The 72,089-nt window shown below is 38.0% G+C and overlaps 2 protein-coding genes across 3 annotated transcripts; one reads left to right on the top strand and one right to left on the bottom strand.

Annotated features, from left to right (window-relative positions):
- Nucleotides 1-27,670: 27,670 nt before the first annotated feature.
- LOC110772748 (putative alkaline/neutral invertase B) lies at nt 27,671-33,519 on the top strand. Of its 2 annotated transcripts, none has more exons than XM_088248375.1 (5): nt 27,671-27,909; nt 28,540-29,068; nt 30,246-30,677; nt 31,502-32,060; nt 32,877-33,519. In XM_088248375.1, the coding sequence occupies exons 2-5, from the start codon at nt 28,640-28,642 to the stop codon at nt 33,170-33,172; spliced, it is 1,716 nt and encodes a 571-aa protein (XP_088104501.1). In that variant the 5' UTR covers nt 27,671-27,909; nt 28,540-28,639; the 3' UTR covers nt 33,173-33,519. The 2 variants fall into 2 exon arrangements, with proteins under 2 accessions (XP_088104501.1, XP_088104502.1); XM_088248376.1 differs by having other exon boundaries at nt 28,576-29,068.
- A 559-nt stretch (nt 33,520-34,078) lies between these two features.
- LOC110772747 (calcium-dependent protein kinase 1) lies at nt 34,079-41,597 on the bottom strand. The gene is made up of 7 exons (XM_021977212.2): nt 40,091-41,597; nt 37,846-37,989; nt 37,558-37,710; nt 36,657-36,772; nt 36,288-36,455; nt 35,261-35,485; nt 34,079-34,489 (listed from the first exon to the last, which is right to left on the bottom strand). Exons 1-7 carry the CDS (start codon nt 40,878-40,880, stop codon nt 34,382-34,384), a joined length of 1,704 nt encoding a protein of 567 aa, XP_021832904.2. The 5' UTR covers nt 40,881-41,597; the 3' UTR covers nt 34,079-34,381.
- Between the last annotated feature and the right edge of the window lie 30,492 nt (nt 41,598-72,089).

Genomic DNA, 72,089 nt, shown 5'->3' on the forward strand with positions numbered 1-72,089 from the left:
AATGTGCTTTCGGCATCACTGCTGGGAACTTTCTCGGTTTCTTGGTCCACCAATGAGGGATCGAGGTGGATAAAAATAAAGCTACGGCCATTATGGCGGCACCTCCGCCGAGGACCAAGAAGGAACTCCAGTCCTTCCCCGGCAAGGTCAACTTTTTGAGGTGATTCATATCCAACTTGGCAGGGAAAATCCAGCCGTTGACTCCTCTGCTCAAACTGAAAGACACAGAACGGTTCGTGTGGGGGGCAGAGCATCAAGCGGCCCTCGACGACATCAAGAGATATTTATCACAACCACCGGTCCTTATGCGGCCAAAAAGAGGGAAACCCTTGAGGCTTTACATTTCGGCTTCGGAGAGCTCTATCGGCTGTTTGCTGGCTCAGAACAACGAGTCTGAACGAGAACAAGCAGTATACTATCTGAGCCGCACCCTTAACATAGCCGAGCTAAACTATTCACCGATTGAAAAGTTATGCCTAGCACTCTACTTCGCGGCTACCAAGTTGCGTCACTACATGCTTCCTTCGGCCGTTCAGATCATCTCCAAGACCGACCTCATCAAGTATATGCTCACTCGGCCGATCATGCGCGGCCGAATCGGGAAGTGGACGATGGCGTTATCAAAGTTCACCTTCCAATATGTGTCTCAGAAGTCAGTCAAGGGTCAGGCATTGGCCGATTTCCTGGCTCACCACCCGGCCCAGGGACAGGAAGAAGAGCTAGAGGTCGAGATCGGCATGGCCCGCATGGAGAAGAACTACTGGACCATGTACTTCGATGGCTCCAGCACCGAGACCAGGTCTGGGGCTGGAGTCGTGATCGAGTCCCCTCAGGGGCAGAGGTGGCAATTTGCGTTTCAGCTTGATTTTAAATGCACCAATGATCATGCCGAATAAGAAGCACTCATCATCGGTCTCGAAATTCTAAAAGAAATGAAGGCAACCCGTGTCTTCGTCTACGGTGATTCTCAGCTTGTAATTAACCAACTGACCGGGGAATACTAATGCACGAGCGAGAATTTAACTACGTACTACGTAACGGCCCTCAATTCGGCCAATGAGTTTTCTAGGATCTCCTTTGTTCACGTACCGCACGCCGAAAACCATGAGGCCAATGAGATGGCCCAGGTAGCATCAGGTGTGAATATTCCGGACAGCGACCACGATCGCGTGATAAGGATCGAGAGGCGTACCCTATCGGCTTTGGTCGAGCGAGGAATAGCAACGCAAGTGTCATCGGCCGAAATCACCGACGAAGTCAACAAGGCCGAAGCCGATTGGCGCTACCCCATAGTGAAGTATCTACGCGACCCCTCTGGCAACCATGAAAGGACAACGCACTTCCGAGCTCGGTGTTATTTGAAATGCGTAAGGTTGAGGTTTACTGGTCTTATTGCCAGACGGCTTATTGCTCCTATGTCCCAGCGCCGAAGACATTAAGGTTATCATGATCGAATCTCACGAGGGGATTTGTGGCGCTCATCAGTCGGGCGTCAAGATGAGATGGTTGGATCAGAGGCACGGCTATAATTGGCCGACCATTTTAAAAGACTGCATAGAATATGTGAAAGGGTGTATCAAGTGTCAGATCTACGGCCCCATACAAAGGGTACCGGCCGAAGCCCTCCACCCGGTTACTAAACCATGGCTGTTCAGAGGGTGGGCCGTCGATATCATTGGCAAAACCTATCCAGTCGCGTCCAACCAACACGCATGGATTCTGGTAGCAACCGACTATTTTACTAAATGGGTCGAGGCGGAGTCCTATCGGTCAATTTCTAGCGCACAGGTGGTCAAATTCTTTGAAAATCACATCGTCCACAGATTCGGTATACCTGAGACTATCACGGCCGATAACGGCCCAATCTTCGCATCGGTCGAGACTCGGGAGTACACCGAAAGGATGGGAATCAAATTGGTTCACTCAACACCTTACTACCCCCAGTCTAACAGATAGGCCGAGGCAAGCAACAAGGTAATCAAGGGCATTCTTGAGAAAATTATTGAGGAAAAGCCTACGGCTTGGCACGACTTACTCCCTAAAGCCCTTTGGACTTACCGAGTCTCAAAACGCTCGGCTACTGGCACGTCCCCTTATACTTTAACCTACGGTCATGACGCCATCGTTCCAATGGAGTTAAGGGTTCGGTCTCTCCGTGTGACCGAGCGGCCTGGGCAAGAAGGGAAGGACTACGCGCAAGCCATGGCTCAGGAGTTGGAAGATTTAGAGCAGTCCAGGCTCAATGCTTATAACCTGATGCAAGCACAAAAGCAGATTGCGGTAAGAGCCTACAACAGAAAGGTCAAGCAAAAGACGTTCGCCGAAGGGGACTTGGTTTGGCGAGCCGTGCTTCCTATCGGGACTAAGGATCCTCGATTCGGCAAATTCTCACCCAATTGGGAGGGGCCGTTTGTTATCGAACGAATCCTCGGCCGAGGTGCTTTTTAGTTGAAAGATAGGGATGGAGAATAGCACAACTTGCCAATAAACGGCCAGTACTTAAAGAAATATACCCCGTCATTATGGGAGACGGCCGAGATTGAGTTGTGAGAGTTACAAATAACAAACGAATGAAGTAAACAACATGATGAAGCTAAAAGGAAAAGCATGCATTCAGTCAGTGGGAAAAGGAAAATACTTCATTTAAATTTAAAGAAAGGGGGTCGCGTTTACATAGGAACGGCCGGTCGTGGCCGATTGGAAAAAACATATAAACATACATATGTGAAATATAGATTACATCCTAAGTCTATGAACGACGGCTTCTTGATCCCCTCGATGAACAGACAGATGATCCTTCCCTAGGTGATGTCTCCGCCGTCCATATCTTCACTGTTCGCACCACTTTGCAAAACCCAAGGGAGGTGTCGTATAGCAGTGTAGCTCGGAAGTCCGAGTGTCGTATCCACAGAGAGCGGTGTAAAGATAGCAGAGCTGAAAAAGAACAATTATGATTGAAAAGTAGATTTATGCAAGATTTGATTTAGAGAAAATTTAATTGATTAAAACACTAAGGCATTGGGGTTCCACTTTTAACATAAGCATGCAACTCTTAATAATTTGATCCACAAAATATTTTCCTTTGTAGTTGTTCAAAATAATTAAAGCCCTTTTTAATTTCCTTTAGAAGTATTCTAAGCATAACTTGTACCATTGGCAACAAACTATCAAAAAATAATCTTCATCAAAATTCTATTAATCTTTAGTAATTCTCTTCTCTTTTAAAAGCATGAAAGTTTTTACTACACAATGGGAAAAATCATGATTGAACCCATGAAATAGATTATCAAACATTCATCAATTAATTAAAAAGAAAACTACAAATTCCATTTGAACAAAAACTACAAATTCACATTAAAGCTTAAGTTTGGATCAAACTAATAAAAATTACACACTTATATTAAAAGCTTTCTCCCTAGCCTTAGCTAGGGAGTTAGTTCCCCATAATAAAATAAAACTAAAAACAGAAATTAAAACTTAGAAAGATGGAGGGAAGAGAGAAAGCTCAAGAGTTGTGGAGCTTGGTGTGATTTTACAATGCCGTAGCTCCTTCTATTTATAGGAGAATGAGAGTAGACAATTCCAACTTCATTTGAATAAATAACTTCTCCACCTTGCCACAAAGCCAATCAAATATTTCTTCATTTATTTTGTTCATCCACCTTGCCGCCAAGCTCATCCAATTTCTTTTGTTTATGCAATTTCATCTCTTTTATTGGAATACACATCAACATATGTAATCAATTCAATTGGCTTTTATTGTGCTGTAACCACATTCTTCATTTTATAATTCTTCTTGGCTTGTGGAAGCTGCACCTCAATTCTTCTCTAGTGTCGACTGCCATAATTAATTGGATTGCTTCAATTATCATCACTTGCAATGCATGGTTGGCTCCCCACTGCAAACATTAAAGTGCAATATTACAAATCAAAAAGTGGTGCAGAAAATAGTAAGCAAGCATATAAGTGAAAACACACCTAATTAACAAACATTGTAAGAAAAACAATTACTAACAAATATAATTTAAGGATAGAAAATGTGATAATTTATGTGCTCATCATTCACCAACCGCAGCCCGACCACGGCCGTTACTCTGGAAATTGGGGTCAGAGCATGGCCGAGGCCGTCACTCTGGGCACGGGTGCATCCGGGTTGAAGCCAAGGCCGTCACTCTGGGCATGCTTGCAGTCGGGTGAAGCCAGGGCCGTCACTCCGGCCATGGGTACGGCCGGGGTGGTCAGCCAAACGGATATGGCCAAGATAAAATCATTATACCAGACCCTCCCATCTTCATCAATTGCATTGCAGTTTCTCCACGACCTCAAGGGGAGGAAGGTCATCCCCCTATGGGGCCGGAAAGAAATCTCGGCCACATCATGGCCTTGGCTCACATCGGTTGTCCAAGACAAAAGACAGTTGGTGGACAGCGAGGGTAGAGGGGCCATCTGGATCGGACCAAAACTACCACGCCGCAAGATTCAGCAGGTGGGCCTCGGTCCCGGTCTTGGAGAGGCCGCAGTGGGGGCCATTAGAGCAGATTGAAATTGAAGGGAAAGGGTTGAAGGAAGAACGAAGACAAAATCCAGCAATCGAAACTGGAAACCCAGGAATCGACGAAAGGCTCGAGAATTTTTGGACAGTAGAACGAAACACCTGTGTTTACGAGTGAGAGGTTACTAAGCAAGGGAAAGAATTTCAAGAATCAAAGAGAGAAGGCTGAGAAAGTTGGAAAGTTCAGAGAGAACTTCTGGGGAGCATGAGCTTGAGGATTCTGAAGGCGTGAAAGTTCGAAAGACTTAACGACCTGACAGCATACTCGGAGCACGCGAAGACATGTCAGAGGCCTGGGGGCTGACGTTTCAATTGACGAGGCGAAGCGACGGCTCGCGCAAGTCAGGACAATAATGGCTTAGGCGACGTGCTTGCGCATTAAATGCGCCGACCGACCTGCGCATTTAAGGCACCAACTGTCAATCACTTCAGAAAGAATGCAAAGGGTCCATACCCTGGAATCCATTCGGTCTCTACCCGTGCCACGACCGAAGAATCCGGGGATGTGGGGGCAATGTTTGTGCCTAATAAGTCACGGTCATAAACTGACCGAAGGGACTTCCTCTCGGCCCTAGCACCTACTCATGAACTGAAACGTGGTGGTTCGTTAGGCATTTTGCCTTCCTAAAAAAAACAAAAGAAAAGCTGAGAAGGCGGAATCCTCTCGGCTTCGTAATGACCGAGGCCGAAGGGTGTAAGAGACACGGCTTAAGATATTAAGGTTAAAATCGCCACGTGGCAACAAGGTCCCACACTTCATTTAATGAAGTAACGCCTCTAACTGTTGCAGCAAACCCACTAGCCGCAAAAAGGCATTTAATGCACGAGGGAAGAAGGGAAATGACTGAAGTCAGGGTTTGGTGAAGGAAATCAGGGTGGTTAGGCACAAACATTCTTACGAAAATTCTTACAGCTTAAGAGATTAGGTCACCAGCTATTAGAGCATTAAATGCGTCTCCACGGCCAGGGGTGCAGAACCCACGATCAGGGTGGCGGCCGAGATTTACCGGGATTTATGGGGTCACACCACTATGCTTCACGATCCCAAATGTCGATTGGACTACCCACTTGCTCTGATCAGGCTCCACCATGCATATTTTCAGCCTCGATTACTCCTCCAGAGCTCTTCCTATAAATACCAAGCTTGAGCTGCATTTAAAGGGTTCAAACACCAAACCAAAAGCCTCCCACGGAGCAAATTATATTTTCCTGTAATGCACTTTCAATACCTTTACTTGCTTTCCTAGGAGTAGTGATAGATTGTAAGGAGAATCCATTCATCAATATATCATACGAATCTTGATTTTCAAGGCGCCGGAGCACCATCTCTGTTACTCTCTCATCCACCCCATATATCATACGACCGTCGCTCTCTGAGCAACGCGCCGGAGCACCGCCCAAAACCCACCACCAACGCCACCACCAAACGGCCTTGTAGCTCAGGCCGTGAACCTGACGGCCGAGATCAGTTCCTCTCTCGGCCACAATCGTTTGATTAAAAGTCGAACTCAAACAGGCGCACCACTTAACCATTTTATCCAAACACATCACTCTTTCGACGCACAGTAGACCGTGCTGGCACGCCCGCGCACAACCGCACCACATCCAAAAGAAGGACGTCACATGTTGACGCATATCCCCTCGGCCCGGAGCACCAGGCCGTGAGATTTGCGCAGCCAACAAAGGATTTTGGAAAATTAAACTGCACCGTTATGTAGAGCTCGTTGATACGAGTCCATAGACAGGCGACACACTCAATTCAAAGTTGTAACGAGCGCATAAAAGTCTGAAAACCAAAAGGACACAAAGGAAATTTTTAAAATTGTTTGAAAACCCTAAATACCCAGCTCTCTCTCTCTCTCTCTCTCTCTCTCTCTCTCTCTCTCTCTCTCTCTCTCTCTCTCACACCTAGCGACGCCGTCGCTTTGGCCGGCAACTATTTCAAGAGAGTCATGTCCCAAAATCTTCATCTCTTCGTCCTCTGCCTAACCCACCTCTATTCCCACCTCGAACATACAGTAGCCTTCGGAATGTCTTCAAACATATGGTTGCCTTCATATTGTCTTCAGACACCTCAGTTGTCTTCGAATTTGTCTACATGCCTATGACATTGCCCTGCGAGTATCGGGGACGCCCGAACAGTGTGGTGCCAGGATTTGCGTTCTCAGGTGGAGTATATCTCCCTAAGTCCTGCAAGAGGAATTGACGGATTATTTTGTGTTCTCAAGTTGAGTATATCTCCTTGAGTCCTACGAGGGGAATTGAAGGATCATTTTGCGTCCTTAGATTGAGTATATCTCCCTGAGTCCTGTGAGGGGAATTGACAAATTATTTGCTTTCTCAGGTTGAGTACATCTCCTTGAGTCCTGCGAGGATTTGCATTCTCTGGTTGAGTATAACTCCCTAAGTTTTGCGAGGATTGCGTCACAGGCTGACCATGCCCTGAGTTTTGTGAGAAATGCATCTCGGGGCAACCTCGTGTTCCCTGAGTTCTGCGATGAGGTATCACACATGTGGCCATATATGTGTGGTACTTGGAACTGACAAATTATGTTTGAGATACATCTATGTGGAGAATAGTGTAGTACAAATGTATGGTACAGTTAACAAGATATTCTTCGCCACCTTGCTCATATTATCTGCACAGGGTTGCCCAGGATCCCTAGCCACCTTCCGACTTGTCTACACTGGTGGTTAGCTAGTTTCCCCTTTTCATATTTGTAATACCTTCATATTTCAATGGAAAAAAAAAAACAATATTATGGTGAAGAATAATTACAGGTTTACCAAGTGATTTTGGACTGAGACTATTGGATTAAGTGTGTTCAATTTCAAGTTGGACAAAAATGCCCTTACATAACATTTTGTGAATTTTTCAAGGGACATTTAAGAAATTAAGGTGAGACCATTATGACTCTTAGGTAGTACGATAGTAGTCGACTCAATGAACATGTAGGAAATCGTTTATGAATTTTGGGCCAAAATGACCAAAATACCCTTATGTGTAAAAATTACCAAAATACCCTTGAAGGCAAGAAAAAAGAAAGCAAAAAAAGAAGAAGAAGAGGAATCTACAACGTGTAGGCAAACCCATCCTTTCCCTTCATTCTTCCCCCCTTCCCTTATATTTTTCCCTTCCAAAATCGGATCGTAATCTTCAATTAGGGGTGAGTTGTTCACCTATTAGAGATGAATCACTTAGTAGGCTAACTGTAATGATTGTTTAAGCTAAGATAATATTGTGGGTAGAAAGAGATGGAAGTAGGGTGAGGAGGAGAAGGAAGAATAGGAGGAAGAAAGGAGAAATCTCCAAAGGTGTGTCAAATTTTGGATTTCTGGTTTTTTACTTTGTGTTTGTGTGATTCTAGTCCCTTGAAGAGTATTTTAAGTCACTTGAGTGATAGATAAATTGAATTGGAAGAGTTTGAATTTTCATTTTCGGGTTGGGTGGAAAGAGCAATTTTTCAAGTGTTGGTGTTTATGATTTTGGTTCCATTTTGAGTTTTTGATGAGTTCTAATGAAGAGTTTTATAAGCCACAGAAACAACATGGGAGTGATAGAATGGTTGAAAACGACTTAGAACCAAATCTGGAAATTTGTAGTCCGCGAGCCTCACTTTGGCTCTCTTTTTCTCCCAATCCTTTGAGTGTTTGAGGAAGCCATTTGTTGGGTTTTAAACTAGACTTGGCAAGGAACAAAACACAATTTGTTTAGTTGAATTTTGATACGTCAAACACATGTGCAAATTTTGGACAAAAATATGTTTTCTGTAGAAAACCAGCCACGAGCCCAACTTTGGAGCTGTTTTTTTCCTTCGCTTCAGCTCCGTTTTGAGTGTGGTTTGTTGGGTTAGAAACTAGAGAGTTTGCCCAATTTTGTTAACTTTTGGTTGGTCAAAATGTCTCACAAATTTTGAGTTTTTGTCTGAAAAAACCGGGGAAATTTGCAGTTTTTTTTTTTTTTTTTTTTTTTTGAGGAGATGAATAACAATAACTGCGGCCAAGCCCACTCGCATCTCCGGTAAGTGGCGGCTGTTCCGACAGCCTTCGAGACCATATTTTTAGTCCATTCCACTCGATTTCTCGATCCAAGTCTGATGGTATATGTTTTAAGTCAATCCGAGGTTGTGCGTCGATGCAGACTTTGTTTAAAGTATCGGTTGTTGTGGGGCCCATGGGACCAAAATGGTAAATGTTGGATAACGGGTGTCGTTGGCCTTGTTTTGACGTTAATAGGGCATAGGACACAGTTTTAGATTATTTTGGACGAGATTTATTTGGCTGCTTTGGAACCCGGGTTGGTCCTAGGGGCATTTTCATCATTTTCACGCAGAATCTTTGAAATGCGTAAGGTTGAGGTTTACTGGTCTTAGGTGAAATAGAGTGAAGACTGCTCAATAATAATTTGGATTTGAATTTTTTCAGGAATTAGATCAAAAGTGTAGATACGACAACTCCGAGAACTTCCGAATGGTAAATTTGGTACTTTAGCTAGCTGGACATGAGGTAGGGTTTCCTAATTTTCTGATGATTGGGCTATGTCACTTTTAATCTTGGTGCTTATATATAGTATTATAAATATGAATATTATTTTTTCTTTGCTCTGTGAATATTATTTGATGTTATGTGAATATTATTATTAATGTTTCTCCATGGATATTATTTGACGTTTGGTGAATATTATTATTCATGTAATTAAGCTTGGAATATTATTGTTATTATTTGTATTATTATTCCGCAGAGATAAATGATGTTTGCACTACATTACATATGCATCATAAATACAATGGTGTTTGGGGTGTGTGTGTCATTTGAAATATATCTAAGCAGTGGGAGAAGACCTTAGATATACCTGAGGAAAAATGTGGAATATATTCAGGTGATGGGAGCATGGCTTGAATATATATTGAGGTGATGGGAGTAGGGCCTCTAATAAAAAGTGAAAGTTAAGAAATTCGTAAACAAAAGAAAAATGGGTTAAGGGACGGATAGGCACTAGTTCATATTTTAGGGCATTCGGAGCTACAGTGGTAAAACGCATGGTATGGGACATGCAGGCTTGTTGCCCTAAGGTATGAATTAGAGGGATTAGAAAAGAGTGAGTTTATGGCATCACCGCATATGCAAATTTATTTATTTATCTAGTCTGGTTGCATAATTTATATATTTTGTGTTGTTTGATGCATTACACTTTGATTAACTGTAAGCTGATCTTGGGGGGTGTGATGGTACTCTATTAGGCATTAGAATGTTCATATCCTTCTAGATTGTGCAGGATTCAAGGGGACATTTGAGGAAGCAGGTTTCAACCAAGCTACTAGGCTTTTGTTGTTGATTTGTATAATTAATTTGTAAGTAGTCAACCATTTGATAAAGATCTTAGTGTATATTAAACTATGAACTACTGCGACTCTAATTCTATGTTGTTAAGTAAATTTGTATGATTTTTGGCTTTATTTCCCATCATATCATGGTTGTAGGATTTTATTCTTATGACTATGGTATGACTCGCATCTTGATTCAGGAATGTTCCTTATTCTCGAATCGGGTCGTGACATTATTGCCTTCGGATTTGATGGTATTTCTATATACCCCTTGGTGGGTGATTACAGGACATATGCACTATGCCAATGGTTGCAGGTATGGCTTTCAGGTAAAAAGGTTTAGTTATGCAAGTATTTGGATGTACAATGATATACTAATTGAACAGTTAGCTACATAATTTCTTGGCATGATATTCAATTATATAACATGTTGAAATCAAGGTAAAGAATGATTCTAGAATTTCATCGTTGGTTTCACTTTGAATATTTATGCACTATCTTAATCGTGATTCATGGTGGAAAGAACTACATGTGGCTTGATCCCTCATTAGGGGTACGTAGGCAACCTAGGGTAACCTAGGTGCAACTGCAAGTTTATGATTCGTTTGTTATGTTCAGTTTTGTAAAGTTGAATTTGCTAAATGCTTGGGAAATAATTGAGTTTGTTATGCAGGTAGATTTCTGGGATTTGAGCCTTTTTCAGCAGAGACTCTGCCGGTTTTCCGATAGAAGTCAAACCCTAAGGCAATTTTTTGGGATTAGAGCAAGAAGGGTGTTTTGGTCATTCGTGCCCAACACTTGCCAAGAGTTGGACACATATGGGGTTCGACATGAATTCCAAAGTGGAATTTGGGTCGTGTCCTTTCACCTAAACAGAGAAACCAAGGCACAAAGATTCATTAAATATGGAGAAAATTGAGCAAACAAAGGTAACTTATACTTAGGTAGCGTCGCTCTCTCTCAGCACTCTCTCACATATTTCTCTTCCTCTCTCAGCTATCTCTCCATCTCAACTCTCTCTCATTAAAGTGACGGAAAAATTGTAATTGCCAATTCTTCTTAATGGCATATTGTTTATGAGAGAAAATTTCTTAAGAATTAACAAGAAGTAGAAGAAGTTTCATATGGCATGTTGCAAAGTAATGGTTATGGGGAAAGTTTTATTTTATCAGTTTTCGAAGATTTTTGAGAGCCAACTTACCAAGTAGGGCTAGGTCAAGTCGTTTCTACTCATCACCGAGGGCCGACTTGACTTATCTTCCAAGCCCACCAAATCGGTTCATGCATAAAAGGAAATAAATAGGACCTCTTAATAGGCCTAAAAAACCCTTCCTTATTTCACAAGGTTTTGAGCCTCAAGGTACAACTTAATTTAAACTCTTATCAAAACCTTATATAACTTAGTATCTAGTGCACCAATCTAAATAGGAAAACATGACACTTTATTGGTCTTGTTTTGCATTTATATCACTCTGTTATTATAATGGTCTAATTTACACCCAATGAGTAATTAAGGTAGATGCCAATCCCATCAAATTATTCATTTGAGTAATGTAAGTATCAAATTTTGGTATCTAATGATCCATATGTATAATGTTTGTATGCAGGGAAATCAAGAATCACTTCTAAAGTAAAGCTTATGATTGATGAGGAGAAAAAGTGGCAAGGAAAGGTGCTACCCCTTTCACACATGCGGATGAGGAAAACAAGAATTTGGGGTTTAGTGTGATTGTATTGGGATGAGAGAGAAATAGATTTGGGAAAAGTAAAAGACAAAAAAAGGTTTTAAAACAACAATCAAAACGAACAGTTTTATTAAAACCCAAAGGTCACCCTCACTACTACAAAAAACGAAATAGACGACGGGGATCCACCGTCGTTATAATGCTTTGAAAACCGTCGTTAAATCGACCGCCGTCTTTTGGGTGTCAAACTACGACGGCTTTCACCATCGTTGTTTATCTGTAAAGGCGATGGTTTTTAAAGAAAATCGTCGTTGTTTAGAGGTAAAGATCGTTAATATAGGAGGAAAGACGACGGTTTTAAAACCGTCGTGGATTTTAGGTTAAGACGACAGTTGTTTTATAAAAACCGTCGTTAATTATCTATAAAGCCAACGGTTGGTTTATAAAAACCGTCGTTAATTATCTGTAACGACCATAATTTATTATGAAAACCATCATCTAATAAGTTCCCAAACTGCTACATTTTAGTTCTTTTTGATTTCATATGATGCTATACAACGATTTTAACTCGAAAACCAACCATAATGCTTTATTAATGAATATATACACTCAAAAATAGTTTCTTTCATAAAACTTGAAGATTCAATAGTTATTACATTGTTAACCAATCTTTATTCTACAACAAACATAATTCCTACCAATTAAGTAGTACAATCTTTTCCTAACAAGACCTACGCCTTCCTCATCCAAACGTACAAATGATGCACAACTGAAGTCTCCTCCATCATCCCTGTAAATAAATCAAAATGACTGAGAGAGAAAAACAGCTAAGATTATAAACATATAAAATTAGGTGGAAGAGAAATTTTACCATTGGACCATATTTCCATAGAAAACTTGTAAAATGAGCATAAAAAAGACCATCGAGAACCTGCAAAAGGAAAAATATATAAATAAAATGATGGTGAAAAGAGAAGGTAACAAATTTTTAACAACAAAAAAACATACGACTCACATAAAAAACCTGCAAAAGAAAAAGTTATAAATCTGCAAGCTTCCTCCTCATCTCCTGAGAACCAAATCAGAAAATCTAAAAAGAAACCAGAAAAAAAAAATATGTAAACAAAGCAGACAAATCAAGAGAGACAGAAAATCTGAAATCAGGGAGACAAAGAACATACCAGAAACGCAAAGAGACTAATCCAGAATTCACTAGCAAGATATAGAAGGGTATTGAGAGATTAGGTGACTTTCAAATCAAACCTTTCATGAGGGTGTTTTAGAGAGCTCAAGAGGGTTTCAAGGAGGAAGAGATAAGGTTTTCAGAGATGGGGGAAAATCTGAAAATTTGTCGAGCACGAATTCACTTAAGTGGCCTTTTTTTAGCGTGTTTTAAAAGACGACGCTTGTTAATGAGAAATAAGGTTTTCAAAGACGGGGGAAATTTTGAAAATTTGTCCAGCGCGAATTCACTTAAGCGGCCTTTTTTTAGCGTGTTTTAAAAGACGACCCTTTTTTAAAAAAAACCGTCATCTTTAAATATAATAGACGACCCTTTTTATAAAAAAAAAAAAAAACCATCGTCTTTCCATGTAATAGACGACCCTTTTTTTGAATAACCCGTCATCTTTCCATATAATAGATGACCCTTTTTTTGAAAAAAATTGTCGTCTTTCCATATAATAGATGACCCTTTTTAAAAAAAAACCGTCATCTTTACATATAATAGATGACCCTTTTTTTTTTTAAATGGTCGTCTATTATATGTAAAGATGACCCTTTTTTTTTTAAAGGGTCATCTATTATATGGAAAGACGACGGTTTTTTCAAAAAAAACCGTGTCTTTGCAAAAAAAAGGTCACTTGATTTTTAAAAGACGACACTTGTCACTAACAAGCGTTGTCTTTTAAAAATCAAGTGGCCTTTTTTTTGTTCAGCGTTTTTTAAAAAACGACGCTTTTTAGGGACAAGCGTCGTCTTTTAAAAATCAATCTAACGCTAGTAGTGTATAAGATGATATATCATGACAGTTTTAAAAACACCGTCGTCTTTTAAAACATAACGACGGTTTTAAGATGCACCGTCGTCTATTTTGTGTCATGGTTTAACTATTTTGTAGTAGTGACTATAAATAAAACAACGTCGTTTAAGGAAAAACAAGGGTTTAGAAAACCATGCGCACCCATAACAATCAAAACGCACTGGAGAATTTTCGCTTCCTCGCTCAGCAGCTTCTTCCTCGCACAACAGTATTTTTTTGAACTCTCTTCCTCTCTCTCTCTCTCTCTCTCTCTCTCTCTCTCTATAGAGAAATTTCAAGTAAAGGTTTTGAAATTTTTACCAAGGTAATTTCGATTTCTCTCATTCTTTTTTTTTTTGATTTTGTTTATTTAATCTATTTATTTACATGAATGGCAGAGAATACAATGAGTAGTTGTTCTTCATTAATTATTGAATTCTTATGGCGTTTCTATTTTGTAATTTTTGAAAATTCCCAAACTTTATGTTTAAAATTTTTTTGGGCTCATAGGGATGGCCACCAACTATTCGACCAAATGCTCTAAAGAGCCTCTAAGCTCCTATGCACAGGACTCCTACTCTCTTTTTAGATGTGTTGTATGTGTCTCTTTGGCTCCCTCAGTTCTCTTCTTAGATGGTTTATGGGGGTTGAATATTTATGAAAGAAGGAGCAAAGGAACGTACTCTGATTTCTGCCATTGGAATTGCAATTCCATTCACACTAATTGGGGACGTGATGGCATTTGTTGAGCTTCCATTATTCTACTTTGGATTTTTTGTGGTTCTTTTTTTAGGATATCTTTTTGTTGGCCAGGTGGTCAAGAGACTCTACTTTATGGTTTATAAAAGATAGCTTTAGTTAACTAGAAGAGCAAGGATAAAAGCAAAGTGAAACAACAACAGTTCTATTGTAATCACTGAGCAAGGGCAAGATTCCTGACCAAAACACCAAAGCCTTACGGATCACCCATTGTTCAGGGTGAGACGATACGTACACAAGAACAACAACACATCTGATCCCATGCTACATGTCAAAGTCATTGACCTTTTATCTTACAAGGTAGATATTGGTAATTATCGTGAGCTCATTTGACTATTTTTTGTTTTTATGTTTGTTTTATAAGCATCACTTTGTTTCTATGTTCACTTAATCCAGTTGCGTGCTAAGTAAATCCTTCGCAATTTGATTGAATGTTGGGAGCATGTTTAGTTTTCCTCAACTTGTTTTTGGGCATTTCACTTATGCAATTAGATTTCACATATTCAATTATTTGTTTTCTGCCTGACAATTGAAGACTTGTAAATCCAATTGCATTTCAAGTTTGTTGAGTATGCTTAATTTTGTTTTTATGTTCCATTAATCCAAGTGCGTGCTAAGAAAATCCTTGGAAATTTGATTGAGTGTTGGGAGTATGTTTAGTTTTCCCCAACTTATTTTTGTGCATTCCACTTATGCAATTAGATTTCACTTATGTAATAACCAGCTTACTATTTGCCAATTGAAGATGTGTAAATCCAATTGCATTTCAAGTTTGTTGAGTATGCATAATTTTGTTTTTATGTTCTATTAACCCAGGTGCATGCTAAGTAAATCTTTGGAAATTTGACTGAGTGTTGGGAGTATGTTTAGTTTTCCCCAACTTATTTTTGTGCATTCCACTGATGCAATTAGATTTCACATATTCAATTATCGGCTTACTGTTTGCCAATTGCATATTTGTAAATCCAATTGCATGGAAAGTTTTCTGAATATGTTGTATGGAAAGTGTTCTTGTGACTGATTCAATTTTTTACACTTGCAGAATTTGGGTACCCATATTAAGGGATGCGGAAATGACAAACTATGTTGTTTATGGTTTCAAAATCATTTACTTGGTCCAATGAAGGATAAAGTCAAAGCAACGGGATTTTCTGAGTTTGCAAATTTACTTGCGAGAAAGGGAAGGAGAGACAAACACCTCATTTCAGCATTGGCGGAGCGTTGGTGGGACACTACACATACATTCCATCTGGATGAGGTCAGGGAGCTTACAATGACCCCGAAGGACTTTAGTGCGATCACAGGTTTACCCGTTTGTGGGAAGCCTTTAAAATATGACATGGAGGCTCACAAAAACACTAAGGAGGTAGTGAGGCTATTCAGGAACCACATTGCAAGCCTAATTAATACCAAGATAAAATATAGGGACATTGTGGATAAGTATAAGGAATGGAAGCCGCAAACTGTTGTATAAGAAAACCAGTTAACTCGTGTCTTCATTCTCACATTGATTGGCAACACTATATGTAATGATAAGAGCGACTCTGTCTATCTATACTACATGCCCAGTCTAGCTAAAGTCGATGAGATTAAAGACTACAATTTGGGCGGGGCTGGGTTGTCATGCTTGTATCTGTCGATGGATGCTATTTCCAAAAGGATAGTGTCAAGCTCAGGAGGGTATTGGCGAGGTGAATAATTTTATGTTGACAAACTAAATGATTATTATAATTCATTGCGCTTAGGTATTTTGGTTGTCAAAACTAACAGTGGTACGTTTTGAGTTTATAGGTATGGGCGTGTGAGTACTTAAAGCCACTTGCTTTAAGTCGACCATTTACCGATGAAAACAGTCAATGGCTGCGCGCGTTACAGTGGTTGGGTGTCCCGGATGTGAGGGAAACATCCCACAACTTGGAGCAGTTTAGGATAACCATGAGATATATCACTACTAATCAAGTCAAGACATCCATAGGGAACTGATGATACAACCCTACCGCATTATGTGCAAAGCAGTATTCCAGTTACAAAGCAAAGAATTCTACCCAAAGGACCAGCCGGGTATGCCTAGTATTTAGGGGAAAGAGTATCTGTGCAAAGCCTAGCTACACCAGATCAGCGGATCCCAAAAATACCCCATCGAACCATGCTTAGAGACATGAAAGTGTATGTCATGGACAATGAAACCAAAGCATCACTTAAGGAATTTAAGGCGGATGACTAGTTTGCTGAATCCATTGATTATCAAGTGTTTTGAAATGAGTATGTGAGATATAAGCATTATCCAAGTGTGGCCACAAATGTAAGTTTTACCTTTGATAATGGTCAGTTTTGCATTATGCAAAACAAAATTTAATTCACATCACATCACTATGCGGATTGTGGAAGATGGTGTGTGTTCTATTGGTCTGAAAGTTCAAGCTAGTGAAATTAAAATTCCACCATGGACTGTTCAAGTGGTGGGATGGGGGGACGCAGATGATTGTGAAGTATTGGTTATCCCAAGAGGCAAGTCTAACACGTGCCTTCCACTCTCGAAGGATGTGAAATATGTAAGTTTGAGGTTAAGGGTTGGATTTAAATGTTGAAATCGAAACTACACTAATATATTAACTTTGTTTACACATAACATATTTGTACTATAGGTAAGTGCATCCACAGCAGCAGAACTATTGGATATGATTAGTGGGCTAAATTCCTTGCTCTTCACAAAATGCATGGCAGCTAGGTCAATCATAAGAGACCTTGCAAAGGTAACGCTGGCTCAAATGATGAAATCTACTTTGTTATATAGCTTAATTACCAAATTATTGCAATCCACTTATGTGCCATATTTGTTAAAGGTTGGATTAGGTGACATATTTATAAATTGGTATGAATCCAATATTATGACTTTGTTTTTGTAGAAGAGATGCATTAAACACAACAATGACCGCCGTGCTGGAAAAGAAATTGATGATGGGGAAGATGGGAATGAAATTGATGGTGAGGATGGTGAGTTTGATGACAATACAGATGATGGGTTTGAGAATTCAAGTGAGGAGGGTGAGAACTCAACAAAGAATGACAATGAAGAGGAGGAGGAGGAGGAGGAGGAGAACGAGGACGAGGACGAGGAAAACGACAAGGTGGTGGAGGAGGAGGAGGTTGATGAAGATGGTGAAGATGACGAGGAGGACTCACTAGTGGTTTACAAACCCCAGGCGTCATGTGGCAAGCCAAAGTCCAAGTCATCACCCATTAAAAACAAAGGCACAGAAGCTGTGTTGAAAACAAAAGACAAAAGAGGGGAGGTGCATACCAAGGAAAAAGCAGTTGTGCTTAAAGCAAAAGGCAATGCACTGCCAGAAAAGCTCAAGGCATCTTTGCCCAAACCAGAACCTATTAGTAAGCGGCTAAGGAAGAAAACTTAAATTGTATTATGGGTAATTTCCTTTTTTAGTAGACGTTGAAAAAAGTGTGATTACTGTGATACATTTCTCAACTCTTGTTACATACAAACGTTCACTATCTGTATGATATGCATGTGATAAAATTGATGGGTAGTTTATGTTGAAGTTTTGTATTGGTATGTTTTTTTCTCTGGTCAGTTGCATCCAATGTATTTACGCTCAGTGGTAGCCACCACTAGTTGACAACAGGGAGCTAGTAATTGCATAAACATATACAATTGCACATATGTAACCAGGTCAAATGTGCCCGTGTAATGTCGATTCAATGGGTTCAATCGAGTTAATGCAAAGGTGGAGAAAAATATTAGGGGAGCCTCAAAAATTATATAATGTCATAATTTATAATTGACAACCAGGGAGCATCAAATTACAAACAAATATGCAATTGCATGGTAAGTTACTTCTGGTGCTTTGTGTAATTGACAACCAGGGAGCATCAAATTGTATATCAATGTCCAATTGTATTTTAAGTAACTTGTAGCATTACAAATATTCAGTGTGATTTTTTTTTTTTTTTAATATATTTCCTTTGTGTATGTATTGTAAATATATATAAATTGAAACAAATATAATTATATTAAAAGTAAATAAAAAATTTGAAATATATAAATATGTATTAAAAATATGTAATACTCTAATTTACAAAGAAAAGGATCCCTACTATAACGATGAGGTAAACATGCACCTAAACTTGTAACATTGGATCCTTATCCTTGTAAACCCAGTTGTTTACATTATTACAGACTCTAGTTACACTATATTGGACATAGTTGTTCCCAAACCCTTTAAAACATATCCTTATTCTTGTAGGATACAATATTTGGGTTCGTATTTATGAAACTTTGCATATTCAGTAAAACTGACAGGTCCACCATAATCCTTAATATGATAATACCCTGATTTATAACGAAAGGGACCTGTAGTATAATGTGAAGGTTATGGTCAACCTTGAAGGAGTAAAAGTGGGACATTGTGCTTGTACACAGAATATTTTTATAAAGGTAAGGACTCTGGTTACACTATTATGGACATAGAGGTTCCATAAAGTTATAAACTCTATCCTTAATCTTGTAATTCCATAATTTATAAAGAATTGGACACCTAGTATAATGCTAAGGTAAGAGAGGACCTTAGAGAAGTAAAATTGAGTCATTTTCCTTATAAACACAAGGGTTTACAACATTCAGGACACAAATTACAACATTATAGACATAGAGGTTCCATAAAAAGTATAAATGATATCCTTAAGCTTGTAATACACAAGTTTACAAAGAAAAGGACCCCTACTACAATCTTAAGGTAAGACTGGACCTTGGTATAGAAAAAGTGGGTCCTTATAATTGTAAACACGAGGGGTTTACAACATTTAGGACTGTAGTTATACTATTACGGACATCGGGGTTCCATTGCGTTATAAAACCTATCCTTAAACCTGTAATACCAGAAGTTACAAAGCAAAGGACCTCAGTACAACATTAAGGTAAGATTGAACTTATGAGGAGTAAATTGGGTCATTATCCTTGTAAACACAAGGGTTACAATATTAAGGATTCGTATTATTTCGATATAAGCTTGAACTCTATCACCTATCATCATTCACCTAAATACATAACCTAATGGCATATACCATTATGGAAACCATGAAAGTTGCTAATTTTTTAGAAAAGCAGAAACATAATAATATTAGAACGGAAGTCTTTGTACATTTGGCTAAACTGGAGGATGCAAATGTTGACCTTGCAAAATCCCTGGCCACTGTGCAATGGAATCTTGAAGTAGAGGTTAATCTTTTTTGTTCATGTTCAACTCCTTTTGAAGCTTCTACCGTGCAAAAATATCTTTAAAGAAAGTATATTATACGGTGGCTGGTAATAGCAGTGAAAACTATATTAAACTATACAATTCTCAACTGATCACCCACATTCTCCCCTTCTATCTTCTTGTTATTGTCTCTCTTATGATTTTTTTTTTTATTATTTATCTTTTTGCTCAGTAGAAAGCATAAAAAAATAATGGGGAAAAAAAGATATGACAGCATATATGAGAATCAGGCATAGGAGGGTGAGATTTGTTATGTGATTTGGTATTTATATCACACACTCAAAAGTCTCACACAAATACATTAAAATTAGTAAGTTTTTGAATACCATGGTACATTTTCTTATCTTTTAAAAATCCTAATTAAATACCACCAGACTTGCATAAATTATTTAAAAATCCTAATTGAATACCACCAAACTTTTATTGATTACTTAAAAATCATAATTGAATACCACTGTACTTTTAAGCTTCAAAACAATCCATTAAAATCTTAATTGAATACACCTTCTTTAATATACTGGAAGAGACATTTAACACTTACAGATTGTTAAAATAACCGATCTTGCAGCCAATCACCGTCTTTAACTCGTCTTTTCTTGTTTTTGGATTTTTGCCCTTATTATGCACATCACTGTTCTTTCTCACCATTTTATAATTCCAATTAATGATGAGCCTGCATTAAACAAGAAAAACATTTTATCATATCAAATAAACTCAATCAAAAATAATAACATGTCAACTCATATGCAAATTGTCAAACTATATCAAACAAACTCAATGAGAAAATAACATTTCAACTCATATGCAATTGCCAAGGGAGATATGAAATTGTAGGACCCTTAGGCATTGCATGTTTGTGCTCCAATATATCTCCCTCTACGTGTTAGAAATATGCCCTTAAAGCCAACTAATTATGTAATAGTTAGAGTTAAGGACATCTTTGATAAAAGACATATTATGTTATCAATGGGCAAGAAATGTTGTTTTATACATTAAATCATCATATATTATCTTTCAACATATAGAACAACCATAGTCCAAGGAATACACAAATGGATATGAGAGCTATGTAATGAGATTGCATACATGGAGACTTCTCATCATCCCTAAATCATGAATATGTTCCTGATCATAGGAATATTGATTGGGCATCAATATTCCACAAAGACCAGTACACACAGTATTGTCTCTATATGTAGGAAATGGCAAGGTCTCAAGTCATTAAGTGTGGAGACACATCGATATGTGTGTAGGTGCTTGTAGAAGAACAAGTACACTGAACGCAATCTAACACATAAGTTACAGCATGGAAGTCTTTACTCACATGTGTAGCTGGAACTCATAAATTGCAACGATGCAAACTAATCCTTAGACCTGAGGTATAATAGATGTTTTATGGCTATGTTGTTAATCTTTTAGAGCACTATACGGTCATGCTGAATTAGGCATAGCTTAAAGGTGCTCATTAGGATTCTCAATAGAGTCATGAAAGCAAATGAATGTACAACAAGGAATCTCTACTCTTAATAAATGAGAGAGAATACTCCAAGATATGATTGTCAAATCTCTACGCAGAGTAGTGGATAAGACTTAAAAGAAGAAGTCTTCAAATCTTACCAGGATAATCATATAAAAGGAATGATTCACATTAGGATATTGACAATCAGATTCCATGATCTAATAATGTGAATAAACATAAGAGAAGAATTCAATTGCACAGTCATTCCAATTTGAATAGGTTCTTTCACAACGTCTCATTTAGCTCGGATAACCGTGACTTGCTGCTAGGCGACAACCATGGACCAAATAGAGCCCCAAATTCCCACCCAATGCCTTTTTGTGTTGTCCTATATAAGCTAAGTATTGGAGAAAACCTAACTAGGGTTTTTGGTTTCCTACTTTGGTTGATGAGTGATCATATTTGTATCTCATCTTCCATAAATCAAAAATTGGTCCAATCAAGAAGTAGACTAACATCCATACTTCTTGATTGTCTTTTCTTCATCTCTAGGAGCATTTGGTGTGGTGAGGTAGAGGACTCCAATCTTGGAGCCTTAAGGTGAAAGAGTCAAAATCAAGAGAAAGAAAAGGTCTTTCCAGCAAAGGTGTTCATTCTTGAGAAATCAAGAAAAGGTCATCATGGGTAAATATCTATTCCTTTTTTCCTTTTTCTATTTGTGTTCAAAGAGACTAGGCTAAGATATTTGGTTTAAAATAAAAAAGGTTTAGCTCACCTAGTATAAACAAAATGAATCCGTCATTTAGAATGTTTTTGTTGTATAGGTTGTGGCCAAAGTTCATTTCCTAAGCATTAGATGCATGTTTCCTTCACTACGCATTCAACGTAATTCTCAGCCATCCAAAACTATTTCAATGCTTGTTCTCATGCTATCCACTTTCATGGAAATTTTACAATTTTTATTAATATGTGAATGAAATTAAATTCATAATAGGTTACCACCCATTATTTTTTAAATCTTTCAACGCATTCAATAGTTCGAACATCCAAGAATACAACATATTAAACAAAATAAAAAGTAGTCTTATCAAATAAACTCGATTGAAAAATAACATGTCTCATATGTCAATTGCCAACCAGGTGATATAAAATTGCATTACCCCTAGGCAATTGCATTTTCGTGCTATAATAATATATCACCTTCTACATATATAATATAATTTTGAGGGATCACGAAGCACTTTTAATGGTTTGTTCTCAGCCTATTGACTTTAATGATAATTTTACAATTTTTAATAAGGTTACCCACCCACAGAAATTAAATTCATATTACGTTTTCAAAAATTAACTTAAAAAGGTGAGGTTAGGGTTTAGCAAAACACAGGTCATATTACGCAATACTAATTTTACAAAAAGTTAGGGTTTATATCAAGAGATAAAATGAGATTCTTCAATACTACCCTTACAAAACTTCAAACCAAGTGCTTTAAACCTTAAGTAAATAGTTGCCAATCAATGGAGGAATCTTCACCACATAACATATGTCAACTCATATGCAATTGCCAAATCATAGAAACAAATTGCATGAACCCTATATAATTGAATTTTAGTCAGTCATATCAAATAAACTCAAAAAATAACATGTCAACTCATATCCAATTATCAAACTGATTTTTATTGAACCATATATGAAATTGCATTCTCGCCAGTCATATCAAACAAACTCAATTGGAAAGTAATATGCCAAAACATATGCCAATTGACAAACAGAAAGCTATGAATTGCATGACCCCTATGCAATTGTATTTTCGTGCTCCAATAAATCATCTTCTATACATCCAACGAAATTCTTATGCATAATATTACAATGCTTGTTCTCTGTATAAAAAATAAAATTGCAATGCTACTAACTTTCATTCAAATTTTACAATTTAGAATAAGGTTACCCACCCAAACAAATTCAATTCAAATTTGGTACGAAACTTAGGTGAGATTAAGGTTTACCCATCAACAAAAATTAACTTATAAATTCTTGAGATTAGTTAGGGTTTAGCCAGAGACAAATGAGATTAAGGTTTACCCATAAACATAATTAACTTAAAAAGAGGTGAGATTAGTTAGGGCTTAGCAAGAGATAGGTGAGATTGCTCAATACTAACCTTAGAAAGCTTCAAATCGAGTGATACCCAATGCTTTAAACCTTAGGAAACAACTGACAACCAATGGAGGAGATGGCCATCTTTAGCAGTAGAGTTTTTTTGGGTTTGAAGTTCAAGACCAGCTTTTGGGAGCATCACGCGCTAAAATACCCAAGAAAAAACCTATTACCTTGACCTGTTATAGCATGTTTTCTTCTATTTTATTTACAAATCAATTAGCATGTGCACTGCACATGATTCATAAAGGACAAATGGAGCATGGGTGCACCTAGTGCACTATAGAAGGTGCCGCACAAATCAATACTGAAATTCCTTTTTATTTCCAAATAGTGCCACAAGATCCCTTAAAATTTCTGCATGCAAACATGTATCAATTTCCAATATTTCTCATATCCAAGTAAAAACAAATATAAATTTTTAAAAAAAATCCCTTTTTATGCAGGAAATTCATACTTTAAAAAAAATACTTATTTAAACAAAGTCCACTTACAGAAAGTCCAAGCTGGTATGGGCTGGTGGGGGTCCCGCCTGCTGGCTAGCCGGAGCCTGAGCACCTATTGAAGAAATATCGAGATATGTTAACAATTGTATTTCGAATACGAACTTTAAATTAGAAAGAAAACCCTAATTCTTGAGATTTAAATGCGTAGTTTTTTGTTAAGACGGTTTCGATAGGTTCGTGGTCTACGGTTTGTTCAACTTCCCCTTTTTGGTCAACCTGGGCCCATGGGGACCACGACCTCTGATTTCCAAATCGAGAGTTCCCAAAGGTCCAACTCAAAACAAGCAACATGTCCAGAGGGTTTGGTCTCAATCGAGCGGTCAGATTACTCTCGATCGCACAATCAGATGATTATTAGTTACCCAACCCTAAACTCCTTGAATCGAAGTATTCGGGACTCCGATTCCCGATCCGAGAATTCCTACCCGATTCTAGAGGTAAGGGAAACAACATACTTGGAATTGGAGTCAATCTAACAATCCGAACATGTCGAACCTGGATATCACCTAATAGGCCTAAATTTGTTCGACTGTCATACGATAACCAAAATCGAATCCGAGCATACTGTTGAGCTCAGGACGACAAGGGGATTAAAACAGAACCCAATGGGCCACCACACCATGGCCCACGTCCCGCCACACACGCCAACAGCTGGTGGGTAGCTTGAGAAATTTCCGCCGACAGAAATTTCTCAAATCACCCAACAGTACCTACACCTACGTGATCAGGGCAACTAGGGGAGAAACTTATATAATTGGGTCGACCTCCAATTTGGCTGGGAAGTGGCCAAAAAACATTGCCAATGTCGAACAAAACCTAGGTTTCTAATCGAACACTAACGGCTTCAAATCGATCCAAACCAACTATCAAAACAGCTAGAACACAAAAAATGGATGAAGAAGCATACCTTACTCTTCAGATTCCGTTGCCGGAATCGCCTGAAATAGACGACGGAAAAATCGCGACTTTTCTCCTCATTCCAGTCGCTTCACTGCTTGAAATCAGGTCTGAAAAATCAGTGGGTCGTGTAGAGGAGGTGGAGAGGAGTGTTTTGCAAGTTGTGGTGTTGGATTTGGTGGCCGAACGACGTTGGAAACGCCGTCGAAAGCTGCGGTATCGACAAAGAGAGAGAGAGAGAGAGAGAGAGAGAGAGAGAGAGAGAGAGAATCGTTGGAAGAGAGAGAAGACCAGATTTTTTTTAAACCCAACTTCAAGAAATTTGCGGTTGTGCCATTGCAATTTCATTGACCATAACTTCTTCGTTAAAACTCCGATTTGAGCCCACTATGTGTCTACGAACTCGTGAGAGTGAGCTCTATGCAATGGCGCATTTCAATTCCCCAAAATCCTTTTCAAATTAAAAGTGACCAATTTACCCTTACCCTTAAGGGTAAAAATGTAATTCCATAGTTAAATTTTTTATTTAATAATTATTTTTTGATAGGGATGTTACAATAGTAGCCTTGGAGGCTAGGGTTTTGCAAAGAATAAACTCTTCTTTGGAAGGAGTTTATTCTTTCCCAAAATTGCAGAGATTGAGTCCATTAAGGATTTGATTGGGATCAAATCTCGTAATTTGATGATTATATCTTCAAATTGGGATAATATCTAAATTGGTGATATTATCCCTATTTTTAGTATTAATTAGTTGGCCAAATAAATGGACTCAATTAATTAACCTAGGGAATATTCTTCTTGTCCACGTGGTGTCTCATGATTGGAGATGAAAATATTTGCTCCCATAGAAAGATAACCAAATTTGGGGCTGAGAGCGTGAGTTGGGTTTTCTTTGAGTATGACACCGAAGAGAAGAGAAGAACTAAAGAAGAGAAAGAGCGACAGTGAATTCAGAAGACAAAATGATAGGTTGGTACAATTTTTAAGAGGGGTAGAGCTATTTCTTCTAGGCTCTCAAAGTTCAAATATGGTGTTTTGGATGGCTAAAAGAAAAATTATGATATCTGTTTCTAATCAAATTTATATAGGTTATGGATTTGCATGTTTACTATTTCATATATGTTTCAAGAGTTGGCTTAGTTCTATATAGAGAGTTGTGCTTCTTTTAAATACACGACTAGCCTATTATTTACTTTACCTACATTTGACTTATACCACTAAGCCTACCCCAAAAAAAATTCAGCACTCGGCTGGAGTAGATCCGCATGTGGCCTTAGGTGTCCATGTTTTCATTTTGGAAAATGCTAGGCTTACCACATTTTTCATACTACATTCATACCACCTCTCTAATAGAGGTGGGCCCCATTGTATTGGTGGGCTCCACCTCTATTAGAGAGGTGGTATGAATGTGGTATGAAAAATGTGGTAAGCCTAGCATTACCCTTTCATTTTATTTGAAGTCACACATGAAGCATGCTCGCATGAGGTAGGCATGCACTACTTAACCATGCCAAGTAGCTTGCACGTGGTGATCAATCCTACGCACGTACGACAATTAGGTCAACGTAAGACAAGGTTTTATTTTATCATCTCAATTTGCTGATTAATCTTAGAAACTTTAAAAGTTTGGCCGAGTTTTTGCAATTTGCTGATTAGATCACAGGATGTCTAGGGTTCCACATGTGACTCTGTGAGTGTGCTTCTCTCTTTGTTGTTGGTAAAGGATCACCGTTTAAGCATTTTAGCTCACCCAAGGGCGGAACCAGGAAGTTTTCAACGGGTGGGCTAGCTAAAATTATTAGCTTAAAATTTAATGATATATATATTTTTTTTGTACTTACAATTACTGTAGTCTTTCTAAAAATAAAAGTAAACATTAAATCATATAAACCACGCTAGTTCATAGTTCCATAGACTAATTTTCAATAAGTTTTAATATAAACCAAATAGGGTTTAACACCATAGTGGATTGAACATCTAAGGTTTTTTATCTAAATTGACATTAGGTCCCTTCATGCATTCATATCATACATGAAAAATTATTTTATGTAAAAATATTGACTAAGTATGAAAAATGGTTTTTAGGAATAATCATTTTCTCAAGATAATTTTTGGCGGTTTTTATTCCTCACACATCAAATAAGAAAACTTGATTTTATGGGATTTTAGTATGAAGTATATATTGGCTTAATGAGCCATCATTTTTAGCCTAAATCGTATTTTACACTAAAACCGATTTTTCATATTTTGATTTGGTGGGAATTTGATTTTCTAGTATTTTTATTTGAATCCAAATGGGGGGAACTTCCTTATTTACATTGTAAACTTAAGTAAATGGAGTAATATAAAAATAAATGAAAGTAAAATATTGAAAATAAGTTAAATACATAAGTTTTATATTTTTTTTCTTAAAAAACCACACTGGGCTACAACCCACTGTAGCCCTTAGTGTGGTTCCGCCATTGAGCTCACCGTTTAAGCATTTTTATAATATTAATGGATATTTGTACCTGAACTTATACATCAGTTTCAATTTGTTATCTTAAAGAAAAATTTAAGCAAAATGTAACCTAAAGTTTTCAAAATTCATGATTTGTCACATTACTTTAACATCATCCAATTTTCCATCCATTTTTAAGGGTATTTTAGTCTTTCCAAACAAGAGGGTTTACATAGCTTTATATTTAAATTATACAAAAAAGAGGGTTTACATATTGAAAAGACTAAAATACCCTTCAAAATTGATGGAAAATTGGATGATGTTAAAGTCATGTGACAAATCATGGATTTTAAAAACTTAAGGTGATATTTTGTTTAAATTTTTCTTTAAAGTGACAAATTGAAACTCATGTATAAGTTCACAAAAATCCCTAATATTAATATGCATCGGAAACACTAATTAAGTCGACATGTAACGCAACCAAGTTGCCCATCACAGTCAATAAAAATCATCCACGATGCACCAAAGTGTCAACATCTTCCGTTCCGACCGAAAAAAAAATAAAATAAAATAAAATCTTCCGTACATCACAGAGCCTCTTATGCTAAGCCGAAGAGGTCTCATGTATATGATGTAGCAGTGATGTTTAGGCATTCTAACCCCAAACCCATCTGCCAGTCATCTCTACCATTTCACAGAGTACTGAGTGGCCCACCACCGCCTCATGGTACCCAACAAAAATTCTATAAGAATACACTCTCAGTAGTGAGCTTGGTTCTTTCTTTCTTTCTTTCAATTGATTTTATATCTCAAGCTTGGCCTTTGGAGACTCCTTTGAGGTTAGTTCTCTGTTCTTGAAAACCAATTAATTAATCGATGTCCATTCCATACTGCATGCATGTTTTGATGGGTTTGGATTATCAAAGTATTCAACTTGATTGGATCTTGAAGCATTCTACATCAGTTCTGGGATTTGTTTTCCGGGAATTGCTCTTCTTGCGGCGAACAGATTTGAGTATTTTCTTACATGCTAGTCACATATCTGTTTGGCTGCTGAAGAAACAAGTGGAAATGAGAATCAAATTTAATCCATTGATTATTACTTTTTATTTGGCTTTACAGAAATCGAAAACCCACCTTTCATTTTGTTTGGTAAATTATTGAGATACCTAACTGCTGAAATTTGAAGGATTGGAAACATAGTAATATATTTGGTTTCCTACGTTCTTTTGGAGCATCGTTATAATGATATATATTATTGATTGTAATTGGGAAACTGGAGGGTTGTGAATTTTCCTGCTGTATGCAACAAACTTGGTTTGTAAACCACTTCTTAATTGTCAATTATCATTCTATAATTGGAATATTTCTATTTGTTTTCATTGGATAGAGTAGTAAAGTAAATGGGTTCTTATCCGTTATTGGTCACGTGGGAGAGGTGGAAATAGATGATTACTGCCTTTTTGCAGATGATGAATGGTTCAAATCTGGTGGTTGAATTGCAGGGTGGGTGTTGAGCACTAAACTAACCATTGGGTCACTGTCTGTCAAGTGCTGAAATCTGTGGAAATGTCAATACCCAATTCAGACATGTCTCACAATGGAAATATAAGGCATGTTGATTCCTTATGTAGTGTGGCAGAAATTGAAGAAATTGATTTTTCAAAGTTGTTAGACCGACCAAGCCTTCTGAATATGGAGAGAAAAAGATCATTTGATGAGAGGTCACTCAGTGAACTATCTGTTGCGTTGTCCCCACGTCACTCATCAAGAAATGCTGATAACTCTTCCAGATTTTTTGACCATCCTGAATATTTATTTTCACCCGGTAGAAGGTCATTCATTGGCACCCCTAGGTCACTGACTGGCTTTGAGCCACATCCAATGGTTGCTGAAGCCTGGGAAACTTTGAGGCGTTCGTTGGTGTTTTTCCGTGGTCAGCCAGTTGGGACAATTGCTGCAACAGATACCTCTGAAGAAAAACTTAACTATGATCAGGTAGAGACCTCCTTTCCTTGTTCGTTGTATTAAATGTATATATTCTTGGAACGTTGAGTCTGCAATAATAGAGAGAACCTAAGACTTCATTGTTTGTATATCTCCATTTGTTTATGTTTTCAATCTTTTGGTTATAGTATCTGATGTAGAACAGCCCGTAGTTTGTAGTGTAAACACGCAAACAATAGAACATAGAAGAATATAAGAGATCGAGGAGACGAAAATATAGATCGAAAGATGAAAGAAAGGGCAGAAAAGTAGAACAAGAAGAATATCGGAGGTCGAGGAGATGAAAATATAGATCGAAGGGACGAAAGAAAGGACCGAAATCAGAGAACTGAGAAGGAAGAACAGAAATCACATAGTGTTAAGAGAAGGTTTACTCAATATCCAAATCTTAATTTTAAAGAACTACATGGGGGTATTTATAGCAAACTAAAACCTATACATAATAGGATAAAAATCCCTTGCTTAAATAGAAATCCTAACCCAAATAAAATAGGAAACTTAAAACTAGAAATCTGGAAATCTGGAAGAGTAGAAATCCTACTAGAATTGGGAAAACTAGAGAATCTAGGAAACTAACAAATACATTAGGAAACTAATAAATTTAGGTCATATGCGTCCTGCATCAGTATCACCCTACAAATACACACACATAAGGAACATTTATGATGTTTTTGCATTGAAGACATGAGTTATTGTGACACATCCGTATAGTAAACAAATTTGAAATGCATTGTGTTATCCTTCTTGTCAGTCCCTTAGTCGTCTTGGGGAGCCACATTTTCAGTTTTTGATGACCACCATGTTTATATGTATACTGTATACAGGTCTTAGGACTTTTGATACATGCATACAAACAGGCTTAGGCACATTGTCTGCCTGGGGGCAGAGGGGAGCGGAATACCCGAGTTTCCAAGCTTTATAATTAACTTGCTGATTTAATGTTCCAATAATATATTTCAAACTGTGGGATATCTTCTGCCTTGGATATTCTTTATGCAGGACATATTTTTTTATATGTTGAACAAACTTTATTAGTTTCAACTTTCAACTTATCCATTTCTCCATTTGTGCTTTTCTTTAAGTCTGATTTACCAGGCAGAGTTTCTGTTCCATGAAGTTGGCAATCACAAATTTTTTTCTTATTTTTTCTTCTTATGCATCTGTGAAGGTGTTTGTCAGAGACTTTGTCCCCAGTGGATTGGCTTTTTTGATGAATGGTGAACCTGAAATAGTTAAAAATTTTATCTTGAAGACTCTGCGTCTTCAGTCATGGGAGAAAAAGATTGATAGGTTCCATCTTGGAGAAGGAGTAATGCCAGCTAGTTTCAAAGTACTCCATGATCCAGTCAGGAACAGTGAGACTTTAATAGCAGATTTTGGCGAGAGTGCGATAGGAAGAGTTGCTCCTGTTGATTCTGGATTTTGGTGGATCATATTGCTTCGAGCATACACAAAATCCACTGGAGACTCTTCATTAGCAGAACTTCCTGAATGCCAGAAGGGTATGCGGCTTATTCTAAGTTTATGTCTATCGGAGGGGTTCGACACATTTCCAACCCTTCTTTGTGCTGATGGATGCTGCATGATTGATCGTAGAATGGTAAGATTTTCATAATTATGTTGAGTCCTGTTTTTCTATCATCTGGTATGAATCAGGCCATATATGCCTAATATCATGAGTCCACCACAGTCAAAGCCCTTAAAATATTAGCATATGCATAAGTTGTTAGTTTTGCAGCTAGTAACTTAGTCTACAACATTCAGAAACTCAAATCATCCTTCTGTGAGTAACTCAAATATTGAATTTCGTGTCAACCTGGTCAGCCTTCTCATTTGTTTAATTGTCTAGGAGGATGGAACTTGGATCTAACATATTCGAATTTGAGTCGATATTTTCTTGTCTGCCAAAACAAAAGAATCTCCTAGTTAGTGCCTTCTTCCTCATGATCTGAGTGCAGCATTCGAAATTATATTGTAAATCAGGTTTGTTGTAAAGGCTTATGAGCTAAGTCACTCACTTGCCGTGTTAACCCCAAGATATCTCTGCCTGAAGGATTGTTTTAGGTTCTTGTGACCCTGGCAGAGGTAAATTCATGCAACTAAACCCATCGTGATGTTTTGGTGCACAGACTTTTGAGAACTTTTAATCTCCCCATCAAATTTTCAGCTTGCCATCAATTAAATTGCAAAAACAAAACCAAAAAAAACAAAAACAAAAACAAAAGAAGATTACATTTTCTTGTAATATGAGGCACTGTGGGCACTCTCTTGTTAGAGCATTCATTGATCTTCATCAGTCATCACTACTAGCTGCTTTCAATTTTGTGTTTTAAGATAAATATGCTGCTTTTTTAGATTTTGGTTTTGTGTTGCCTATCTTTTCAATTCCTTAAGCTCACTTCTGTATTGGTTTTGTGTTTTCAGGGTATCTATGGGTACCCCATCGAAATTCAGGCTCTTTTCTTCATGGCTTTAAGATGTGCTTTGGCGTTGCTTAAGCAAGATGATGAGGGGAAGGAGTTTGTAGAGCGCATAGTAAAACGCCTTCATGCCTTGAGCTATCACATGAGAAGTTACTTTTGGCTAGACTTTAAGCAGTTAAATGACATATATCGATATAAAACTGAAGAGTACTCACATACAGCAGTCAACAAGTTCAATGTGATACCAGATTCTCTTCCAGACTGGGTCTTTGATTTTATGCCAACTCGTGGTGGTTACTTTATTGGGAATATCAGTCCCGCCAGAATGGATTTCCGTTGGTTTTGCTTGGGTAATTGTATAGCGATTCTTTCATCCTTGGCAACCCCCGAACAATCCATGGCAATAATGGATCTCATAGAATCACGATGGGAAGAATTGGCAGGAGAAATGCCACTAAAGGTTTGTTATCCAGCTATAGAAAGTCATGAATGGCGGATTGTAACAGGCTGTGACCCGAAAAATACGAGATGGAGCTACCACAACGGAGGGTCTTGGCCAGGTATGCTTGCACTCTATAGCCTCCTCTGTACAAAATTATACCGTAACTACTGATGGCATTATGGAAAGGGTAATGATTTCCCCACTCCCATTTTGACCACTTACACTCCTTTTTCAGTTATAAAATGGAGTGTAAATGGACAAAATTGGAGTGGGGAAATCACCACTCTATGGAAATTGCACAATAGATCAGTAGAAAAAGATTGGAAAAGGAGAATGTCTCCCCTGCTCCCCATCCTCCTCCCATGTTGCCTCCTTCACCCCTCCTTTGGTCCATTCTGCTGGACCAATTCTGCAGTTTACATGAAAGTATATTGAATATTTACTCAACCAACTCTTATTCTTCACTATTTGGTAGATTTCCTTTTGACCCTCTTTTGTCCACATTTCTCTATCCATGGTGCAAATTTCTTTTTCCCTATAATTCAGCGTTTGAAATTTTTCAAGACAGCATCAATGCTATCTTGGCATGGACTGAATGTCTGCAAATAATTGCAGACGATATGAGAGAATATAGGGGTTTTCTAGGACAGAGCAACAGATGCAACTTGCAAGTAGAGTAGGAAGTTTCATTACTATTTTACTCCATAAATTTTTGGAAAAGTTATCATTTTTGTCACTAGAAAGGTTTTGGTCATGAGTTATTAGCAGTGAATTGAGATAAAAACTGTAGTATTTTTACTTTGCATAGCTTGATTACTCTACATATACCTGCGTATACATCTCACCGTGATAATTAAATGATGTGGTAATGTTATTGTTAGGGTGTTCCTTTATTTTTCCTGCCTTTTACATGTTGTCATTCTGGTTGATACAGTGCTGTTATGGCTTCTCACTGCTGCATGCATCAAGACTGGGCGGCCCCAGATTGCTAGACGTGCCATTGAACTTGCAGAGAGCAGGTTGCTGAAAGACAATTGGCCTGAATACTATGATGGGAAACTTGGCCGTTACGTTGGGAAGCAGGCCCGTAAATTCCAGACCTGGTCAGTTGCGGGGTACTTGGTAGCAAAGATGATGTTGGAAGATCCGTCTCATTTGGGTATGATAGCGCTCGAGGAAGACAGACAGATGAAGCCGGTAATGAAGAGATCAAATTCATGGACTTGCTAAATTCAATTAGTCAACCTACGACCTACTCGCCTGCTTTTGTGTTGGAGTTGTTACTGTTCATTTGAAGTCTTTTGGGCAGAAGTCAGCACCAGAATCCCTTCATTCAAAACTGCTGGGAAAGTAGGAATTATCTGAATGCTACATCATGGATGAATCTAACACTCGGTCTCATCGGATAAAACCAAGTTGTACTGGATTATTGTCCAAATCAGTTTCCCAGGGTTTCTCAGAGTTCTCAGATCATGTTTCCTGAATGGGTTAAACCAATATACGTTCCTGATAAAATGTTGTACATGTAGAATTCTTCTTTCTTTTTCTTATTGGACATGCAGAACTCTTTTTTGAAATATGATTCTAGACAAAACAAAACAAGAAATAGAATTTCCAAATTCCAACTTGTGTTGGATACTGAAATTTTTTTGACTTACAGTTTTATAATTATTTACCATATTACGTTTATACACATACGCAATGGTCTCTGCTAAAAAGAGAAGAAAAAAAAACGGTGCCTTATCATCCAAGAGTATTTGGATTCAGATTAGTGCCTCTTGTTTTTAAAAAACTTTTATGCTTATTTTAATATTTGAAGTTATTATATGCATCATATGGGCTTTGTGGTAGTTGTTTGATATCAGGCATAAATGCATCAGATTTAGGAAAATGATTTTTAATAAACAATAACAGGTTTTTTTTAAAGGTTCTTCGTTGAACTGAGATAATTGACATCAATTCAATACTTCCTGAACATAAGTTCCTTTCCTGAAAAGTGATTCTAAAACCCTGTTTTTGTTTTCCTTTCCTCGCCTTGGTTCGAAAACTTGTCTACAATGTTGATTTCTTGGTTCGCAATTTCGAGAACAAAAAATTGTAAGAATGAAAACCAAACTTGCCGGCATGCCATCAGAATTGTGCCTTTTAAACCATCCAAGGTATGCATGCATATATTCATTATGGATGAAAAAAAAAGTTATACGTATGGCAATAAAAAAATCTCTCCCCACTGCATACAAAATAGAAAGGGCTCGGCTTAAAACTGCAAAATCCCTTCAGGGTGGAAGTCTCAACAAATTCAGCAAGGATGACCGGAAATGTCTGGCTGCAACTTGGATGAGCAGTTAAGCACCTTTCTACACACTCTTAATACCTCAAAACAGTTTAAGAATGAAGCAGGAAACCCTTTTGCTATCTATGAAACTAAATTGTAACAGCTTATCTAAAGGCAATGCTGAAGCTACTTTGCAAGCCCTTCTTACCTGGGCCAACAAAATTTCCTTTTTGCATCATGGCCACAAACTCGTTGTAATCTATGCGCCCATCCTGCAATAAATAAATAAAAAGAAAGAAATTTACACGGGTAACTCTCACATGTAAAAAGATCAGAAGGCTGGCTTGACAGAACTCATCCCTTATGCAATAAATATTAGTATAAACATGTAATAATGAAACAAAGACAAGGCACGGATTCTTGACATACTCATTCCCCTTTTGGGTCATCATGAGTTCTAAACCCCAAATCCACAGTACTATTTCAAACAACATTACCACGATAGTAAAAGAGCTGTTACTTGACATTGAAGTCATTAATTTTGTATGAATTCATTACTCAGGGTCGCAAAGCAGACATGCAGTTTGACCAAGTTTCATGCGAACTGCTTTCTAATCAGTCACCAGAAGGCTACTGGGTGCATACAAAAGCAAATACTATTGACACAGTTTGACCGTAACAAATTTGTTTCATAAACTGACGCAGCAATTGAGTTTGCAGCCACCCGTAATCACATGATTAATTTGGTGCGTTTAGCATGCCTCTTATGTATGCTAGCAAACTGAAAATGGAACTGCCATGTCAGTTTATAAAATAATTTTTTTTGTATAACTCTTTGTAACCGTCGCACCATCCTTCGAATACGTGAACCTATGGCAATACTCTCCAAATAATGCTAGTTTACTATTGAATCATCCCAAGTTTAGACACTTGGGATCCATGCCTTATTTTGAGCCACATCATCCTTCTATGCAGGGAAAAAGTTCACTCAACTACTTCCCATCCTAATACCAATGATGTATTGTTAACATAGAATCACTTACATTGTCCTGATCAACTTCTCGTATCATTTCTTCAAGGCGAACATCCTCTATGCCAAACTCCTCACAAGCTAGTTGAAGCTCATCTGGAGTAATATAGCCACTTCCATCCTTATCAAAGTAGGAGAAAGCTGCAAATAGATGATCTTCTCTCTCAATTTTGTTTAGGTGCAATGTTGCAGCTACGAATTCTCCATAATCAATGGTTCCACTGTTATCTACATCTGCCTGCAAATCAGAAAATGCGTTACTAATGATCTTAAAAAATCTCTGTAATACGATATTATTAACTTGCACTCCCTTTAAGAAAGACATTCTAACCTAGAAAGAAAACCTGTGTAATTTGACACGTGACAATTAAGCGTTAAACTTCTAAATGTGGGCATATTTGCTTCTTTTTCACCTTAAACAAGAATAGTTTGTCTATCAGAAACTTTACTATTAAAAAATAAACTCTAGATCTTCTAATCTTTTACAAATCTAGAATTATTTTTACCTCTAAGGTTTTACCATCGTACGAATTTAGTCGCATTTACCCCTATTTATGAAACCATAAGTTCTATAAGTGTTGATAAACAAATTGTATGTTGGCTTTTGTTTTTCGGCCAACCACATGAGGTGCATCTGTAATTTGCCCATTTCAATATTTTATCTTCTCCTGAAGAGGCCATTCTATATGAACCCAACTAATTTCTCTCTATACCCACCAAAAAATTAACTGTATTGTTCTTAAATTTTTTCTTTCATTTTTTTAACATCAGAAAAGAACTTGCACTCATTTTTTCATTTCTTTAAAGAAAGGTCACTGTGGCTGGAATGACCATGGTGGCTATGACCAGAAAAAAGCACCGGCCAGAGAGGGTAAGACGAAGTGTGGCAGGTAGAACTAAGAGAGAGAGGCATGCGTCTATTACTTTGGTCAAGTCTTCTAGGGGTAAAATATGTGTTCCTACTATTCTACTTCTGACTTCCTGAAAAAGATAATAAATTACTAAAGTTGAAAGTACTCCAACTTTGATCTTGTACGTACTGCTTGCATTAGATCATAAATTTCAGACTCCTTGAGATTAGCTCCAAATCTTTTCAATCCAGCCTTAAGTTCCTCAAAAGTGATTTGACCACTGTTGTCAGCGTCTATTATCTTGAACATTTCTTTGAGGCCAGCTATTTCTTCTTCAGATAAGCTCTCTGCAATGACCTGCAAAAAATTAAAAAAGAAATTATCATCCTTCTTGGTGAAAGACAATCCAAAAAACACTTCGTTTAAGTTATTAATCAAAGTTCCCGCCAAAAGACAAAAGTTATTAACTTAAGTATTTCAATAAGTTTTATGCAACAACTTCAATTATTTAGCGCTCCAAATATCTAATGTTTGTGCCTGGCACATTCAGATACTTACTCTGAGAGCCATTTTCTTGAGCTTGTTCATTGCTGAAAATTGCTTTAAGCGACTTAGAACTGCAGAATCAAGAGCCTTGTCAGGAGCCACACCATCAACTTGCACCCAGGGATGGCCTGAAAGGAATAAAACCCATGTAATCAATTAAAAGAAAATGACATGCGTAAAAATGATCACAACAAAATACATATAACTTAAAAATGCCTAAATATGTAGCAGCCGAAGTGATCCTTGCGCTTTCCTAAGAGGTTTAAAAAATAAGATCCGACTTCAACTGCTGTGTTAAGGCTTTTTAAACATCATGGTAATGTGTAAATTCTTTATATTTCTACTTAATCATTAACAATCACATCTACTCTAACCTTACATTGCCGATTTGAACGACAAGGTAAATTTTTTAATACCAAATAAAGAAAAACAACGCTGATGAGACACATAATACACAAATGATTAGGCAGGAAATTGTCTTTCTTTTGAAGTATATGAGGTAGATGCTGCATGCATTAGAGCTCACAAAAAGAACTGAAAGGGCGAACATCAATGGGAGAATTACTCAGCAGTCATATTTGCACCTGTTTTTGTTCAACTTCCACTTTCTTTTATCCTTTTTGGACAGCACATCAATATTAAGATTTTTTAACAGTCCAGAAGAGTACTTAAGGCCTATGACCTAGGCTCCAAGTAGAGCAATCCAATGGTGATTTGGAAGAAATTAAGTACAAATATGCATTTCAGTACAATCCTTTTTGGATTCTGATTAGTCCAATACCCTAGCCAATCCTTTTTGGATTCTGATTAGTCCAATACCCTAGCCATAAATAAATATCCTCAAATTTCACAATCAACAATCCTGAAAGAATATATAATTTTTTTTTTTTTTTAAACATTGAAAGGGACTCACACAAAACTTCATGTGCAGTCAATCGCCTTTTAGGGTCTCGAACAAGCATCCTTCTCACTAAATCTTTGGCACCATCAGAAATACTAGGCCAAGGATCTGATGCAAAATCGAGGTCACCATGCAGGACCTGTTCAAATATTCCTTGCTCGTTTTCTGTGGAATCACAACAAAGTAAAGTAAAAACAAGAAAATGGGGAAAATTATTACAATGATCAAAAGTAAAATCATAATTATTAAAGCATGAAAGAACATCAAGAATCAAATGTATATCAAGTCAAAAGTTCTCACCAGCCCAAAATGGAGGTACACCACTTAACAGAATGTAAAGGATCACTCCAGCACTCCAGACATCTGCTTCTGGACCATAACGCTTTCGTAAAACTTCAGGTGCAACATAATATGGGCTTCCAACCACATCACTAAATGTTTCTCCTGCAAGGAGGCAACCATGGATCTTTCAACTCTAGATTCCATCATTAAATTCTGAATAGTTTAATCTTCAACTCTAGTTATTATTTGTTAAAAATAAAAATAAAGTACCAATGAGTCAAAAGAGCACAGAAAAGAAGCATGCTTTACCGAACTAAGTTCGGAAACCATGCACAGAAAAGGAATTCATGTATGGTTATTTGCATTACCATAAAATCATATCCAATGCATCCTAGAAATTTGTATGGATTCAAATATTATATTTAAATTTCCACTGATGGAATCTATCATTTCAACTATTAAAACTTTAACAAAGTATTCTATTTTTTTGGTAACAAGCTTTTGCCATGAAATTCCAAAATTTCATTTTCCAAAATGACCATGTGCATGAACAAAGGTTTGCTTTATCCATATCCCAGAGGTGATACATTTTGCAATCATTACAGCAATTTGACTATTTAGGAATACTACAACAAAGCTATCCAAAACCATAAGTTGTCCTACACTGTAAAAGAAGATGATTCATTTGGCTGAATTTATTTTTTCTTAGAAGACAGAGGGTTGGCTTATACAAATCCCATAGGTGAAGGTGAAGCCATTTGCAATCACAACAGCTATTTGACTATATAGGAATAGAGCGCCATAAAAGCTCCCCCAAACCAGAACTTTTCCAAAACTGTAAAAGAGGGTGGTACATTGCATGAAACAAGCCAAACAAATGGGCCAAGATACAAAAGTAGAAAGAAGACAGTCTGGGGTCTCAGGCTTCAGTGAGTATGATTGCAGAGTTAATGGTTGAATAGTGTATAATAAGAGAATGACTTGGAATTATTGGTAATACAAATATCATCCCAGTCTCAGCTCAAGGTATATAGGCTACTGAATGGATAGAGCAAGAAATATATTTATACTAAAAAGATGCAATGCCAATGAAAAATTAGTGGCTCTCGGATATTTTGTGTAATGCTTATTTAAGAAGTGACCGTTATGGAAAAAACTTAGGTTAGGTTATTTATGTTCCCTTTAAAACTTTCATGTGTTGGTAATAAGATTAGGGATCACGCTTATCATAAAAAAATCTATTGATACGAATTTACATCCATAAAAAATTATAGCATTTGTTCTAAACTCCCATTTTCTCGTAAAATTCATATAAGTTCTAAACCATTCATGAGATATAACTTGAATCATATGTTATTGTACTTACTTTTTGAGGGTTTTTGTAAATACTATCAACTACACAAGATTATGAAATAAAAAATTCCGATTTTAAATTTCATTATCAAAATTTTAAATTTTCTTAGGGAACCCAATGTAACATAAGCAATTGTATAGCAGTCTTGCCCCTGCTTTCCCCTGTTTTTGAAGCTACCAGACTACGTCTGGTTTCCACAATCAGATCTTTTAGTTGGAACTTTGAAGCCTGGAAGAAGATAATTCTAAAATTTTAAAGCTTTTTAAAGTGGGAGTATAATGTAAATATGGCCTCAGGTATTCCAATTCCCAGATTTAAGCATCCAAGAAAACTTATGAGTTAACTGGATGTTTACTAAAGAAAAAGCTTGCATGCTAGAAGTGATTAGTTCAGAGACAAATGGTACAACAGCATAATGGTCCAGAACAGAGCCACGAAATGTTAAAACATGATTGAGTATCAAATTCAAGGAAGATTCTCCAATAAGTATTTTATGTTAAGGATTGGTTGCATATTTCTAATCTCGACCGTTGGATTGCATGTATGTTGCATATTAAATCTACCAACACATCTAATGAATGCAATCCAACGGCCGAGATTAGAAATATGTAACCAATCCTTAACTTAAATACTTATTGGAGAATCTCCCTCGAATTCAAAGCATATTGTAAGACAAGTGAGTGAATGGATACTGTTTTAAAGATGATTGAAAGGAGCAGATGGGCAATGAAATATTTAGACAAAAAAGTTTCTGTGATCAGTTTTATGCACAATATTGTACTAGATCGCATTTCATTTGGTAGGGGCATGATAGACTTAAAGCCTCGAGCATCATAACTGAAGTAACATTAATAGAAGAATATCTAAAAAGAGATTCCAATAATAAGAAAACAGCGCTATGACAATTACCTGGCTTGAAGAAAATAGATAATCCAAAATCAATAGTTTTGAGAAGTGCATCCTCATCCTGACTGACAAAAAGAAAATTCTCTGGCTTAAGGTCTCGATGCATAACCCCCAATGAATGGCAAGCTTCCACAACTCCAACTATAGTTCTACTTAGCTCAGCTGCTTTTCTCTCTGTATAATGCCCACGCTGGATAATCCTATCAAAGAGCTCACCTCCTGCACATAATTCCATAACTACATGAACTGCTACAGCATCCTCATACGCACCCTTAATAGATATAACATTTGGGTGCCCTGCCAAATGGTGCATTATCTGAATTTCCCTCCTCACATCCTCCACATCATCATCAGTTACTAACTTCCTTTTTGCAATCGATTTGCATGCAAACTCTTTCCCTGTCGCCTTCTCCACACACAAAAACGTTATTCCAAACTGCCCCTGTCCCAGTTTCCTCCCCAAACTGTAAAACTCCTTTAACTTTCCAGTTCTCGTTTGTAACACTGAACCGGTCCGAAGTCCTGCACTAGATACCCTCTTCATCTGTGGTGGCCTTTTGGGTTTTGCGGATTGCTTTGGCTCGGTTTCTGGTTTTGGTATTGTCACTTGTTCTGGTGGTTTGTCTTGTACCGGCATAGGTGACTCAGGTTCCTTAGGTGTTGATGTCTCATTGATAGTTTCTCCGTTTGTGTGAACTGAGTCATCTGGCAACCGGTTTGGCCACATTACAGCCGAAACCGATTGGAAGAATCCATTCTTGGAAATGCTCGGTCCAACACAAGTATTCCCCATTTAGACCAACACTTAATTCCTTCCTTGACACTTCCTCAGCAGCAATATCTAACTCTACTGAATGTCTTAACAAAATACATAAGATCCAATCTCCAATCTCCAAATTTGAGAAGTCAAATCCCTCTAGATTGACTTTATAGATGTAAAATAAAAAGCATGGATTTATACACCTAAAAAGAGATGTATAATTGCTACCACCAAATCAACAAACAGAAATCACAATTACCAACTTTCTGATATAGCATCTATGACAGATGAATTCCCTTCGATACAAGAAACAGAAAAAATAAATCAAGACTGCAACTACACAAAAATGATGAAACTTGAGACAAGACAACCAAATAAAGAGAACCCAGAGAGGGTCAAAACCTTGCTTGATCAGCGACTGAATCAGCAATTTGTACAACAAAGAACACACCTTTGAATCTGTGGATCACAAACTAAAGTCACTGAACATATAAGACCGCAAAACCAAGAAAAGGTCTACAGAAACAGGACAAAAGAAAAAGGCAAAAGAAAAATACTAAAATCAAAAAACAAATCAATAAAAAGCTATCAAATTTGAATAATTCAACACGAAACTAGGCTACCCAATTGAGCAAAAATAACATTGGGTATATAGGTGAGAAAGAAAAGGATCAACCTTTGGTTTACCAGGGTGCCTGCCTAGTAGAATACGCAGAAGCAGAGAGAGGAAAAGAATGGGTTTGTCTGTCTCTATCTACTACCACTGGCGGTATTTATTATATTATATTTAGACAGGTTTCTGTGTGAGTGTAAGGACGGACCCATCAAGTAAACGCGTTGGGTCCAAATACTCAAAATCCCGGATATCTTGGGCTGCTTGATTTGCTTGTGTTCATGCGTGATTTTTCGAGTTTTGGCTAGTTTTTAGGTCCCACTTTACTCAGCCTTATATATACTGCTAAAATGAAGAGACTTTTTTTCTTTCCCTCTTCTTTTTAAAGTCAAAATAAAATTCCAATTACTCTGCCTTGTAATGCTCAAGTTAAAATTTGTTATAAGATTTCTAGAGGATCTTTTTGGTAATTGTATTTTTTTTAAATACCGGTTATAATTTAAATAAAAAATAAAAAAAAATTAACCAATACAAGAGAATGTAAAGTGAATGGAGTGGTGAATTAGATTTTTTCATCAAATATAGAAGCCAAATTTGTTCATTAATTTTTCTCATAAATCATATTAATTTTAAACCTGTTTTTTAAATTACCTTAGCATTATTTAGCATCATTGAGTGTTCTTTTCCTCTTAATATTTATTTACATTGTTGTTGAAAACTAGAAATGATATCTGACCTTCACTTATGTAGTTATGACCATCATTAGTGAAAGCTTTCAGAAAGGGTAAAAAGAGAGTCATGCACTCTTAGATGTCAGTTTAATGATGGGTGAGCTTGATCAGTCTACTATCTGTTACCTGGCGAGGTTCAAGCTCCTTATTACCCTGGTAGATGAAGCGATCTTTAACAACCACGCAAGATAAGAGCATCTACAATCATGCTCCATATTTTTTAGTTAAAATTTAGCTAGAAATACACAAAAGTTATTATATGAGTTCTCTATAAAATTTGAACTCCAATACTCCTAGTTGAGGGAGTCATAAATACTATAGTTATTTTTCAATTCAATTTGATTGGTTCATCTCTACAAAAAATAATATAAAAAAATAGTTAGCAAAATATCTCACATGTATCTAATAAATGCATGATTAGAATGAATCATCTATCTAATAAATGCATGATTAGAATAGGAAACCACGATGAGTCTTTTCTCTCTCCTAAGATTTAGGAGCTCCTAGAGGTCTCTTTATTTTAGGAGATGGATAGGGAACATGGTTGAAGTTGTATTTTTTCAATTCCTCCCTAAAATTTGTCTAAACAAGTGATTTAGGAAATTCATTATGGATGCTCTAATGTCTCACATCTATCTGATAAATGCATGATTAGAACGGACCATCTTTCTCGCTCTTATCCAATCTTTCATTGGTACACATGAATATTTGATCCCACTCGTTCCTTGGGATCAAACCAAGAGAACTATAGTGTCAGTGACATTGGAGAATTAGGCAAGAGGCAAATGTGAAAGGATTCATTCTTGATGAGTGTTGGAAAAAAAATATAGTTTTTCGAAAATTGCGCAAGCATTTGAGAGATTTCCGGTCCTTATGATGAGGTGATGAAGCAAAGCTCAATGATAGGCCTACAACGTGTTGAACTCAACAACGTAAAAACTATGGGCCAATGCCTATCGTTTATTAGTAAACAAACTACAACATCAACTTAGATAAACGCGTCTTCACATTTCCTAGTATTCATAGAGAAGTGTCAATTCATCATGTTTCAATAACTTGATATTCTCTGTATTTAGCATGCATACACACTACAAATAATTACATAGTCATTACAATGTCTAACTTCATCGGTCTGCAAAAAGTTAGATTCATGTTGACTATGAATAACTCTCGTTGGACCTTTATTAATTATAAAATAATAAAATACAAAGTACGTCCGAGGATTAACATCTGAGGTCCTTCATTGGTGACCAAGAGCGCGAGTGATGTTGGTGATGTGGATGATGCATTGGATCTGGACTTCGTCAAACGATTGTGATCGAGGAAGGAGGTTGGGGGTTCGATACCTGATGACTTTGCCTTTTTGTAATGTTCCACCGTTGTTTTCATCAAAAAAAAGAATTTCAGACTTTTACATCACAACTCCTTGGTCTATTTCAACGATCAGAACCAGAGCCGGTCCACTGATTTTGGAGGCCCTGTGCAAATATGGATGTCGAGGCCCTACATATACAAGTAGGAGAAAAAAATCCATATAGAAACAAAATTTTCCGACACGGGAAGAACACCTTTGGAAAGAGCTTCCCAGAAAAATTTCTTTAGTCACTCTTCCAAATCACATAGCTGATAAATTGATTTTCCAATTTCAATGCTCGGTGAATTCTCATGTGAATGAGGGAGGGAGAAAAGAACTGTGATTTTGGGGAAAGGGCTAAAGCTTGGGTTTTTACAATCCAAAATTTGATGGAAGAGGGTGGTACACTGGTACTGAAGAGAAAAGGATTTATTTTGATGGAGGAGAGTGAGAGAGACTTACCGAAAGAGAAAAGAATATTATAATGAGAAGAGGAAAACGAATTAAATTAGGGCCTCTACTCTCTAAGTCGTGGAAGTTGTTGATAATTAATATTCAATTCAATTTTGGTTTTGGTTTTGGGGCCATGCATGTGGCGTTGTGGGGTGATATTTAATATTTAATTTTTATTTTCATGTTTTAATTAATTGAATACGTTGACTCGGAAAAATTTGGGGGCCCTGTGCGGTCGCACAGCTCGCACACCCCATGGGCCGCCTCTGATCAGAACTTTCCGTCGTCCTTCAAGAATTAACCCTGATAAAATTGGATGGTGCGTGGTCATCTAAGGTGAAAAAAAGAACCTGAAAACTAAACAGTTTCAATCATTGGCTTACCATCTGGTAATAAAAGTTTTTTTCAAAGGAAAATGACATGAAATTAAATTCAATAAAACCCTGATCCGTAGGAGATGGATCGGTTTGAAAATTGCGCGTCAAGTCCTTGTATGCCAGTGACCCTCTTCTATTTTATAAATTTTTCCATGCTCATCTGGTCCCATTCCTTCTCCACCACTTTTTATTTTATTTTTTATAATTGATTAAAAAAATTATAAACCTGAACAATTATATTATACATGTTAAGTTATATCCAGTTGATTAAGATAACAAACTGAATACCTCATATATATATATAGTTAGATGCCCCAAATCTTAAAATTTAAACCTTAACACATAAAACAATATTGTCTTATATTTGTTAGTCTAATAAATAATAGTAAATTAGGGTTTCCCCCCTCAAGAAATGGATCATTGTCCTTCTCGTTTCAAGGTTGATTTTTAAATCTATACCCTCAAACATGTTGGCAAGTCCTTATTTAGTTAGAATTTTGGTTTCTTATTATATTTATTTTTTATTGTAATTTAGATTTATTTTCTATTTCATTTAGGATTGTACTTCCTATTAGAATAATATATTGTAATTGATATGTTATTACTGTAATATGTTAATTATAGCCATACATAGAGTAATTTACTTGATATAGGTAGACAAATCCAAATCAATCCCTAGGATTGAGGATCACGCTACGGTGACTTTGTAATATTGGTATTTTGTTGTACTCTACTATTGTCAATACAACAAAACCTTTCAACCAAACATTCTTTACGTGGTATCAGAGCACCTTCCTAGTGCCTGATTACTTGACCCTCTCATAACCCTAGCAAACTTTCCAACACCATGGCAGGTGAATATTCAACACCCCCAGAAACCAAAAATTCCAATTCCAAAATTTCGAACAATAGCAACGGTAATCTCGATATGGATTCATCAAACCCATACTATGTTCATCATTCAGATCATCCTGGTCATATGCTCGTTCCAACAAAATTGAACAGCGCCAATTACCCATCTTGGAGTAAATCCATGGTGCATGCTCTCACAGCCAAAAAGAAAATTGGCTTTGTCAATGGCTCCATTCAGCCACCATCAGAAACAGAACACCCGACACAATATGCTCTCTGGAATTAGTACAACAATATGATTTTATCATGGCTTGCTCACTCAGTGGAGCCTGATCTAGCCCAAGGGTTGTTCATGCCAAAACTGCCCAACGAGTGTGGGACAATTCAAAGATCAATATTTTCACAAAAGAATGCACCAACAATCTATCAGATCTAGAAGTCTATCACCTCTCTCTCACAAGGCACCATGACAGTCGAGGCCTATTTCACAAAACTCAAAGGCCTTTAGGACGAATTAGAGACATACAAAACTCCTCTCACCTGCAATGAGATGAAAGCACACAACGAACAAAGAGAAGAAGATAAGATGATGCAATTTCTCATGGGCCTCAATGACACATTCAGTGGCGTTCGCAGCAACATCCTCATGATAACACCATTGCCTAAAGTCCGTCAAGCTTATTCACTCGTCATTCAAGAGGAAACACAACGACATATGACATCAGGAACAACCAAGAACTTTTCTATTGCTGTAGCTTTCCAAAGTCGTCCAAACAACTCCAGAAATAAACATTGTGATCATTGTGATTGCAATGGTCACGTAATTGCATATTGCAGGCAATTAAAATTCCATTGCAATTTTTGTAATCAAAATGGACATACAGAAGAAGCCTGCCGATTCAAGGACGGAACCTAGAAATCAAGCGGTCAAGGAAATCATGCTAGGAATGAAAACGACGGGTCCAATCGAGGTGCAAACTCACGCCGAAATTCCTGTTTCTTAGGTAGTAACACACGCACCTTCACACAGCAATCACGTGGGTTTGTTCCACATACGAGCTCATCTTTCCCATCCGCACATGCGGCCCAGCAAGCCAACTCTTCAAGTGTCACACAGCCTTCACAAAACCCACAATTGGCCACAGCCATGTCACTAGTCAGCACTAATGCATCATCCTCTGGTAATAACCATGCATTTGCTAATGCAGCAGGTATGTCCACCTTTACTGTCCCTTCAATTAATTCTGTTTCTAGCAAACCATGGATTTTGGATAGCAGGCTACATATCATATTACATCTGATTCTACACTTTTCACAAAAATTCAACCATCTCACACTCCCATTGTTAACTTACCCACTAGTTCTTCCGCACCAATTACTGCAATTGGCACAATTCCTTTCAATAACACCATCACCTTAGATAAAGTTTAGCGTGTTCCTTCCTTTCATTTGAATTTAATGTTAGCCAGTAAAATTACAGACTCACTCAATTGTTGTGCTATCTTGTTTCCCACATTTTGTGTCTTGCAGGACTTGTCTATCGGAAAGATGATTGGTATGGGTAAACAACGTGGTGGTCTATATTATATGGCGCCTTTGCCAAGGACACCTGTTTCTTGTCAAGTTTCACAAACCTCCAATTTATGGCACCTTCGTCTTGGACACCCTTCACCTGCTTGTTTTCATTTACTTTCTTCATTGCTTCCTTCAAAAATTGTTTATGTTGACAATAATTGTGGCATTTGTCCTATGGCCAAACAAACAAGAATTCCTTTTCCATTAAGTTCTATTTCATTGCGTTCAGCATTTGACTTTTTAAATTGTGACATTTGGGGTCCGCACAGCTCCTTTTTTTCTAACAATTGTTGATGACTTTACTCGATGCACTTGGCTTTTCTTGATGGTTCACAAATCTGAAACACAAACTCTTCTAAAATCTTTTTTACTTTCGTCTAAACTCAGTTCAATTTCAACGTTAAAGCCATTCGCACTGACAATGGTTCAGAATTTTTATCCATGAGAGAGTTTTTGCAAACCAATGGGATTGAACATCAACGATACTCCACAACAAAATGGAGTTGTTGAGCGCAAACATCGCCACATTCTAAATGTTGCCCGTGCTCTACGTTTCCAAGCCAATTTACCTTTCAATTTCTTTGGGGGGGGGGGGGGGGGGGGGGGGGAGTGTGTTTTAACTGCTGTGTATCTCATAAATCATTTGCCCATTCCATTATTATCCAATAAGTCACCTTTTGACTTGCTCTATCACTGGCCACCAACCCTTGAACCCTTGATCATCTTAGAGTTTTTGGGTGCCTTTGTTATGCTACTGTGACTCATCCCCTACAAAAATTCGATGCTCGTGCCACACCCTGTATTTTCATTGGCTATCCCATGAGACAAAAGGGCTACAAACTTTATGATTTGCACACCTCCAAATTTTTTGTCACTCCAGATGTTCAATTCCATGAACATATTTTTCCTTACTCCACTATCCCACCTAAACCTGCTTCCTCCATTCATGTTCTTCCTAACCCAATTTTCGACATTCCCCAACCACTTTCTCTAAATCCAACCCATCTACTGTCTCCAACCATTTCACCCCCAACCCCAACTAGCCTGACACACCTACCCAAGACCCCATGCGTCCACCTCCTGACGCATCCCTTGTAGAACTTACCAGCCTCACTCATTCATCTCCACAACCCCACCCAACAAACACCACTCTTCAGACTGTCACCACTAGTCCCAAGGTCCCCCACACTTCACCTATCTCCCCTTCATCTGACAACACCTTGTCTCTCATTCCTTTTTAATCAGAACCGACCCTACCTAGTCCACCACATTCATCTCTCACAGCTCCAACATGTCATTCCACTCGTCCAAGGCAGGCTCCAGTATGGCATCAATATTACCACCTGTCCAACCATGCCTCATCATCTGCCCGGTCGCCATCTGCTGTTACAGGTACAAAATACCCACTCTCTCATTTCTTGTCTTATTCTTGCATTTCATCACCCTATTTTGCCTTTTTAACTAACAGTTCAGGCAACACCGAACCCACCAGTTACGCTCAAGCTATCCTTGATCTCAATTGGCAGCAAGCCATACAAATAGAATTAGATGCTTTGGAACAAAATCATACCTAGACTCTTGTCTCGCTGCCACCTGGACACAAACTCATTGGTTGTAAATGGATTTTCAAACTCAAATATAAGTCTGATGGCCAAGGGCTACACACAGGTGGAAGGCATTGATTACCAGGAAATATTCTCTCCCACAACCAAACTCACCACATTGCGGTGTCTTCTCACTGTTGCCGCTACTCGTAATTGGTTCATTCATCAATTAGATGTTCAGAATGCCTTCCTCCATGGCGATTTGCACGAAGTCGTGTACATGGAACCTCCTCCCTGACTTCGCTGACAGGGGGAGAATACCGTATGTCTGCTCAATAAGTCCCTTTATGGACTTAAATAGGCTTCCAGGAATTGGTTTTCCAAATTTTCTGGTGCTATTCAACAGGTAGGCTTTCATCAGTCAAAATCCGATTACTCATTGTTCACCAAGGTTCGAAATAATTCTTATACTGCAGTTCTTATTTATGTGGATGACATACTTCTCACAAGGAATGATTTTGCAAGAAATGAAGCATCTCAAATCTTTTCTCCTCAAGCATTTTCGCATCAAGGACCTTGGTCATTTAAAATACTTCTTGGGTATTGAGTTCTCTTATTCCAAGAAAGGTATTTTCATGTCTCAAAGAAAATACGCATTGGACATATTACAAGATGCAAGTCTCTTAGGCTCTCGCCCAGATATGTTTCCAATGGAGTAAAATCTCATACTCACACCCACAGATGGAGCTTTACTCAATGATCCTATGAAATACTGACGGTTAGTGGGACGCTTGATCTACCTCAATGTAACAAGGCCCGACATAGTATATTTAGTTCGGACATTGAGTCAATTCATGCATGAGCCTAGAAAATCACATTGGGATGCAGCACTCCGTGTTCTTAGATTCATCAAACATTCTCCAGGTCAAGGATTATTATTTCCTACATCTAATAATCTTGCTTTGATAGCTTACTGTGATTCTGACCATGCCGGTTGTTGTACCACAAGACAATCTATCATAGGTTTTTGTATCTTTATGGGAAATTCTCTCATCTCATGGAAATCTAAAAAGCAACAACACGTTTCTCGTTCATCTGCAAAAGCAGAGTATTGAGCCACGGCTAATGCATGTTTGGAACTTACTTGGCTACGATACATACTACATGATCTGAGAGTCCCTCAGGTTAACTCGGCTCCACTATATTATGACAATCAGGTTGCTTTATATATTGCTATGAATCCTATATTCCATGAGTGCACCAAACATATTGAGATAGATTGTCACATCGTTCGAGAAAAGCTGCTTGCCAAACTGATCACTCCTTCATATGTTCCTTCCCATGCTCAGTTAGCAGACATTTTTACGAAGCCTTTGGGAAAGAACGACTACACTAGATTAAGCAGCAAGTTGGGACTTCATGACATTCACTCTCCAATTTGAGGGAGAGTATTAGAATAATATTTTGTAATTGATATGTTATTACTGTAATATGTTAATTATAGCCATACATAGAGTAGTTTACTTGATATAGGTAGACAAATCCCAATCAATCCCTAGGATTGAGGATCAACGCTATGGTGACTTTGTAATATTGGTAGTATATATTTTGCTGTACTCTACTATTGTCAATACAACAAAACCTTTCAACCAAACATTCTTTACACTTCCTTATAAATACCTCCATATTGGAGAAGAATATATAACTGAATAAACTGAAACAAAATTCGAATACTCAAATGGCTAAAAAGTGTATAATTTAGCTCATGATTTTCATGAGCAATCTTGGAAAGAGAACCTGAAAACTGAACAGTTTCAATCATTGGCCTAGATTCATGAGGTGAGAAAATCCATAGCTGAGTTACATATATGAATCAACGCTAATTCTAAATGAACTCTAAATTTGTTCTGTTGACCCCTCAGTATTTGCAACTTTGAATCCTAATTAACATTTGTTTTTTTGGGTACAACAATTTATTTTACATTTGAATGCAATAAAACACAAACGTTGCAAAAGGAGAAAAAACTTCAAACCATTGCCTTCTCCCCACTAGCTTCCCTCCATCTCCATCCTCATCTCCCAACCCCCCGCCAGAAGCCAATGGGGCTGCAAAGTCAGCCACGTACATCATGGCGGTTTGGCTGTGGCGTTTAGAGGCACCGATGGCATATGTGCCTGCCTACGATGGTGGCCATTTGGCAATGAAATTTTTAGTCGTAGAAAATTGAAAGAAAAAAATATAATGTTCAGAAGAAAAAAACACACACACACACACACACCATCAAAATAAAAAGTTTAGCGGACAATCGAACATATTTAGGGGTTCAAGTAGACTCACCCTTCAATCATTTCATTGAGTGAATATGAATGATTTAATTCTGCCTCTTCATGCCAATTCTATAGGCATGCACAACCCAGAAAAGAAGAGAACAAAGAAAGAAAAATAAGAAAACTATAATACAAATAAAAGAAAAAAAGAACAGATTCTCTCTCTCTCTCTCTTCATGCATTCCATTGAACACGCATGAAGCGAGAAGCCATGCATGCATGCATGCAATATACAGAGTTTGATAATTATCCCCTGCGGTTGGCCGCACCACTATCATAATCACTACGGATCAGAAACAATAATAGTATTGTTTTTGTTGGGATCAAAATTGGAGGACTGCCTTTGCAAAATCAGCCTGCGCATTGAATCCATAAGCTTTGAGCTCCTAGGTGTGTGGGGCGCAACACCAACTTCATCTCTATGATCAACGGCCCTGATTCTTTCCCTCTGCAGGCTCTGCTTGTAGTTGATCTCCTCCTCTTCCTCCTCCTCCTCCTCCTCCATCAACTTGGGTCTTCGAGAAGACTCTTTATCCTGCTGGAGCTTGCACTTCTGAAGCTTCACGTACTTCTTCATCTTCAACATATTCAATTTCGAAACCAAAACCCTCTTTTGCAAATAAAAAAAATTATTATTATTTTTCCAAAAATATTTTTGATTTTTTGGTGATTTACAAATTGGATGCATGTTGTGCTTTATTTATGTATTAGCTGGACGCGTTAATAATAACGACGTGGTTGGTTGGGACAGCTAAGTGTGAGCCAAAAACAGTATAAAACTGTTTTTTTTTAATTACCATTTCAATGAAGCGAAGGCTTATATTAGTTTGCCGTCGTGGTAAACTCATCTTTTTGTTTATTTTTGTTGAATTAGGTCAAAGAATTTCTTTGGAATTTTCCTTTTGAGTTCTGTTTGGTCACCCAATTAAACAGAAATATCTTAATTTTGACAGATTTTTTGTTTACTAACTATTTCACGTGTTGGGTACGTTGAGTGTGAGAGGAATTAATATATTCATGTGGACACAAAATTGCATGAAAGATGACTTTGTCCACCATACTAGATGATGCATGTCAATCCCTTTCAAGCCAAGCTTCAACTATCATTAGTTGGATCTTGAGTCTTTGTATTTAGTATCGGTGCATTTATATGTATTTAAAAAAAATGGTAACTGTTAGATTGATCTAATGAATTTTAATAAGTCCACATCATCATAATTGTATTATACTAAAACTCACCATTTACACCTATTATATGAAGAGATATTTATTCAAAAACCTATTTTAGCATGATATATTATACAAAAACCCATATAGAGTCTATTTGGAGAGAAAAATTCAAAATAGCCACTTGTCATTTTCTAATTGGTTCTTGCAAAATTTTAACACACTTAGAACGACCAATTAGAAAATGACAAGTGGCTATTTTGGGTTTTTGGATATATGTCATGCTAAAATGGGCATATATGTACTCAATACCTTTAAAATAATGAAATGAAAAATTTACACTCCCATCAAGCAACAACCACCCCACTCCCCGACACAGCCTCTCTGTTGCCAACCAATTTCACTGCCCCTCAATGGCTGTTCCAGGATTTGAAAGCTAGTTGGGCAAAACTTACATACTAAACTCAATGATACGAGTGAATTTCATTAATAAACATAAAAATATACGCCTAGTCAAGGAGGACGTAATGAGCCTTACCCTCGAATGCATCTCTGTCCATAAATAAAAGTTCCACAAGTGCAAAAACTAAAACTAAAATAAAAAGTAAATGCAATGCAAAATAAAACAAAACTATCGATGCTTAGAACTCTTAAATTCTTCAATTATCAATGTATTATCGATATTATTAGCAAACACTCTTTCATCCCTAATTAAACCCTAGAATACTCAATTTTAAATTCGAATTATAATTAAAGATATCTAGAAGATAGAGAAAGAAAGAAGATGCTGACGTTGGGTAGTTAAAAAGATAGAGAAACAAGCTAATGTCGTATAGCCAAAAGAGAAGGAGAGAGAAGATATAGGACCACTTGGATGGATAGCATGTGTGCAGGGTTTGCTTTTAATTTTTTTTAATTTTGGATTGGGCTTATACCATATGTAGGTATTTTTCTGGAAAAACTACATAAGACCCCCCAAACTATATGGTCATTTTCAAGTTCATGCTCACCTTTAGGGACATTTACGAGTACATACTCAAACGCCCAGAAAACCTACAATTTACCCCACCATTACACAAATTATTAGTTAATATGTTAAATGCTTGTCAAATGTGAAACCTATTTTTTAATGACATGGACTTCCATGCAGACAAAAAAAATTAATAAAAATTTCGTTTATTATTTAAAGAATAATCAACCAGCCACCACCTGTCAAAAAACATTTAAAAAAAAAAAATATAGACACCATCTTCACACAACCACAATCTTCAACCTGCACCAGCCCCACCCACCTCCTGGCCTCTCTCTCCCTGGAACTTCCACCATCGCATGATGACCCACTGCAACCGCCTCTCTCTCTCTCTCTCCCCCCCTCCCCTACAAGTTGCCACTTCCATTTTCAATTTACCCAAGTTCAGTATAGATGAAATTTGGGCAGCAAATATTACAAAACATAAATAAATAAATTGGGCAAAGCAAATATTTACATATCCTAGGTCAAATAATTAATCCAATCAATTTGGGAATTATTTGACTAAATTGGGGATCCTTGCCATAATTAGGGATTTGATTACTCAATCTCTCCAAATTGGGGGAGAATAATTCCTTTCCATGTGTGGAATTATTCTTCCGAAACCCTAGCCTCCGAGGCTCCTATAAATACATGGCTATGCACAAGGTTTGAGGTACGTCTGAAACTCTGTAGAAATCCCCTCTCACAAACCCTAATCGCTACTCTCTCTCTCTCTCTCTCTCTCTCTCTCTCTCTCTCTCACACACACACACACACACACAAGGCTCTGACCACCCGGTTCTCCCGGAGAGAAATCTCCATACACTTTATTAGCTATTGTTTCTCCTATACATAGTCGACCTAACTTAGGCATCGGAGGACCTTTGGCCAACACCTCCCGGGTTTGGTATTTTCACTCCATATAGTTTTGCAGGGAGAAAGAGAAGCGAGGAGAAAGAGGGGATCTTAAGACAAATATTCTCTAGGGAAGAAAATCATACCCACAAATTGGTACTTTCATTGAGAGTGCGAGTGAATACTCAACACATGCTCCAAATCCATTTTCCACACTTTGTTATGATCAATCATGGTTGATACAAGACTTACGAGGAGTATGGCCGTCACGATATCGCAATCCATGACTAAAACCTTGCTGCAACCATAGGGAACTGCAGCTGCTAGCACCTAGCAGCAACCTCCCATGGCTGCCAATGCAACACAGCCTCCTTTCGGAGCCCTGCAGCCGCCAGCAGTTGTTGCACAGCCACCAAACCATGCGGCTGGAGCCTTGCAACCGCCAGCAGCCTTTGCATAGCCGCTACTTGTAGACGCCACTGCTTTGCGCCACTCTATTCGGTTCATTTTTACACATGATTTTTCATGTTATTCACCTATTATTTTGAGTTAGTTCTTGACATTTTATAGCTTTTTACTTCCTTTTTGTGTTTTCTTAGATTTTACCTTGGTTAGAATGAAAATGAGCTGAAAGTGCATTATTGGTTATAAATTCTGTTTTTGTTCATTTTCGTACGTCAACTTCTTGGCCTGGGATCAAAATGCTCTGGTGCTCGGATGAGGTGAAGATCTTCATGAAACTTGTTCCAATGGATGTTGACTACAACATATCCAAATTTGAGCTCCATTGGACAAGTATTGCCTATCCAACCAATCCAGCATGTTACCACAGCTTTGGAAATCCGAAATTGGCCAGCTTTTACCTCCATTGTGTCATCTTGATTCTTCTTGTTACCATAACACTTGGTAATAAGAAATTACCTTAGTAAATGAGATATTTTCTGAAGCAATTGGCATCTTTGTGAAGACAAGGCTTCATCATGGCAAAGGGGACAAGGGCAAGGGCTTTAACTAAAGCATGAGTTTTATATTATTATATCTTTGAGCTGGAATTGATGGGCAAAAGGCACATGGGAGTGCAATCTGAAGTTGGAAAGGCTTTTGAACGTGGGTAATTTTACCAGGCTATTATTCTACACATTGGGAGCAGGTTTTGGAGCTGGGAGCTAAGCAAGGGGAGGTGCAGCCAAGCAGGAGGAAAAGGAAGACTTCCACCATTGAAGACCTTGAGCTTCCATCACTTACAAAATCTGTAAACTCTTTCTAGTTATATTTCAAATTTGTGTTTGAAATGATTATGAGGAACTAAACTCCATAGCTAGGGCTTAGGTTGAAGCCCTAAACATGATTACCTTATTGTTTTAATGCTTGAGTGTATGAATTTCTAGATATTGTTGATGAATTCCAATTCACCAAATTAATCTATCCTTGATGTGTGTTTTTCCTTGGTTGGCCATATTTGAAAGCATGCTTCTTGAGATTGTTGGGATTATGTGTATCTTCATGTTATCCTAAGCAATAAATGGATGAAGTAAGAATCATCCATGTGAATTGGTTTCTTGAATACCTAATGTAAACACCATGCTATTAGGATTCTTGTGATGTTCATATTCTCTTTGAACTTAATGGGTTTTCCTTGTAATTGAATCGAAGTACGAACCATACCTAGGTTCGGTTATGGGGAGGGCACAAGTATTGTAGCACGAACCATGCACTTTATGTATATTAGAGAGAATCAATGCGTCTTGAGCCACGACCCATGGTCTTGATTGCGAACATCTTCATCAACACATTTAGAGTTCATCACTTGAGTATCCATGAACATGGGTAGAATTGTTTAGGGTGGATTCCGAAACCCTAGTGTTTGTTACTTGGTACTTTCACATTTTGATAACTCATCTCTGCCATTCTCATTTAATTTCAAAGTCCATTTACCTTCATGCAATAGAAATAGGTCACTTGAACCAAACCAAACCCCCCCCCCCCCCCCCAATGTGTGTGTGAGTTGTGTGTCTTGTTTACTGAATTTTATTTGTTTCCGTAATTGTTTTTTACTTTTGGTCCGCGATGTATTCTTCCATTTTCTGTGCTGAATCTAACCGTATAAAGAACGTGAATTTTGGACAAACGGTTGGAAAGTTATAGGTCAAAAACTGGACAGAGGTCGAAACTGAAAAACAGAGAAAACGACTCTGTGCAAAAACGACCAGTCGCTTTTACCTCACGACCGGTCGCTCATCACGCAAAAATTAAGTTTCGACTCTGTGCTAAAACGACCGGTCGCCCTGTTCATACGACCGGTCTCCAGTCACTGTTCATGCACTATTCACGCACTATTCACGCACTGTTCACAGGTGATACAGTGGTGATAAAATGGTGATAGAAAATGCTGTTTGTGTTTTTCTTTAGTTTTCTTGTGTTATTTCATTTCTTTTACACTTCTTTACTCATTTTTAGTTTCCATTTTGCATTTGTGCATTTGTGGTGTGTCAAATAAGTGTTCTTTACATACTCAAATTAGAACTTATAGGAAGCCGACAAGTTCTTCGTGGGATCGACCCCGTACTTACATAATCTATACCTCAATAGATTCGTGCACTTGCGGGTATTTTTAATTGGTTGTTTGCACATTAATTTGTGTCCTTTTAGGAATGCAACACACTCCACCATTGGAATGCAGCAGCAGCCGCGCCATACAGTTGTTGGAATTGCAGCACAGAAGCACAGCCGCACGGTCCCATGGCCTCCTCTTTCACCTTGCCGCCACCCATGACGGTATTGCCATTCATGGCTATCTCAACGCCGTCTTGGAGCCCTAACACATATGCCTTTAGGCCCAATGCACACCACTCTTCCTGACCCACGCAATCAGGTGTGGACCTTAGCTTACGGGTTGATCAGCTCTCACAGTGGGTCGATGACCAAAACAATTTGATTGGCCGACCACTCGGGGAGATCAACTTGAGTTAGGGCCCTGACCTTGGATCCCAGGACGAGGAGAAGAGGGCGCACAGGCATACCGGCGCACAGTTCGAAAGGTCCCAGGCCAGTCGAACAGTGACAAACGGGCAGAGGAGAGAACGAGAACATGCTGACGAGACACAAACATCCGCAAGCCGTACTCGAAGCCATTCGACGATCCATTCGAGGTTAGGTCCAAGGACCAATGTGCATGAGAGGCTGGGCCCACAGTCTGTTGTCCACACTCGCTTGGGCCCGTAAGGAAGTATCCATTCTAGGCTGGGCCCATAAAGAGCTCGAGTTCGTGAACAATTGCGTGATAAACGTAACGACCGACACTCACTAACCCCCTCGAGGAGAACCAACTCACGGTGACGAGCCGTAGAGGAACCCTCACAAGCTCAATTTACTAACCCGCCCCACAGGCAGGACAACCAAGGGGATCGACCCTTGGAGGCTAAGGAGGAAGTTAACAGCGGGGTCCGAGGCACTGAAGACGCCGACCCGAGCCACAAGTCTTGCGGGCAGAAGATGTCGAGAGGCTTGTGAATGACTGACCCTAGAGTCTCCAAATTAAAGGAAGCACAGAGGAGGCCATGCGTAGGGAAGTTGATCAAGTCAACTCCTCGCCCTTCACTAACGAGGTGGAGTAGTGTCCAGCTCGGCTATTAGCTCAGCTCTCATCCGAGAAGAACTGGGGGCCCAACATATGATATTCGACACGCCAAAAGCTCTCCTCGATGCAGAGACTCCCTACCCAAAGTTGGAGAAGCTCATTTTGGCCCTTTTAGTTTCCGCGAGAAAACTGCGACCCTATTACCAAGCTCACTGGATCATCGTCATGATCGAATTTCCTTTGAGATCAATTCTCCATAGCCCTGACGCTTCTCAACGACTCATGAAGTGGGCTATAGAAGTATGCCAATACGACCTCATCTACGGGCCGAAGACTGCAATAAAAGCCCAGGCTTTAGCAGACTTTGTGGCAGAATTCACTCCATTAGCCGAGGAAGATAAGTTGGTCAACAAAAATCAGGCAAGTTCGAGAGCAAACAAGACCTCCTTCGCCAAACCTGACATACCCAGAGACACATGACAGTTGCACGTAGACGGAGCGTCGAACCAAAAGGGAGTTGGAGCAGGTGTAGTCATAATCACCACGAATGAAACCCTGTTGGAGCAAGCTATCACGCTTAGCTTCCCGGGCTCAAACAACGAGGTAGAGTATGATCCATTGCTCGCAAGCTTGCGCTTGGCAAATGAGCTATCAATCAAGAAGCTGGCCATCTACTCAGATTCCCAATTGATCACAAATCAAACCTCAAGGGAATACATGGCGAAGCACCTGAGGATGATCTTATAACTTGAAAAAGTCCAAGAGCTATTGAACGCATTTCCTACCTTCACCATCCAACAGGTGCCTCAGGCAAAGAACAAGCATGTAAACGCACTGGCAAGTCTGGGATTAGGGATGGATACCCAGTTTAGACGCTTCATCCCAGTCGAGCACCATGACCAACCAAGCATTGAAAAGGCAGAGCAGTCGACTTGATGCAGATTGATGAGGATCCTAGCTGTCAAATCCCCAGCATCGACTACCTGGTGAACGAGAATTTGCCAAAGGACAAGTCTGAGGCCAGAAAAAACAAGCAGGAAGCTGCGAGATACTACATGAAAGACAATATGCTTGTTCGCAGATCATACTCTGGTCCTCATCTCACTTGCATCAAGTAACCGCAAATGCTCGAGGTGCTTTGCAAAATACAAGATGGCGAATGTGGGAATCAAGCTAGGAGCATATCGCTTGCCTCGAAGGCTCTCAGCATAGGCTATTTTTGGCCCACTATGCGCCAAGACTCCATAGAGCATGTTCAAAGATGTGATCAATGCCAACATTATAAACCAAAACTCGGCTTGCCAGCCAAGGTGTACCATCTGTAGAATAGCCCATGGCCATTCATGCAGTGGCTCACTGACTTGGTGGGACCTATGTCGCTGGCACCTGCCAAGAAGGACATGATGATCGTTGCCACTGACTACTTCACTAAGTGGATCGAGGCTGAGGCTTTATCATCTACCAAGGAAGCTAACGTTGAACGAATTATCTAGAGGAACATCATCTGTCAATTCGGCTGCCCACAATCGATAGTCATCGACAACGGCACACAATTCGTGGGCAGGCAGATCACCGCATTCTTTGCGTAGTATGACATTAGACAGCACCTGTCAACTCTAAGATACCTGCAAGGCAATGGCCAAGATGAGGCATCCAACAAGATCGTGTTGGACTACCTGAAGAAAAGACAAGAAGGCGCATAAAGAAAATGGGTCGACGAGCTACCAGGAGTCCTATGGGCTTATCGCTCAACCAAAAGGAGATCGACCGGCAAGACATCATTTTCCATGGCTTACAAGACCGAGGCAATCACTTCCCCGCACATCTCAGTTCCATTCATGAGCATTGAAGTGGGCAGTCTTGACTAGAACTACAAGCAAATGAAAGTTAACCTTGATTTGCTTGAAGAACAACGAGAGAAGGCTATTGTTTGAGTTGCAGCTTACCAACAACAGCTAACGCCTTACTACAACAAGAAGGCCAAGATCATACAATTTCAACCTGGAGACTTTGTGCTTAGAAAAACTTTCATCACAACACCAAGGCAAGGGTTGAAGAAGATGAAGCCCAATTGGGAAGGCCCCTATGTGATCAATGTTGCGTAGATTTAGCTCCACCAAAATGGATTAAGCTGCATCCTCAACTTGTGATACTCGCAAGTGCACGAGCCGTTGGTAGTTTAGCGTATGTAAGTGCGAGGTCGATTCCACAGGGATTGGTGATTGAATGATCCAATTTAGTTTCCCTACACAAAACAGAAATGAAAAAGAGGAAATAAATAAAACAAGGAAGAAAGAAATAAGTAACTCAAGCAAATAAGTTCCCAAGTTCAATTAGATTAATGGATTGATTCTAGCTAAAGTATGATTAAGCCATGGTGTGTGGTCATAACCTTGTGTTCCTAATTCCCTAATTTGATCATTTGTTGTCTAACCTAAAATTAAGCATTAGGAACCCATTAAGCATAGAAGAACATTTTAAACAACCAAGCATGTATCTAATCCCTGTTGTCGAATGTCCATACATACTCTTCCTATTCATAGTTCAATTCGAATTAAAGCATGGTGTATACTCTTAATTCAAACCAAGATAGCTAACATGCAAGCCTAAATGGTGATCAATCATTCAAACTAGCATATTAACTTATAAGCATAATGAATAAGAACAAAAACCATAATTGAAACTTGGAAACTAATTCAACTTGAAAACTTAAGAAAAGAATTTACATAACAAAGAAAAATAAATTACAACTAAGAAAACATTAAGGAAACTAAGAGAACTTTGAGGAAGAAAGGAAGTGTTTGAGAACTTTGAGGAGGGAGAAGAAAGTGTTTGGGAACTTTAGAGAATTTTGGAAGAACATGTGTTTGAGAGCTTTGAGGATTTTGGAAGGGAATGTGTTTGTGAAGTGTTTGAGACATGAAGACTTTTGGAAGAGAAGGGAAGTAGAGAGATGTTTGATATTTAGTACAAAGAAAATTTAATAGAATGATCTTATTACAACAATTGAGAACTACAAAGGGAAACTAAGAGAATTTGAGGGAGAGAAGGGAAGGGAGCTCTAGAGAAGTGCTTGAGAGCTCCCCCCCTTGGGGTGTTATTACAAGCTTAGAGAACTTCCCTATTTATAGGCCTAGGGGAAGTGAAAATCAGAATTCAATAAGACTAATGCATACAACACTTGAATTATAAAATCTGAAATGGTTGATGCACTTGTATTAGAAAATCTGAAATGGGTGATGCACTTGTATTAGAAAATCTTGAATTGGTTGATGCACTTCACCACTAAATCCCACCAGCAGCCCTAGCTCATCTTCATGTCACCATGACCAAGCTTCCAACCAGAAATGATAGCTCATACCTAGCTCACCATGACCAAGCATCCAACCAGCACATGCTGAGGTCAGCATGACCAGCAACTTCAAGGGCTTACAACTTGGGCTTCTCTTAATCAAATTAGGACTTTAAGCACTCTAAATTGAAGTTCAGAATGTCTTCTTTCCAGCCATATGTTATTTGGGCCAATCCAAGGTCGGAGGAAGAAGTTAAGGCCGAAACAAATTGCTAACTCATTTTCCGCGCTGATAAGATCCATCCTGAGCATGGTTCTGTGTTTGCTAGGTAACGGACTCCAGATTTATCCAATGGGGCTGAATTTTGGATATGTTATAGTAAACACCAATTGGAACAACTTTCATGAAGAATGTGGCCTCATTCGAGCTATGTAGGTTGTTGAAACAATGCTTGCAATATGACCTACGGAACTGGACTGGCAGGGGGCTGTAGCCAAAATGAGTTTGTCTTTAAGCTCTTCATCCATTCATCCAAATTAGGCCTTAACATGCTTGAATTGCATGAATTATGCTCTCTAAAGCCATCATTATTACCTAAAGCTCAATGAACTGAAAGATAAACACAAAAAGGATTAAAAGCACAAGTTTAACTCAAAAACATAACCAAATCATAAGTTAAAAGGGTACAAAATGATATGTAATTTATGCACCGATCAAATACCCCCAAACCTAGATTTTGCTAGTCCTCGAGCAAAACAAAAGGAAAACAAAGATAAAAACAAACAAGAAGTTAATTAAACCACTTTCGTAGGTAACTCGATTGCATTTAGCATATGCAACAAGCCTTTAAACCTCTAGGCATCCCTAATAGGAGGAGTTGTGTCTCCTGAGGGTTTAACAGATACGATACCCACAAACGTTTTTCTAACTCTACAAAACAAAATGGTTAGAAAACTTATTAGATTTGTTAGTCCTTAAGCAAAATAAAAATAAAAATAATTATACAAACAAAAATAAAACCAAAAACCAAAAAAATAAATAAATAAAATAAATAAATAAAAACAAAACAAAAGTAAGACTCAAAACAATCTTCCCGAACATTTTCTGAAGAGAAATGACTCATGCACATGACTCAAAAGTTTTTAACAATAAAAACTCAATTTTAGACATTATTCACAAAGCGGCAAAGTTCAAAACATAATATGCTCAAAGTGTAGTAGTGTGATAGCCAAATGCAACAAATTCCCCAATCTTAGTTTTCACACAATTTCAAAAATCATACAAAGCACAAGTTCAACTTCAAATCTCACCAAAGTTGTCCTCTCACAAATGAATCACTCAGAAGAGGGCTATAATGCAACACTCAGTTATAAACATGAGATTAGAGTTAAACCATAAAGACTTAACTCAAAATAGAAAGATGAAGAACTTGCATTAATATGATCTCAAGAAGGATGCCAAACACTTAAAAGCAGAAAATGAATGCAATTCAACCACATGACATTTAAGATCAATTTAGGTCTTTAGTAAAGGTTGTAATTGGGCCAAGGGAGTAAGGTGAGTAAGAAATGAAAGGTATGGATAATACAAAGTCCAAGGAACTCGCAATGTAAGAGCATAAAATAATTGTTTACAAGACTTCGAATCATCACGATTAGATTTTTTCTTTTACATGATCAAAACTCCTTATACCTTCATTTACATTGATTGATACTCCTTTCCTTTAATTGAACAAACACCAATTTATTTTGAAGGCCCAAAAATGAAATTTCAATCAACCACCACTTAAATTTTCTCTTTTCTTTCACCAATTGTGTGATTTTTTTTTCTTCGAAATGTAACACCCATTCCCAAACTTAGTATGAAAAACACATCCCAATTAAAGCTCATGAGTTCCTTAGAAAGGTAAATATTTGTTTTTCGGGCTAAGGCGAGGAAATAAAATTGGTAAATGAAAGAAAAGGTTTACATGTAGGCTCAAAATGGTTAACAATGGAAAATCATGCTTAAGCATGCATAAGGTTAGCTTGAAAGGCACAAACGATCCAAAGAGGGCCTTAATATCACTTCTTAAATGTCATGAAATCAAATTGCATAAGAATGAATGACTTTTAAGTGTTCAACCAAATCAATGAATAATGAGATCAAACAACAACTTTGATGACAAGAAAATAAGAGTATGTATATAACACTCATGAATTGAAGTACAAGGCTCAAAAGCTCACTTTATATGGTTGGTTATATAAGTCTAATTTATGCTTCATACAATTCTTTAGATCATGCAAATCCTTTAATTGGAAAATTATGAAACAAATGGCAAGTTTAAAGAAGGTTTCAAGCATATCATGTTAGAACAATGCCAAATTAAATTTTTTTTTTAAAATTTTTTAATTTTTTAATAAAGAAAAAAAAACACTAAAATAAAATGAAATCCAATTTTCATTTAAGTCATGCAAACATTTATCACAATCTCATCAAATGTGTTCGGAAAGTGAATAAAATCAAAATAAAAATAAAAGCAAGACTCAAACAAAATAAAATAAAAATAAAAACAAGCAAAAAAATTAAATTAAATTAAGGAAAAAAAATCAAATTTACATGCTAAACTCCAATACCCCCAAACCTAGAAATGAACATTGTCCTCAATGTTTAAAAATTAGGAACAAGCAATGTCATAGCAAGAAATGAAAGGTACTAAAGTAAATATAAATCACAAAACACACAAGAATTAAAATACACAAATAAAATAATTACAAAAATAAAAATTACAAAACAAACAAACAAACAAACAAAAAATGAAACAGTAAACCCTAATCACACAATTCTGAAACCCAAAAAAAATTTGAAGCCCAAAGCCCACAATTTCGAAACACAAACCACGGTGAATTTAACCCACTTTGAAACCCAAACTAAAGTGAAACCCGACCCACAATTTGTTTTCATTTATGGCTTTTTATTATTATTTAGTTTTGTAAAAACAAACTATCGAACCGTGATTAGCAACACAAAGAGCGGGATTTTAACATGGGTCATGATGTCTCGGTTCAGTGTAAGGGACCAACAGACAGGGCGAGACACGTGTCGACGCATAGAGGCGCCGCAGACTCCACAAGCAGAAATTACGGGGCCATACAAAGTCGTGATGACTTTACTGAACGCGTCCGTTCAGAAAGGTCACGTCGAGATAAATGTGTTGGGTACGGTTGGAAAGCGAGAAGGTTGTGGGACTCGATGAATGCTGGAGATTCAGAAATGCTTAGACGCTGCAATGGCTAGGGTTTGTCAAAGACTATATCTATAAGAAGGAAAAAGAAGGGGATAAAAACAAAACCACAAACTCAGAAACACAAAAGAGAAAAGAAGAAAAAAGTGAGAAATCAAATGGCCTCTTCCTACCCATTTTCGTTGGATCTCAACCTAGCTCCACCGACTCAAACACGGGGCCAAGCAGCAGCACCAGTATGGATGCCCTACTTTGGCTCCTCACGGGGGCCTGTGTCTGTCAATGACTCAATACTCCTAGACAACGATGTTGCTATTGGAGTTGGCAGAAATTTAGTGACTCCCAAAGATATACATGTGTTCGGGACAAGGGATGACAACCGAGTCACGAGTGATGCCCTGGCACTGAGCGTGCAGAGTACAGCATGTGTCGCAAGTTTGGGTCATCGCCTACTTGCGAAGTCCCATGAGGTAGAGGTGCTTAAAGCTCAGTTGGCGGCGGAGCGAAGTTTGGTTGAAGACTGTCAGAGTGCTATAAAAAGCTTGAAAAGGGAGAGGTCAAGGATTGTGGAGGTGAATCGACACCAGCTAGAAGTATTGCGAGACGAGAATAAAAATCTATCAAAGATGGTAGAGTTGTACTCTCGCGACATGAGAAAGCAACTGGAGGACCTAGACCGACCGGGTAAACGCAAGCAAGCGGATCGCGAGAGTAGTTACGCTCAAGCTAAGATTGCGATCTTTGGGAGCTCAAGTGATGAGCCCCAAGAGGCTGTGCGTGAAGCCCCGGAAGAGGACAGCCAGAGGGCCAAACTCAAAGCTCCTATGGTCGAGACACCGAGCGCCAAGAAGAAATGATTTCAGTTTTTATTTATTATTTAATTTTAAAGTGTATGTGTGTTTTTTTTTTCTTTAATTGGGAAATAAAAACGTTAGCTATCTCAAAGAAACGATTGACCCTAAATGTAAAGAACGACAATCAAACAAAAACACGAAGACCCAAACAAGATTTTTTTTTTTTTTTTTTAAATTTTTATTTTTATTTTTAGTTAAGTAAATACACAAATAACTGCTTCTTCTTTTAAGAGAAAAACTTAAGGATGACCAGTTAAGGGCCTCAGAAAACACAGCCAGGGGTTCCGGGAAGGTTGGAGGGGTCACAATGGTCCCGCTTAAAACCCTAACTTCTTAGACACCGAAGGTGTCGCCTTAAAGAACTCCTAGACACTGTATAGACTGCGGTTGCTCACTGGAGTTACCAAAAATTTAGCTCCTTCAAAGAATATCCTATGAGTTTTAAATTATACTACCTAATTAAATAAAAAACAAAATAAATAAATAAATAAATAAACTGAAATAAACACGCAATTCAAACAAGAATTTAAAAGAAGAGTTGGGATTCTTGCACCAGGTGTCCAAGACGCATCTTTAATTTTGTCTCTTCTTCCAACTACATTATTAAGAAACCTGTCAAACAAGAAGAAAATAATTGAAAATAAAATAAAATAAAATAAAATAAAATAAAAACTGAAAAAGCAAAAACACAAACATCAGAAAACAGGGAGGCAAAAGTAAGTGAAAGTGTAGACATGCTCCCTTTTAAAAAAAAACGTGCTCGCAATTTGCGCCAGAAATGAAGGGATCCGAGAGAAAAGAGCACAGGATAGCACCCTCGAGATCCGAAGTGCTTTCGGCTCCCTCGTCTGTATAAGTCTATTTAAACTCATCTCGGTGAAGTAGAAGAGTACCCCGCATTTCTTCCTGCAAATTCAGAGAAAAACATCAAAAAATCCAAAAACAAAACAATGGCATCCTCATGCACTCACCTTGATGATCTCAACCTTGAATTGTCCCTTGCGCCACCGAATGCGCAGATAAGGGCTCCTCAAAACCATGTCTTCCCAAACTCCACATATCATCATGGTACGGCCTCAAACTTTGCTGAGGTAATACCGAACTTTTCTGAGGCAGTGCCGAACAGAGCAGCGCTGCTGGAAGGCATGATTGGCAGCAAGCTCACATCGACAGATCATCTGCATGTGGCAAAGAGGTCTGACAAGGCAGCAGTGGAGGAGTCCCACAATTTAACTGTGCTCCACGCGGTCTCGGCTACCAATTTGGGCATGCGTTTACTGGCGAGAACACGGGAGTGTGCCGCGATGAGCGAGGAAATAGTTTCCTTGAAGGCTATGGTGGCGGACTTGCAGAAGCGACTCTACTGTGCCAATCAGCACGTGGAAGCACTGCAAAGAAAAAATGAGGACCATGTGGAGCTGCTGCAGATTCTGCAAGTAAGAGATAATAGAGGCATGCCATGAAGATGAAGATGAAGACGAAGAAGAAGAAGAAGAAGTTGTTTTTATTTTTAATTTATTTGAATGTTCTTTTTTTTTTTTTTTTTTTTTTTTTTTTTTTTTATTTTAAAATTTTTTACTTTTTTTTTTCTTTGTTTGTAATGCAGTGTTTGAGTGAAATAAAAATAATATGTTTTTAACACTCAAAAATAAACTAACTAACCACACCACGTAAATAAATACATAAACTAACTTAACAAAACAAAAAAAAGAAAACAAAGAAGTTCCAAATTGATTTTTTTTTTAAATTTATTATTATTTACAACTAACTGACCACACAAAGAAAAATAAAAAAAATAAAAAAAAAGAAGTTCCAAATTTCAATTTACAAGGATAAAAAAATAAAAACTCAAATTTCAATTTTTTAAAATTTTTGTTTTTTTATTTTGTTTTTTTTTTTATAAAACACACAAATATACAAGCAACTCATGGATGACCAGTTAAGGGCCTCAGAAAACACAGCCAGGGGATCCGGGAAGGTTGGAGGGGTCACAAAGGTCCCACTTAAAACCCAAACTTCTTAGACACCGAAGGTGTCGCCTAAAGAACTCCTAGACACTGTATTGACGGAGACGCTCACTGGAGTTACCACGAGTCAGCTAATATAAAAAATCTTTTTAATTTTTTTTTAATAAAAGAAATAGAAAATTAAAATTACTAAAATAATAACAAAACAACTAAAGAGAAAAGATTGGAATACTCCCCCTTGAAGCGATTAGGTCGAGCATGGATGCATTTGGAGGTCGCGACTTCTCCCACTGCTCCACACTCCCCATTCTTATGATTGAGGTTGCCATCTCTCTCCATTTTTATTAAGCTATCATAAATTGCTAAAACGAACACAAAAAACTTGAAACAGAATTAAAGGATTACGAAATATAAAAAAAAACTAAAAATGAAAAGGAAAAATCAACACACGTCCAATTCCATGCTTCAAAGCAACAAGCACCAATGGGTTGTGTAAGCTGGGACTTAAACCCAGTTCTCTTGCTTGTTGGGCAATTGTCCTTTTCTGTTGGACTACAAACACAACTTGTCCATTAACGTCATTAACTTTAAAACTTGAAATTGTCCAGTTAAGAAAAAAAAATAAAGTAGGAAAGCCAAATAGAATCAAACAATGTTACCGATCCCCGGCAACGGCGCCAAAAACTTGTTGCGTAGATTTAGCTCCACCAAAATGGATTAAGCTGCATCCTCAACTTGTGATACTCGCAAGTGCACGAGCCGTTGGTAGTTTAGCGTATGTAAGTGCGAGGTCGATTCCACAGGGATTGGTGATTGAATGATCCAATTTAGTTTCCCTACACAAAACAGAAATGAAAAAGAGGAAATAAATAAAACAAGGAAGAAAGAAATAAGTAACTCAAGCAAATAAGTTCCCAAGTTCAATTAGATTAATGGATTGATTCTAGCTAAAGTATGATTAAGCCATGGTGTGTGGTCATAACCTTGTGTTCCTAATTCCCTAATTTGATCATTTGTTGTCTAACCTAAAATTAAGCATTAGGAACCCATTAAGCATAGAAGAACATTTTAAACAACCAAGCATGTATCTAATCCCTGTTGTCGAATGTCCATACATACTCTTCCTATTCATAGTTCAATTCGAATTAAAGCATGGTGTATACTCTTAATTCAAACCAAGATAGCTAACATGCAAGCCTAAATGGTGATCAATCATTCAAACTAGCATATTAACTTATAAGCATAATGAATAAGAACAAAAACCATAATTGAAACTTGGAAACTAATTCAACTTGAAAACTTAAGAAAAGAATTTACATAACAAAGAAAAATAAATTACAACTAAGAAAACATTAAGGAAACTAAGAGAACTTTGAGGAAGAAAGGAAGTGTTTGAGAACTTTGAGGAGGGAGAAGAAAGTGTTTGGGAACTTTAGAGAATTTTGGAAGAACATGTGTTTGAGAGCTTTGAGGATTTTGGAAGGGAATGTGTTTGTGAAGTGTTTGAGACATGAAGACTTTTGGAAGAGAAGGGAAGTAGAGAGATGTTTGATATTTAGTACAAAGAAAATTTAATAGAATGATCTTATTACAACAATTGAGAACTACAAAGGGAAACTAAGAGAATTTGAGGGAGAGAAGGGAAGGGAGCTCTAGAGAAGTGCTTGAGAGCTCCCCCCCTTGGGGTGTTATTACAAGCTTAGAGAACTTCCCTATTTATAGGCCTAGGGGAAGTGAAAATCAGAATTCAATAAGACTAATGCATACAACACTTGAATTATAAAATCTGAAATGGTTGATGCACTTGTATTAGAAAATCTGAAATGGGTGATGCACTTGTATTAGAAAATCTTGAATTGGTTGATGCACTTCACCACTAAATCCCACCAGCAGCCCTAGCTCATCTTCATGTCACCATGACCAAGCTTCCAACCAGAAATGATAGCTCATACCTAGCTCACCATGACCAAGCATCCAACCAGCACATGCTGAGGTCAGCATGACCAGAAACTTCAAGGGCTTACAACTTGGGCTTCTCTTAATCAAATTAGGACTTTAAGCACTCTAAATTGAAGTTCCGAATGTCTTCTTTCCAGCCATATGTTATTTGGGCCAATCCAAGGTCGGAGGAAGAAGTTAAGGCCGAAACAAATTGCTAACTCATTTTCCGCGCTGATAAGATCCATCCTGAGCATGGTTCTGTGTTTGCTAGGTAACGGACTCCAGATTTATCCAATGGGGCTGAAGTTTGGATATGTTATAGTAAACACCAATTGGAACAACTTTCATGAAGAATGTGGCCTCATTCGAGCTATGTAGGTTGTTGAAACAATGCTTGCAATATGACCTACGGAACTGGACTGGCAGGGGGCTGTAGCCAAAATGAGTTTGTCTTTAAGCTCTTCATCCATTCATCCAAATTAGGCCTTAACATGCTTGAATTGCATGAATTATGCTCTCTAAAGCCATCATTATTACCTAAAGCTCAATGAACTGAAAGATAAACACAAAAAGGATTAAAAGCACAAGTTTAACTCAAAAACATAACCAAATCATAAGTTAAAAGGGTACAAAATGATATGTAATTTATGCACCGATCAATCAACCGATATGGGGGCAGAGGAAGCTATACCCTCGACACCTTTGAAGCGAAGGAAATTCAGAGACAATAGAAGGCCATTACCTTCAGAGGTACTATCCATGAAGCTCATCACTTACTAGCTTAGCTTCGAGCAGGCAATCGAGCCTCCTTCACCTCCATTGAAGACAAGTTACTTTCAATGTCATCCATGAAGCTCCTCACTTACCAGCTTGGTTTTGAGCAGGCGATCGAGCCTCCCACACCAATCAATACAAGTTCGAGATTTTCTTTCAATGGAGTATCTCATGAGAGATATTGACATGTCTCTGGACATAGGCCAAACAGGCCACTCTCATCTACATGTCTCCGGACATACACTTATGGGAGCTATCGACATGTCTCCGGACATAGGCTAAATGGGCCACTCTCATCTACATGTCTCCGGACATAGGCCAAATGGGCCACTCTCATCTACATGTCTTCGGACATACACTTACGGGGGCTATCGACATGTCTCTGGACATAGGCCAAATGGGTCACTCTCATCTACATGTCTCCGGACATACACTTACGGGAGCTATCGACATGTCTCTGGACATACACTTACAAGATACTATACAAATTGAAGTTTGAAAAACAACTGAAAATTCCTTAGCAAAGCGGCCAACCGGCCAAGTTCAACAAGAAAGAAGATAGTCGACTAAAGACCACTTATTGAAATAAGAAGTGAAAATATAGAGTTCAAAAATAACAAAGGAGTCTACATCTACTAAGGGACTCCGGCAATTGACCATTGGCCGACTACCCCCTCAGCTGCCTGTTCGGTTCATTTTTACACATGATTTTTCATGTTATTCTCCCACTATTTTGAGTTAGTTCTTGACATTTTATAGCTTTTTACTTCTTTTTTGTGTTTTAATAGGTTTTACCTTGGTTTGTATGAAAATGAGCTAAAAGTGCATTATTTGATATAAATTCTGTTTTTGTTCATTTTCGTAGGTCAACTTCGTGGCCTTGGATCAGCATGTTCCGGTCCTTGGATGAGGTGATGATCTTCATAAGACTTGTTCCAATGGATGTTAACTACAACATATCAAAATTTGAGCTCCATTGGGCAAGTGTAGCCTATCCAACTGATCGGACAATTGATGCTTGCTCTGGATGTTTGTTTTGGCCCAGTTTTCACCCCCACTTAATAGCATTTTATTTCTACTTGTTACCACACCTTTTGGTAACAATGGATTGCATTTGAGTGGCATTTCCTGAGTCAATTGGAGCCTTGGATTATACCTTAAAACAAGGCTTCATCATTTGCAAGGGGACAATGGGCAAAAGCTTTAGAGAAAGAATAAGTTTTATATTAAAAGTGAGCTGGAAAGAAGGGGCAGAAGTCAAAAGGGATTGCAATCAGATTTGGGGGAGCTTTGCAACGGGAGAATTCATTCTATCATTCTACACAATGGAGAGCAGATTTTGGAGAGTTGGGAGCTAGGAAAAAGCCAAGGTGCAGCCAAGCAAAGTGGAGAAGAAAGCTTCCACCATTGATGAGCTTGAAGCTTTCACCATTTTCTCAAAATCTGTAAACTCTTTCTAATTTTATTTTGAGTTTGTATTTGGAATGAGTATGAGCAACTAAACTCCATAGCTAGGGCTTAGGTTGAAGCCCTAAACATGATTACCTTATTGTTTTGATGCTTGAGTGTATGAATTTCTGGATATTGTTGATGAATTCCAATTCACCAAATTAATCTATCCTTGATGTGTGTTTTTCCTTGGTTGGCCATCTTTGAAAGCATGCTTCTTGAGATTGTTGGGATTATGTGTATCTCCATGTTATCCTAAGCAATAAATGGATGAAGTAAGAATCATCCATGTGAATTGGTTTCTTGAATACCTAATGTAAACACCATGCTATTAGGATTCTTGTGATGTTCATATTCTCTTTGAACTTAATGGGTTTTCCTTCTAATTGAATCGAAGTACGAACCATACCTAGGTTCGGTTATGGGGAGGGCACAAGTATTGTAGCACGAACCATGCACTTTACGTACATTAGAGAGAATCAATGCGTCTTGAGCCACGACCCATGGTCTTGATTGCGAACATCTTCATCAACACATTTAGAGTTCATCACTTGAGTATCCATGAACATAGGTAGAATTGTTTAGGGTGGATTCCGAAACCCTAGTGTTTGTTACTTGGTACTTTCACATTTTGATAATTCATCTCTGCCATTCTCATTTAAATTCAAAGTCCATTTACTTTCATGCAATAGAATTAGGTCACTTGAACCAAACCAAACCCCCCCCCCCCCCCCCCCAAATGTGTGTGTGAGTTGTGTGTTTGTGTACATTGTGTGTCTTGTTTACTGAATTCTGTTTATTTTCGTAACTGTTTTGGACTTTTGGTCCGCGTTGTGTTCTTTAATTTTCTGTGCTGAATCCAACCGTATAAAGAACGTGAATTTTGCACGTACGGTTGGAAAGTTATAGGCAAAACACTGGACAGAGGTCGAAACTGAAAAACAGAGAAAACAAATCTGCCCAAAAAAGACCGGTCGCTTTTACCTGACGACCGGTCGCTTTTCACGTCAAAATTTGAGTTTCAACTCTGCCCAAAAACGACCGGTCGCTTTAGCACTGTTCATAGGTGATAAAAGGGTGATAAAAAGTGTTGTTTGTGTTTTTCTTTAGTTTTCTTGTGTTGTTTTATTTCTTTTACACTTCTTTACTCATTTCTAGTTTCCCTCTTTCATTTGTGCATTTGTGGTGTGTTAATTAAGTGTTCTCTTTGTACTCGAATTAGAACTTATAGGAAACCGACAAGTTCTTCGTGGGATCGACCCCGTACTTGTATAATCTATACTTCAATAGACTCGTGCACTTG

This window comes from Prunus avium, chromosome 2, assembly GCF_965620075.1.
Source record: "Prunus avium chromosome 2, drPruAviu1.hap1.1, whole genome shotgun sequence".
In the NCBI taxonomy this organism is placed as follows: Eukaryota; Viridiplantae; Streptophyta; class Magnoliopsida; order Rosales; family Rosaceae; genus Prunus; species Prunus avium.

What these genes read in the sequence shown, in the direction of transcription:
- LOC110772748 (XM_088248375.1), top strand. Translation starts at nt 28,640, where the DNA reads ATGTCAATACCCAATTCAGACATGTCTCACAATGGAAATATAAGGCAT. An exon ending in AAAAACTTAACTATGATCAG is followed by an intron (nt 29,069 to 30,245) that starts GTAGAGACCTCC and finishes GCATCTGTGAAG; the next exon opens with GTGTTTGTCAGAGACTTTGT. An exon ending in CAACGGAGGGTCTTGGCCAG is followed by an intron (nt 32,061 to 32,876) that starts GTATGCTTGCAC and finishes TGGTTGATACAG; the next exon opens with TGCTGTTATGGCTTCTCACT.
- LOC110772747 (XM_021977212.2), bottom strand. Translation starts at nt 40,880, where the DNA reads ATGGGGAATACTTGTGTTGGACCGAGCATTTCCAAGAATGGATTCTTC. An exon ending in ATCTATTTTCTTCAAGCCAG is followed by an intron (nt 37,990 to 40,090) that starts GTAATTGTCATA and finishes GCCTCCTTGCAG; the next exon opens with GAGAAACATTTAGTGATGTG. An exon ending in GACTGCACATGAAGTTTTGT is followed by an intron (nt 36,773 to 37,557) that starts GTGAGTCCCTTT and finishes TATTCCTTTCAG; the next exon opens with GCCATCCCTGGGTGCAAGTT.